Raw genomic sequence first — 72,089 nt, 5'->3', positions numbered from 1 at the left:
TTAAAGAGTAATAATTATATATGCTACAAATTACACACAAGTTCCAAAGCTTGCTTACTAAGATATAACTGTGATAACCAAATCTGTCCCATTTTTAATTCACATTCGAAAAAAGAAGTACAAATTAGTAGAAATACTCAACTTCTTTGGAAGGTGCCTAAAAGATAGAAATTTATTTTAATTCAATCAGATTTGAAATAAAATAAATCAGTTATACCCTTGATTTCTAAATTTCTCAATAATCCAAATGAGGGATGGTTTATACTTAATTAGCACATCTTTAATATTCTTACAATGATCTCAAAACTAAATTTAGAAAATTAGAAACTGGCTAATGGGAATTTATCTAAATTATAGCAGAAATAAATTATATTGCTAAGCAGAAGGCTTATGAAGTAGTCCTTTTAAAAGGCTGCATAATTTTATCTGATTTTAATTTTGTTTTGCCAAAATAACCCTGCAATATCTCTGTACTTTATATTTTGCTTAGAAATGGGAAAGAGAGCTACTTAAAGGAGCTCCAGGCTCCTTTCAAAGTTCTAAGTCCTCCAATCTATAAATCAAAATATGTTGACTTCCATGATGGACATCTACCATGGAAGAATTACACAGTTCTGCCTTTACAGTTCATTTCACGTTTCTCAGTCCCTTAGCCAATGCAATTTCAGAATACTTTTAATGTGAATCATTAAGGAATATTCTTACACTATATCAAAAGCAGGCAAAATTGGGGGGAAGGAAGTCTGGAGAAATTGGATATAACAAATGAAAATAAATCTCAAAGTTTCTAGTAATAAACGATTTCCATGGAAGTATTTGATGTCTAGTGACACTGTTATTAAAGTTCTTTAATTTTGATCATGTTAGGTAAAGCTTGTATAAATGTTTGCTTGTTGCAAAGATGTAAAAATAAATGTATGATCATTGACATCTTTTTTAAAAGAAAAACAGCTCTAAAACCGTCGACAATTCAACAAAATTTTGAAATTTTTCAAGAAAGCAAAAATTGTAAGATACAATTAATTTTAATTGTTTGGCAAAACACTCTAAACTTAATGGTATCACTGGCTTAGAAAATGCTGTCTACAATAAAATACAATGTATGATTGTGAAATGAAACTTATTGTATTGTCTCTGTGTCAGAAACTCCCTTCATATAAAAAACCTTAACCCTTTCATTTAACTCAGAAACTATAATGTATTGAATCTGTGTTACACAGGGTTAATCCATTTTCCACAGTGAAGTGCACAAATTTCAGCAATAACATATTCTGTTCCACTGTCATCCATGTAAAATATTGTTTACACTCCAGGACTATTGCTTCAGGAAATTATTGATGAGAGCAGCTGCTTCTTCAGTAGAAAGTCCTTTCTATCCAACCAGGGGCACTTTCAGCCCCTTGCTTTATCTCTATGGCACAGAAGCATGCAAGATTGGATTTCAGACTTTGAATATAAAAAATAATAAAATGAAATAAAAATCTTTAGAAAGAAACTCTTTAAAACTTCACTTGGGAACTTTGTCAAGCTCTGAGCCATCTCCCTTTACTCAGAATTCTTTGTTAAAAATGAAATGAAAAATAGCAGTCTAAGCTATACAGTGTGATTGGCATCCAACTTCAAATGCAACTCGTTGCTACTGAACTGAACATTGTAATTGCAATTATAACTCTACACTGGTTCATGCCTAAATTATTCAAATTCAGGCAATAGATTATTCAAACATTATCTCCAAGAAACACTTCTGAAGCTCACTAACAATTATGCTACAACCCTTTACTAACAAATGCCATGCAATTAAAAGCTTAATGTATTTTTCAGACCCTGAATTGGTCAATAACGTTGTTTTAACACAAACCTATTTTTAACTATAATTCACTATAAAAATTTCTTTGTCAAATCTAAAAGAAAATTTAACACTATTTCTATAAGAAAAAGGTTGAAAGTAAATCTCCATTTTTCAAATTGGATATGTATAGTTCAAAAGACTTTTTCATAAGAATGTGGACATCTGAATATTTTTAAAGGGAGATTGTCAAGTATTATTAAAATGCGGTAAAACTACCAATTTAATATAAACTAACTGGTTTTCCCCACTACATTGCCTAAACTTGTATTTTAATATGAAATATGGAACCAAATATTTGAATAATTTCATCTGAGGTCTAATCAGTCATTTGGACCCAACTTTTGTACAGGTCATAAAATTCACAAATCTCAGAGCATCCTCATTTTTGTGGATTTTATGAACTGCCTTCAAAGGATTGTGTAATCTACAACCTGCTTGGACACATATATGGTTCCCAAAAGCCTTGCTGGAGCTCCGCCTCCAGTCAGTTGTTTGGATCATCCTCCCTCAATCATGTTGTCTGATCCACCATGGGTGGTACATATAGTGGATTTGATTTAGCACATTTTCTTGTAAAAAATAGAGATTCAATAAATGTTTACTGCTTGACCTCCAAATAAGGTATTTAGTACTCATCTTACTGAAAAGTCCACAGCCAGGTCTGTATCTCATTCTGATTGCTTTTCAATGGTTCTGACTGGGGCTGAACTGTAATTCTATGATTGATTATGCTGAATCACATGACCCAGAATTTCATGTTAGACACAATCACACTATCATCTGCTATTTACATGCTTAAAATATAAATGCTTCCCCTGTTTTGGCCTTACACAAATGATAAAACACCAAGTTGTCATGTTATTCATTATCTATGTTGTTTAACCTTTGGATGAAATTTTCTCTTCCACATTTGAAAAGTACATGTTCCCAATGTGTGAGAATAGAGGGTCATGTTTTATTTTACTCTCAGCCTACCATTTTCTCCTACTGAAAGTTAGAATTTACAGGCTTCCCTGATAGCTGTAATTTTCCAGTATAGCAGAGGTAGGCAGTATATGTAACAGTTTCAATTTCTGTCTGTATGTATGCTTTTATTCTTCACATCTTCCACAAAAACATCAACATGGTTTACAGAAAAATGTACTATATAACAAGAAGAAGCTAAGTGACATCATTGCTAAAGAGAAACAAAAGGAGAAAGACAGCAGGAAAAAAAGATGTTTAAAAAGAATAATGACAGTAACTATCACAAACCTGTATATAGTTAGTAGAGAAACACTGCCAATTTGTTTTTGAGCTTCAGACCAGAAACATCAAGGAGAACATGGTCAGTTACTTAAGTAATCAGAGTTTTTTTAGGATTTAAACACACACACACACACACACACACACACACACAACCATGACAATAATGTAAATATCACATCAATGTGTCAGACAGCCTAGATGCTACTCGACTTAAAGAAATGTCTTCCTGCGAGTCCCTGGAAGAGACATTTGCTTTCAATAATGAAAATAATTATCAGTATTTATTTTTCTTCCTCATGGAAGGGAGCCAGAAGCACAAGGAAATGGGTTAGCTAGCAAGTAACTTGGAAAAGGTGTCCTAAAAATGACAGTCCTGTTCCACAGCTAACCAGTGGAGACCTGCCTTCTCTTTATTCTGTTTATGAATCTCTGCTTATGACAGGAAAGGAAAGGAGATACAGTGTAAGAATATGCTATAAACTGTTCAATGTACAAGTCTGGAACAGATAAGAAAATATTAGCAGAATTTTTGCTGCCAGCAAAGAGAAATTCATATATTCAGGAGATATTGTTTTATCAGTTAAGACTCTGAGAACTAAAAGAAACCAGTAAAATCCTGTCTTCATTTTTCTTTTGCTACTGAAAAAATTAAATTGCTACAGAAACCTTGCATATCAAAATTATGTGTATTATTATTCAAACACATTAAGACCAAGAGGGCTGGAGTGCATTTTAAATAAATAAATAGCATTAATTTCCTTTCTTTCAATTTCGCTGGAGAATAAAGTGATTAGATTTTGGATTTGCATTAATGAATAATTTAGGAGTTATGAAGAAGACACTAATTGTTGATGGAGCAACCTTCACTGAAGAACACTCTATTTAAATAAGCAGAGGGCTACAGGGTATCTCTGTCAATCTGAAGAGAGACATTTTATTTCACTCCAGGAACCTGCATCGTTCAGTGTTGCATTAACTGAAAGAAATAGTGTTAAGCAACACAGATGTTTATGTATACCAATGGACAATCTCCAGAGAGGTGTTCTTCTGATTTTTAGATGAGTGATGGGAAATTAACAGAGGTTACATGAATACAGATACAGAAAAAAAAAATCAGAAAAGGAGACCATAAAAAAATTTCAGAAGAGCCATTTCTACAACAGTATTGTGTACCCAGTGATCTGTATTATACACTCTGTAGCTACATGAATTGGTAACGAACCCAAGGCCTATAAAAGCCACCCACAATTGCTCTTCCAATAACGCAACAGGAGATCCACCCACCTCACATTTACTGAGCAATTACAGCATATGAAGTGGTTGTCTAGATGTAGAAGTCAGAGAAAAGTACAAATATTTGTGAATCAGAAAAGCTTACCAATGTTGTATAGAAATCAGCATCAAACTGATGAGAAAGGAATATGATTTTATTGATTTTATTTTTCAATCACTCTATCAAGGAATTATGTTTTGAAATACTGCACCCTTTTTTCATCTTTTTTTTTAATAGAGAAAAATTGAGATAGCATGCTGCTACAATAGAGCACAACGAAATATTTGGATCATGAGATTATTTGCATTTTAAAACATTTTTTCATCTTCTGCTTGTTCTTCAATAAGCCCCAATTGTTTTTATAATTCTGAGTAAATTAAAGCTGACTGAGAAGTCAAGGGTCAGATGTTTTCACTCCTTTGGAAGATAGAGAGGAAAAAAGGAACAAAAAGGGGATCTCACAAAAAGCATAAGGGAGATGGATAAAAAGAAGGGGATCGAGAGGGAGGAATGAGTGGAGGACATGGAGAAGTACTGTGAAACAAAATTGACCAAATTACACTACATCCATATCAAATGTGCTACAGTGAATCTGAAGTTCATATGTAATTCAATAATTAAAAAATGATAATAGAAGGGAGACCAGCAGGGAAAAGGGAGATACTGGGGAGTGAGGTTGGTCATGTATGTTGGTTGGTTGTGTGCATGTATGAAAGTGCCACAATTTATGCATAATTATAGTGTACCCATAAAACCATAAAAAGTAAATTGACCTTCCTTATTGTGTAGTTCGATAAGAAACATGAATTCATCACCATTTACTCCCACTCCTCTCTACAGAGGGGCCATCACTCTAATCTAACTCATCTTACTAGGCTGGTCTCATTGTTCCCAGTACATATCATCTCAACCCCAATCTTCTTAATGTTGCTCACTATATTTCACACTACTGTATTTTCATACAAACATGGAAACTTTCAGAATTCGAATCTATATGCCCTGTACCCACAAAACTCTGCAACACTTTGCCCATCTTGTTTACTCTTTGGTCAGTTAACTATTAAAAATTACTTTTATCACTTGTAAAACTTTCTGTTCTTTATTATACTATATGTTTGCTCATGTATCAGGGATTGGAATCTTGCAGGTTGAGTCCATAGCAGGCAGTTCACAACTGGACAAAATGAAATGTAAAAAATCAATCAAATATGTGCAGAGTCCTAAAAAGGGAGGGAGAGATAGGACTGTTTGAGATATCTCCATTTTTTATGATCCAAGTAAATACAAAATACTCCAGTAAATAAATATCTAATTTATTTATTCTTGCTAAGTAGTTATTTAGAAAATATTAGAAAAACAATATTTCAACTAATGCTCTGGCTACAAAATTTGATTTTTAATGCACTGACAATCCTTGAACTATCTCTCTCTTTCATTGGTATAATGCTTTAATCCACAATCTTGAGAGGAGTTGTTTATTCCTCAGCCTGTTATAAATTAAAATCTGTTTGCTTTGATTGTTTCTTCATAAGCACTTTCTACTCTAATACATTATTTACAGTAAAAACATATGTATAAGCCTTTTCCTATTGGCTATTTTATGTTCATTTGTTTGCAGAGACAGAAAGACAAGAACACAATCAACACCTTTGTATATTTAAATAATTCACATTGCCAGAGGTCCTTTAGGTTTACAAAAACAGGAGTGGCTTCCAACAATCTGTGGGAGATTATATTAAACTGCGTCTCTAGGTACAATTTCCCTCCTCAATTCTATTACAGTTTCCTCTCTGATATTAGATATTTAAGGTATCATACAATGAAACCTCAGTGTTGAATTATTATACTGGAAAGTTTTTATTTCCCATGGGGTAATATTCTTTATGGAAGCACATTAGAGATAATTTACAGCGGTGGTTTTCATTCTTTTCCTGGGTAGATCTCACCCAGAAAGTAAACTCTGGGAACACTTTCTCTTTGATCACTGCTGAATCTACAGTACCTGGACGAATTCCTGACATTCAATAAACATTTGTTGAAGAAATGGATGGCTGACTGCTCTCATCAGCCCCGAGCCCGCAGGATGGGTGTGGTTGGGCCAGAGCAGCCACCTTGTCCCCCTGTTGTTGGGTCCTGGGCAGGTGGGGTTGGGCCTGGCACAGCCAGGGAGGCCGCGCGGGCTGGGCGCGGAGGCTCTCTGCGCGGTGGCCGCTGGCTGTGTGCATGTGTATATATGTATTTGTGACTCTGAAAAAAAAAAAAAAAAGAAATGGATGGCTGAATCAGAAAGAGATTATTCTCTCTGTAGTTTCCTTTCTATGCCTTTCATAATATACCCAACCTGTTCCCGCTCCCCAGCCAGTGATCTTTTCAGGAACCATTGACAGAAAACATTTTAAGCTGGACTTCATGATAATAGAATACTATTTGATATGAACTGAACAAATATTTTATACATCATTAAATATTTATATATTACATAAACCTACCTCTGTGCCCCCCCAAAAATGTTGCTTTTCACAAAGTTTAATAAGTTTCCATAAGCACAGTATAAACTAACTATTATAGTTATTGTCTTATAGGAAATAACAACCTCTCCTCAGTTTTTATCTATGAGCACTACTGGAAAAAGAGAGAGAAAGCAAAGAAGGAGAGAAAGAAAGCTTCATCTCTACTACATCAAGATTTGCAATTTACCACATGTGCCTGTAATTCCAGCGATTTGGGAGACTGAAACAGGAGAGTTCAAAGCCAACCTCAGCAAAAGCGAGGCACTAAGCCACTCAGTGAGATCCTGACTCTAAATAAAATACAAAATAGAACTGGAGATGTGTCTCAGTGGTAGCGTGCCAGAGTTCAATCCCCAGTACACCCCACCCCCACAAAAAAGATATGCAATTTACTGAGAAGATATCAATTATGTTATATCATTGAGATTTTAAGAATTAGCATAAATATTTCACTTTCAAACAGAAGTTTGCTATTAGTTGAAACACTGGTCTCATGGGAACTGTTATCATACACAGGTAGCATCTGAATAAACACCCAAAGAAATCTTTAGCTCTTAGAATCTCTAACTTCCCTAATTGTACTATACATTACTAAGTTTCTTTATGTAGTTATTTAGTCATTAATATTTAAGAAGGGAAGCTAATTCATCTTTAACTTTTGTTGTAGGCACTCAGCATGCCCCAGTAATTCCTTTGTAAGAACAAGGAAGCCCTGTACCTCCAGCTGTGATAGAAATAGGATTAGAGCAGAGACTTTGTCAGCTCACCTTTCACTGTTAGCAAACCATTTATTATAATAAGCCATTTTAAGAGGCATGCTTTACAGTATCACTTGTGCTGACTTCATCTTCCATTTTGCATACATATTGATATATGTACTGTATACTTTGCATTTTTATAGAATGATCTATTCAAAACTAAATTCATGTTTCAATGTTGAATCACATAATTTAAATTCTATCTTATAGTATTAATGTTGTTCATATTTGAATCTAGGGAAATGGAAGTATCAACTAGTAATTTTTTTTTTAGTTTTACCATCCAATTCATATTATTTGAATTAGGCCATGGCCCTCTAGGTTTTGATTTGTTATCTTTACTGCTACTGTTTTCTTTTGTATGCAAAGATATCTGGCATTAATTTTGCAAAAAAAACACTGCCACAAGTCATGGGAAAATATATCAACAGCATCAAAATCTTCATTACACTTTCACAAATCATGTAATTGGAATTAGATCTATCTGTAATTATTAAGGAATGTGTTAGGTCTATCTCTAAGATATAGAAAAGTTGACCACACAGTTCAAGGGGAGATTCAAGATGGTAGATTAGAGGTACCCAGTACCCATATGCTTTTCTATAAGATAAAACCAAAATAATAGTGAGGTTATGGGGGTCAAGCCTGAGACTTCACACAAAGCAGGCAAAGGTTCTGCCACTAAACTCCACTCAAAGCCTCCCTGAAAGAATCTGCCCCTAGCTCTATCTATGACCCAATCCTGCTGAAAATTTAACAGACACTTTAACTTAAAAAATAGGGGAGGCAAGATCCTCCTGCTCATGACCCATCACCCAAAGGGCACAGCTAGGGGGGATTTTTTTGTTCCATTTCCAGACAGTCATTGCAACAGTAACAGAAGAAAGAAATTTCATAATAATTGTTGAAGACACTGAATTTACAAGGTTCATAAGTCATAAGTTACCCCACTGCCTCTCAGATTGCAAACAACTGAGAAGACTGGATATGAGTGCCACAGAAAGGGAACCATGATCATAGCCCCTGTCCACAAGAAATACTTGAAACTGCATCATTGTCTAAACAGAATAAAAATTTTAGGCCTTTCACCACAATTAAGGCAACCAGTATCCAAATCACTTTCAAGTAAGAGCCAATATCAACTGTACCCATGAAAACCTCCATCACCTAGTGGGCCTTCTACTCTGTTTAGCAGAAGTAACAGTAAGTATACCCCCACTACTTTGCTGTCTGTCCCACACCTGTCTGAATTATCAGAGGGACCTGACTCTTAAGAGATGTGTGCAGAAAGTGCTTTGAGTCAAAACCCACCAATCACCGTCAAAAAAAGTCACAAGAAATTAAGACTATAAATGAAGTCCAATTTGGAATAAGTTCAACATCACACAAACTGAGGACATCACATTGTCAAGAGAAAGTCACTAAGACAGACACATAAAAGTAGAAGAGATATGTTGGCATTTTCACATCTGTTTGGATATCAACATGAGAAATATGAAAAAAGCAATGATAACTCCTAAAGTTCATAATCCTATAAAAACATACAGCAAAGATATCAAGTGAATGAAATACTAGATACAGAATTTAAAACAATGTTTTTTTAAAAAGCTCTACAAAATCCAAAAGAATACAAACCATAGTTGAATGAATTAAGGAAGACAAGGGAGGATATAAATAAGAAGTTCAGCAAAGTTATAGAGATTTTGAAAAAGAATAAAATAGAAGCTCAAAAAGTCAGATTAAAAACTTCACTTGGAAGCCTCAATGACAGACTACATGAAGCACATAGCTTCAAGAGAAGTCTGGCAAAATACTAAAATAAGATGAAATTAAGAATCAGAATGAAGAGAATACATAAGATCACTGTAAAATCATTAAAAGATCAAACATCCACATAACCAGCATGCCTGAGGGAGAAGAATTAAGTACTGAGGGCACAGAAATAAAAGAAAGCTTCCCAAATCTTGGGAAAGACATGGACATCCAGATATAGGAGGCATTTAGATTCCTGAATAGACATGACCAGAAAAAAACTTCAATGACATTATATTTAATTTACTGAAAAAGTAGAACAACCAACCAAAACAAAGAATATGAAAAGCTGCCAGAATAAAACACCAACTCACATTAGGATAACACCAAAATCATCAGGATAACAGATTTCTTGGCAGAAACACTAAAGACAAAAAGGGTATGGAATGATGTATTTGAAGTCCTGAAAGAAAATTATGGACACCCAAGATTGCTATACCCAGCAATGTTATTCTTCAAAATAGAAGAAAGCATAAACTAAGGAAATCAATGCCTAAACTACCACCATTACAGAACATACTTAAGGGAATCTTGCACCCAGAAGAGAAAGCTAAGCACAATTATAAGAGCATATGAAAGAATAAATCCCACAATAGACAGGCAAGTGACAAATGGAAGATAACTAAACATTATTAACATAATAAAGTATTAAATTTCTAAGATCACAAAAGAGGGAAAGAAATTAACATTAAATACTCAAAAAAACAAGATGACAAGAATACATACTTTTAATAATAACTCTGACTGTAAATACACACTTTTAATAATAACTCTGACTGTAAATGGTCTTCATCTCCAGTTGAAAGACAGACTGTAAAAATGGATTAAAAGACAGAACACAGCAATATGCTAACCCCAAGAATTCACCTGACCTGCAAAGACACAGAAATCTAAATGAAAGAGTGGCAAAAATTATTTCAAGTAAATGGAATCTGAAAGGAAGCAGGAGTAGCAATATTTATATATGATAAAATAGAATAAGACAAAATCATCTAGAGGAGACAAAGAAAGTCACTGCATGTTAATGAATAAAACAATTCATTAATAAGATCTAATGATATTCACTGTATGTGGCACCACCCAATTTTATAAAACAAACACTGCTAAACATATAGGTAGAAATAGATCTTAATACAATAACAGGTAGATAGCATGAATTTTCCACTCTGACCAGTAGATAATTCAGACACAAAAAAAAAACAACAAAGAAATATCAGAGTTAAATTACACTGTAGATCAAGAGGCTATAACATATATATAGAATATTTCATCCAGCCACCTTAGAATATACAATAGTTTCATCAGTATATAGACATTTTATAAAATAGATAATATGTTAGGCCACAAAATAAATCTTGAAGTCAAAAATTGGAAATAATTTCATGAACTTATCTGGTCACAATGGAATGAAACTAGAAATAAACAGTAAGTGAAGTGGAAGAAATTATACTAGCACATGAAGATTCAACAACACACTATTGAACAAATGATGGGTCATTGAAGAAATCAGAAGGGAAATTTGAAAATTCCTTGAATCAAATGAACATAGAATCACAACATACCAAAACCTGTGGGATATAGTGAAAGCAATACTAAGAGGAGCGCGTATAGCAATGAGTACCTACATGAAGAAAAATAGAAGGGTATCAAATAAATAATCTTACATATCTCAAGGTCTTAGAAAAACAAAAACAAACCCATTCCGAAATCAGTATAAGAATAGAAATAAAACATATCAGAATATAAATAAACAAGAGACTAAAAGAACAATTTTAGAACGCAAGAACAATCTCAAAAATCAGTTGGATGGAGATACCTGGACTTTTTTCTCAATCCTTTATTCTGTTCCTTTGTTCTACTATTCTATTTTCATACCAATACTGTGCTGTTCCAATGGCTCTATATACTTTTGAAATGAGTTATTGTGATGCCTCCAGAATTGTTCTTTTTCTCTGGGTCATATTGACTATTTCAGGTCTTTTGTGCTTTCATATTAATTTTAGGATTTTTTTCTAGCTCTGAAGAATATCATAGATATTTTGAGGGAGACAGCATTGAAATCTGTACAGCCCTGCGAGAAAAAAATGAAGATACAAAACAAAATACACACGTACCCCCACACCCAGACACCAGCATAGAAATATTGCTGAGATGAACAAATACCAAACAAAGAAATAGTCTTAAAACCCATGATCAGGTGACTGTGGGGTAATCAGCATCAAAGAAGTCACACCTGTCCTAGACTGGTATTATCTACTAGAAGCACAAAGGAAGAAACACTGACTTATAATGTTCTTATTAAAGTGAAGTAGTATAGAAATAAATATAACAATATGCAAATAAAATCTTATAAACATGCCGTAGAGATGAATAATGGAAGTGTGTCAGCAGTTACTTGTTTTGATAAAGCATGGATCAAACATGTCTCCTTCTTAAACTTATAAGATTCAAGGAAAGCTCATTTGACTGAACCAAAATTCTCAGACACCAAAAGAAATAGCCAATTTATAATGTTTTCCTAAAGCATCATTTGCTGGTGTGAGATTCAACTGCAGACATCTCAATTGGAAAATTTTAATTTCAATTTTCTTTTGTAAGATGTCATATGGTTTGTTGTTGCGAGTAAATGTACTTTTTGGAGACAGGCAAAGACAAGGAAGTTTTGAAAATGGTCAGGGGATGAAGATTACTTGAATTTATGATTTTGATTTTCAAAGCTCTTATCTATGGCAAAGACCCTGAATTCTCTCTGTTCTTCTTTCTAGTACTACCTTATCTTACCCTCAACTCTGCCAAACCTAGTGATTTAAACTTTTCTTGCTCTTGACTCTAGCCCTTAAAGTACTTTGCCTAAATTTCTAAATAGTTACACAAAACACAATTTGAAGACAGGGAATTTATTTCCCAATTTCTATCCTCAGTACAGAGTAAATTACCGGGAACCTAGCAGTTGCATAAGGAATGTCACTGGCAGGAATAAGTGAAAAGTTATGCCCGGTGTTTTTATTTAACATACATTTTTTTAGTAGTCTTAACAAATTCAAATAATTTTGAGACATTTATAACAAAAAAAAAAAAAAACTATTCTGAGTTCCTAACAAAATCAAGTTCTGAGCATAAAAACTTTGTGCTCCTGGCACTAAACAGTTTTTTTTTATTATTATAATTTTTTTCTTTTGGATACCAGGGATTGAACTCAGGGGCACTGGACCACTGAGTCATATCCCCGGCCCTATTCTGTATTTTATTTAGAGACAGGCTCATTGTGTTGCTTAGTGCCTCCCTTTTGCTGAGGCTGGTTTTGAACTCTGGATCCTCCTGCCTCAGCCTCCAGAGTGGCTGGATTTTATAGGCATGTGCCACCATATCCAACTAAACAGATTTTTTAAATTATTGTTATTAAAAAATTTGGAAAATGCCCAGACACAATCCCACAATTTCTTAACAGAAGAACTCACTTTTTTATTTGTCTAAAGCTATTTTTGGAATCTTTCAACAAGTATTGCTACATGAATGATACACACACACATTTATACACACTCAGGCAGGCTTATGCTTTTTTTTCCTTATTTTTTCCTGCTACAGAGTAAGATGTGGCTGTTAATTCAGTCAATCAGTCAATCTATAAAATGCATATAATAGTTCACAGTGATTTTTTTTTCAGGCTTCTTAGTCCTGGGAGCAAAAATAAAATACATTTTGCAGAGAAAAATCAAGTGAACCTCACGTGAATAAATTGTTTTCTTTACCATTTTCATTTTTTTATAAAAAACAGAAATGCTTTTACTTGGAAAGTACCTTCATTGACTAAGCTGGTATCATGCCGACTGACCTTTACTTTATTGTTCCACCAGCTCTCTGGAATTTTAATGTTTGGGCCTGTAATAATAGTCCTGAAGAATGGAGTAGGCTTTCAGAGGCAATTTTCTCCCTGCATGACACAATGACATTGTATCTCTCCAAGACACCTGACTAAGGAGAGCCTAGGGGTTCTGGAGTCACCTTAACATAAGAGGGCAGGGTCACCTCCATCCTTAGGGCGGGGCTGCCACCCACCTCCTCCTACCCTGGTGCCTTATCCGTAGGCTGAGGCTCAGACAGCCCATCTCTCCTTCTCCGGTGCACCCAGCACCCATTCTCTGCCCCTAGCTGCTCTGAGGGACTCAGGAAAGACCTAGAAGAGACACATATACACACATCTGAGGAGACACACACCACACGGATGCACACAGGAGACACCATACACACATATAAACACCCTAATCATTTAAGGAGACAAATGTAGACATACCCACACAAAGACATACAGACACCACACACACACACACACACACACACACACACACACACACACATATAGACATACACAGAAACACAAAGAGACACACATAGACACATACCCATATACTGATACACACAGACATACATACACATCCACAGACACACGCAGACATACTCCTGTATGTATATATAGACATATAGAGAGACAGGCACACAGACTCCCCACAGACAGACAGCATTTGTGCAGGATGCAGACTAATGCGAAGGTTATGAAGAAGGAGGGAGATTGAAGAATAAAGTCTAAGCATCTCTGTTCTTAAAAAAATTCACCATTTGGGGCTGGGGCTGTAGCTCAGTGGTAGAGCTCTTGCCTTGCATGCGTGAGACCCTGGGTTCAATTCCTAGTACCACATAAAAATAAAAGAATAAAAATAAAGATATTGTGTCCATCTACAAATAAAAATAATATTTAAAAAAAAATTTCACCAGGGCTGGGGATGTGGCTCAAGTGGTAGCGTGCTCACCTGGCATGCAGGGGGTGCTGGGTTCGATCCTCAGCACCACATAAAAATAAAATAAAGATGTTGTGACCACTGACATCTAAAAAATAAATATTAAAAAAATTCTCTCTCTCTCTCTTTCTTTAAAAAAAATGTAGCTGAGCAAATGTACCCTCCTACCTGTGCAACTGTGTACCTGTGTATGTGATCATGTTTCTACCCCCTTTGAAGAAGCATTCTCTGTTCAGATTAATTTACCCTCACAGGGTCATGGCTTTTGAATTGATTCCTCATGGTCTCATTATTTGCTGCAAATAAACTTTATTTAAAAAAATGTTTTTTTCACCATTCACAGGTGGTACACATCTGTGATCCCAGACACTTGGGAGACTGAGGCAGGAGGATGGAAAGTTTGAGGCCAGGCTGGGCAACTTAGCAAGGCGAGGTCTTAAAAGTAGGTTTTCATAAAGGGGCTTCTGCTGATGTAGCGTGCTTGCATAGCATGCGGGGCCCTGGGTCATCTGTGAGTTCAGTCCCCAGTACCAAAGGGAGACAGAAAACCCGGCGCTTTCTCAGCAGGGCTCCACCTGTTGCATTCTTTCTGGATTCCTCCTTTGCTTCCCTCCCCAGAAGTCCTCAAGAAATATGTTCCTCACCCACGGTCTTCCATTTTTATTAGGCAGAACAATGTAACTCTGTATAATGCCACCTCCAGACTTCCTGCTTTTGTGATGGGTCCAGATCTCTGGGTGGGCACCTGCTCAGGACCTCATTCATTCACTCCCACCAAGCAGAAGGGAACAGTATAGAGATCAAGTTCTACAACTGATTCCACCCCCACAAGAGCCAAAGCAGCTAGGGTGGATTTTAATTTTCAACAGCCATCAATACCATCAAAACCACCAACTACAGCCTTGGCTTGGCCCAGCATCTCCATGACACCTGGGAGAACAAAGTCCAATGTTGCTGGACACCAGGTGCCGGCCATGCCGCTCAGTGCTCTCATTTGTTATCACATTCAGTACTCAAGTGCCCCTCCAAGGCAGGTGCTGTGGAGCCTCCTCCTACAGGGAAGTGAACTGAGGCTCAGAGAGACTAGGCAACTTGTTCCAGGTCCTGCAGCAGGGGCTCTCCCTCGGTTTGGCTTCTAGGCTCTTCTGTCATGCTCTGCTGTGAACTCCAGGTCACTGATTCATCGTCCTCAACATGGCTTCAGAACCATCCTTGGAAACTGAGTACCTGCAATTCAGGTGGGTATGGAGGAGGTAATGGGGCACATATGTTGTGCATGCTCTGGCCTCATCATCACTAGAGAGCCATTCATCTTTCCCACCAGTCAGAATGTCGGTCATCAAGAATATAAATAATAAATGCCAGAGAGTACATAGAGAAAAAAACAGTTTTACACTGTTGGTAGGATTGTAAATTAGTACAACCACTATGGAAATTAGTAGGCACTTCCTCAAAAAACTAGGCATGGAATTATCATATGACCCATCTATACCACTCTTTAATATTTACCCTAAAGAATTAAAGTCATCATACTACAGTGATACATGCATACTCATGTTTATAGAGCACATTCACAATAGCCACACTATGGAACCAGCCTAGGTGTCTACCAACAGAGGAATGGATAAAGAAAATGTGGTACATATACACAATGGAACTTTATTCAGCCATAAAGAAAAATTAAATTATGTAATTTGAAGGAAAATGGATGAAACTCAAGAACTTTATGTTAAGTAAAATGAACCAAACTCAAAGATCAAGGGTTACATGTTTTCTTTCATATGTGGAAGCTAGAGATGAAAAAGGAAAAGAAAATTGGCAAGGGATCTAATGAAAAATCAAAGGTAGATCAGCAGAATACAGGAAAGGGACCAGGGGATGAGAAGAGGAGGGTTGGGGGAGTTCTGAGAAGTTGTACTGGCCAAATTATATTGTTATACTGTATGCATATATGAATGTGTAACAAGAAATCACATCAATATGTTTAACTATAATGTACCAATAAAAAAAGTGTAAAAGAAAATGTATGTACAAGGTCCTGGCTTTGTTCTCCAGCAACACACACATACACACAGGAAAATATGCTTATGAGTCCTACGTTTAGAAGCAAAAGAAAGACAAGCATCATATGTAATATGAAAACATATTGTAGCACAAAGCCCACTGTTAAAGGATACATATGTAAGAAAAATAGAAAAAATCAAAACTTATTAATATAATCCTCCAAGCCATAAAGACAAACAATAAGAGAGGAAGAATAGAACAAATGTTATTCAAAACAAATAGAACAAATTTATTAAAATGATAATATCCAGTCCTTACAAATCTATAATAACCTTAAATATAAGAAGATTAAATTCCTAATTAAAGACACAGATGGGCTGAATAGATATAAAAATCAGATCCAACGATATGCTACCTAAAAGTAATCTCTTCATTAGTGAAGACACACACAGACTAAAAGTAAAAGAATGTTATATATATATATATATATATATATATATATAACAAATGGAAACAAAAATCAAGCAGGAGTAGCTACTCTTAAATTAGACAAAATAGAATTATAGAAGTACTATTAAAAGAGACCAAGAATATTACTATATAATGATCAAGGGATCAATTCAAGCAGAAAATATAGCAATTACAAATATATATGTACCCAATACCAGAGCACTCAATTTTTTTTAAAGAGAGAGTGAGAGAGGAGAGAGAGAGAGAGAGAGAATTTTTTTTTAATATTTATTTTTTAGTTCTCGGCAGACACAACATCTTTGTTGGTATGTGGTGCTGAGGATCGAACCCGGGCCGCACGCATGCCAGGTGAGCGTGCTACTGCTTGAGCCACATCCCCAGCCCCAGAGCACTCAATTTTATAAAAGAAACATTATTATATGCAATGGAAGAGGAAGAGCTCCAATACAATTGTAATGGGAGACTTCAACACCCCAGTTTAATAAGTAGACAGGTCATCCAGACCCAAACCAACGAATAAACATCAGAGTTATATTATACTGTGGATCAGATAGACTCAACAGACATTTTCAGAATAATGCATCCATCAGCTAAAGAACACACATTCTTTCCTTTAGCACATAGAAAATTCTCTAAAATAAACCATATATTAGGGTCACAAACAAGTCTCAACACATTTTAAAAAATCAAAATCATACCACATGTTTCTGACCACAGTGAAATAAAACTAGAAACTAACAACAGAAGAAACTTCAGAAAGCATTCAAACTCATGAAGGCTTAACATTATATTTCTAAATGAACCATGGGTCATTGAAGAAATAAAAAGAGAAATTTTAAAAGTTCTAGAAAGAAACAAAAATGGAAACATAACATGCCAAACTTATGAGAGACCATCAGGGCAGTAGCAAGAGGGCAGTTTATAGTTCAGTGTGATATTATGTCTATTGATTTGCTTCTGAGTACTTCCCCTCACATCCACTTAACTGTGAGGTTTTCTATTCTGTCTGGTGGTTCTGATACTAATCCTGGCCCTAGATAGATGAGCCGCAGGGGGTGTCTTCTTTATTAGTTTCAGATGATTCCTAGCTTAGGAATAGTTTAGATAATTTACTTACATGCATGCTTTGACTAGCATTCCTCTGACTACTCAAGGGGCACCTGCTTTGATCTGCACAGTTGTTTCTGCATAGTCCTCTCCCACTAGTGTTCTGTAGCTCCCCCAACATCCAGCACAGCACTTGATTGACAGGTAGGCTCGCCCAATCCCGGAGCGGCGCAGACCGCTGTCGCGTCCCGGCGGGGAAAGGGTGTACTGAGCATATCAGATTGGGCCGGGAAATAGTTTCCTGCCGGCGCGGCCCCGCCCTCTCGCCGCACGGCCCGCCCCTCTCCGGAGAGCTACGCGGCGGCGGAGCGCAGGCCTCGTCTGTATGGGCCATCCCGGCGGCCGCGGCGGTGTACCTGTGCCCTCCTCAAGTGACTGGAACCGGCTGGGCTGGGCAGAGGGAAGGTGAGAGGGCCTTGCCGGCGAGCACACACACTCTCTTCCGTCCCCCGTCGGTCCACACAGCCTGTTCTCGCTGCTGCGTAGCTTCCTCTTCCCCGGCAGAGTTAGCCCCGGGGGCGCCGTCTGCCGGCGCTTAGCGGAGCCGGAGGGGGCGGGGAGGTCGCTCGGCAGCGGCGGAGGAGGCTGGGCGTCTGCGCCAAGGCCTCCCTCCTGCTCCCGGAACGCCGCCCCTGCGAGGCTGGAAGGTCCAGCGCGCGGTGCGCTGCCTCGGTGTTCCTCCTGAAAAAGTCTGGCTGCCAGCTGTGGCGTAACCCGAGGCCGGGAAGGAAGGGCGCTCTCACCTCCAGCCCCGAGCCTGGGAGCCAGCGGTGCCCCGTGCCCGGGGGACGTGCTCGGGGCGCGCCCGCCGCCCCTCCCCCTCGCGCCCCCGGCCGTTATCCCGGTTCTGGTGGAAATCTGGGTGTTAACTCACGGGGAGGACCTCCTTTAGCTTTGTACGCGAGTTGCTTGGGCTTTGAGCTTTTGACACGAGTTGTGGCATGTCCGGTTTAAAAAAAAAAAACATTTTTTTTTTTCCGATAGGTTGGTTTTGTGCTCTCTTATATGTGTTTTCATACAAGTTAATTCGCCGTTTGAAGCTGGGGAGGCTGGGTTTTGTTTAAAACTGAGAACCATAAGGTCGGCGCTCCGTTAATGTCGAACTCGTGAACTGAAATCATCTGAAAATAATTCTACCCATTGCATTAGGTAAGAATCCTTAAGAGTTAGGAAAGAATGAGGCAAGGTTCAGAGAACTAACCTCATGATGGGAGGGGAGCAATGAAGCCCAATGTCTGGCTAAAAAGAGGGAGTGTTGCAAGAGGTCTTTATTTTTTTAAAAAATGTTACTTTGATAGCTTTGTGACAAACCAACCATAACGATTTCTTAAACACCTGGAAATCATAGTATCTAAATTCTCAGCTTTCAGTGAGGTCACAAAGTAAGTGGGGAAATAACCCAAGAAGAAAGTTTTTTGGTAATTGTTAATAATGCTCAATTCACATCCTGATAGTAACTCAACAATGCATTGGTTGATTAATACTACATTCATTTCATTTTTGGTGAAATTGATTTTCTTTGGGAAAGTTGGGATCTGGAGAATTTGGATTAGTATCAATAAACATAGTTTGCTGAGTATTAAAGTCTGTTCTGCCTTTATTCTCATATTAAATTTTAAAATATTTGCTTTATTTTTCTAAGTATTTTCAGGTTCCTGTAAATAAAACTGGAAATATACTGTCATGTTTTGGTACTTTATGCTGCTGTTTTTCTTTTCTTTTTCTTTTTTTTAAATACACTTGAGAGGTTTTTTATTTTTAATTGTCAATGGACCTTATTTATTTATATGTGGTGCTGAGAATCGAACTCAGTGCCTCACACATGCTAGGCAAGTGCTCTGCCACAACCTCAGCCCTGAGAGCTTTCTTTCCAAAGTTTAGAAAGATTTGATGTGATTATTTTTGTAAACAGATATCTTGTGAGAAAAACTTAATAAATTTAGTTACCTTGATAATATGGAAACATGCCAAAGTGTTCTTCAGCAAAATTAGAAAATTAAATTATTATTTAGTTGATAAGTAAAATTGAAGAGAATTCTTGAAATAATTGAACATTGAAAAATTTTTTCTTAAGTACTTCGTGCTGTTTTAGGAAGACAACTGACAGGCTGAATATGGCATTTAAAGATAAATTAAGGCAGCAATTGGTTCTGAAAGATCCTTACTTTAACCTATATCAAAGTTGACTTAGTTACAGTTTATCTCCAAATACTGACTTAGACCTTTTTTCCCTCAAAACATTCCATATGCTGATTGTTTTAGTAACATTGTATAACAGTATGCTTTTAGTTATCCAGACACACACCTTAGTTTCATGTCTAGCCACATAACTTAATATTCACTTTGCTTTTTCTTCTTCATTTTCTTTATAATATGTGTTTCGGTGGGATATGTAGGTTAATGGTAGAACACCTAGATAGCAAGTACAAGACTCAGTCCCCAGCACTGCAAATTTTAAAAAGAAAGATGTAATTTTCTTCAACAAAATTTTTGCCCTATTTTAATTTTTGTCTCTGAATTGCGCACCAACTTTAACTGGATTTTCTGTCTGGCTTTTCTCAACTATGTCATGACTGCTGCTAGATCTTAAAAAATAATGCTTTGAACACATCCCTCATTGTGAGAAATCAGTGATATCTTTCTATTATCTACAGAGCACAGTTCAGAATTCATAGCCTTCTAACAATCTGTTCAAGACCTACTTTTCTAACGCCAGTACTATTTCTCTGTAGGAACTGTCCATTCTAACTAAAGTAATCATTCTGATTTTCTCTTTGTATTTCTGATATCTTTTGAAACTTTGAATATTGATGCATAGGCTGCCTATGCTTTAAAAATAAAAATTTCCTGTTTAATTACCCAGGTTTCAAATGAAATAAAATTTTGTTGAAGTTACATTTTTGATATTTCAGTATAGCCTTCCAAGTGTTTCCTGTGATGTTGCTTTTCTTTGAACTCATAATCCTTTTTTTAATCATGATTTTATGTCTACTTATATGATAGCATTATAGAACATTATTGCAGGAATATTAGAAACCAACTTTTTGTTTTATAGATAGGGAAATTGAAATCCATATAAAATAACTGCACTAAAATTCATACATCTTGCTATGAGTGTAAACTTAATCTCTTTATTCAAGTTTGGTGTATTTATAAAACTGTACTACTACTCATCTTTTGTAATGTTTTATATTGTTTACTTCACATTATTTTGTGTTTTAGGGCAGGGGAACCTTCATGATTTGCATTGTGAATTCATTATAAATTATTACAACCAATGTTTTCAAATCTACATACAACTTTTTCTTTATTATTTATATATGTGTATGTATACATATATATTTTTAGGGGGTTACTAGAGATTGAACCTGGTGGTCTTTACCGCTGAGCTACATCCCCTTCCCTTTTTATTTTTAAGACAAGGTCTCAATAAGTTACTTAGGGCTTTGCATTCCTGAGGCTAGCCTTGAACTTGTGATCCTCCTGTCTTAGCCTCCTGAGTCACTCACTGGGATTACTGGTGAGGACCAATGCACTTGGCTATATGTTTATTACAGTCTTTTTCTATGCTTATTATCTGTGTTAACAGCATTAGAGCATCAGCAAAAATAATACCGTCATCTCTGTAATTCAGTCCTGTGATCCACTAAAAAGGGGATGAAATCTCTCTTTTGTGTGTGTGTGGTGCTGGGGATTGAACCCAGTGCTTTGTGCATGCGAGCGAGGCAAGTGCTCTACCAACTGAGCTATGCCCCAGCCCTGAAATTTAGGTTTTTTTATTTGAATTTCTTGGTAAAGAGAATGAGTCGGGGTCCTCAAAGGTAATACAGAAGGATTGGAGTATTGCAGGTTTGGAGAAAACCTGGAGGGTTTATCACACAATTTAAAATGATCTAGGTAGATCTAGGTAGAGCTAGGTAGTACTAGCATTAGAAAAGCACTTTTCACATTTTGCTACTTTTTGTCATCTTGTTCATCAGTCAGGGACCATAAATACATATGTTTGTTGAGCAAAACATTCTAAAAGTCATGTTCCATTTTGGGGAGTTAGCTTTTATGTATTTTTTCCTCATATTTCCCCCTCTCTTAACTTTAAAGTTTCTGTTAATAGAGGCAGTGAGAGTTGTCTTGGTATTTTTCTTACATCTAAGTAACAAGAGTTGAATGGTGTAAAACCGCATAGAAAACTTCTGGGCAAAATCTCTTAGGAGTGAATGTTTCCTCTTTTGGTCTGAAACAAGTTGTTTTTCACTTAGTTTTTGGTTGTTAATAATGATTAAAAAAATTTTTTTTAGTTGTCAGTAGACCTTTATTTAATTAATTAATTTATTTATATGTGATGCTGAGGAATTGAACCCAGGGCCTCACACATGCCAGGTAAGTGCTCTACCACTGAGCCATAATTCCAACACCTAATGATTTGTTTTTGTTTAAATAAATTACCACCTAAAATAAACAGTTGAAATACCAATTCTCTTGTTCATTTTTTCTAAGTTATACTTAACGGATTGGCAAACTGGATTTGAGTATGGTATGAAGGATTTCTGCTTTTGTTTAGAAAGACCAATTGAGTAAAACAAACAGAATATATGGAAATTTTTCAAAGAACTGTGCTTTTCAAGAACATTTTTGAAAAAAGAGTCAGCCTTTTCTTCCTAAGATTTCAGCAAACATTCCCCAAATCAATATGCTCTGCACTTTTTAAGTATTTCAACTGTAATGCAAAGACATTAGTTTACTAGGATATTGGAAAATATTCCTTGAAAATGGTCGATCAGCTTGGTGTAGTGGCACAAGCCTGTGATCCTAGTGACATGGGCTACCAAGATGGGAAGATAGAAAATTCCAGGCCACCCTGCGCAATGTAGTGAGACATAGTTCAAACTAAAAAATTTTAAAAAGGACTGGGGATGTAGCTCAATCCTGTGAGGAGAAAACATTAAAAAATAATAATAATAAGGCTTGATCACCATGTACTACTATTTTTTTTTTTTTTTTGGCTGTGCTTGGTATCAAACTCAGGGTCTTATGTATGCTAGACAAGTTCTCTGTCGTAGAATTACATCCCAGTTCTGTTATTGAATAGGGAAAAAATTGGAAACATTTAGAATATTTCTTGTACAACCCACCCCCGTCCCAATAACTTGACTTGCAGCCCTATAAATAAATTACAATATATTCATCCAACAGAATACATCATCAGTGAAAAAGAATTGCACCCAACATCATGGCTGAAGGTCATAAACACCATGTTGAGCAAAAACAGCCAACCACAAGAGTGTGTGTGTATGGTTCTACTTATATTAAGTTCAAGCAAAAATAATTTATAGTGATAAAAGTCAGAAGAGTCATTATCTCTGAGGGGAAGATAAGGAATACTGATTAGGAGAGGGTAGGACGTAGAGACCAGATACACTCTATGTCTTGATCTGGACCATGGGTTATATGATTGTCTACAAATAGGAAAAATTTTTATTTTTATTTTTCATTCTTCTTTAAATGTTAAATTACCCAGGCTGGCCTCAAACTTTGCATCCTGCTGCCTCACCCTCCCAAATCACTGGGATTACAACACACCCAGCCATTTTTATTTTTTATTTTGAGACAGGGTTTCACTAAGTTGCCCACACTAGCCTCAAACTTGAGATCTTTCTGCCTCAGCCTCCTGAGTTGCTGGGATTATAGGCCTGAGCTACTACACATGACTTAAACAGCTTATTAAAGAAAATAAACAAACACCCCCCCAAAAAAATTTTTTTTTACCTCCTTGCAGACTGTTCCTTGTAAATTTTTTTTTCTTCCATTTACTTTTGTCTTTCTTACATCTAAGGCTTTAGATGTGAATAACTCTTGGGTGATTAGTAACTAAAATGCCTACTAATTGGAATTTACTGACTTTGAACTTCATGGCATGATATTCTAAAATGAGCAGTTTTTTGGAGAAAAAACCCTGTTGTCTGAGAGGTATTTCCTTTTGGGCCATGCACATGTAGGAAAACTTAAATTTACCTTAGGACTGAAGATTGACTCTTGGGTGTGTGTGTGTGTGTGTGTGTGTGGTTTGGTGTATTTGGTATGTTTGGAGTTAAGGAGTGTATTTCTCTTTCCTCCATATTTGATAAGGTACACAGATATCAAATGTATCTGATGACCTCTTCTGGGATTCTTTTTTTCCCCCCTTGGAGCCAGGTACCTGGGATTAAACTCTGGGGCACTCAACCACTGAGCCATATCCTTAGCCCCTTTTTGTATTTTTATTTAAAGATAGGGTCTCCCTATTACTTAGTGTCTTGCTGTTGCTGAGGCTGGCTTTGAACTCGCTGTTTGGCCTCAGCCTCCCAAATTGCTGGGATTACAGGCATGTGCCACTGTGCCAGGTTTACTTCTGGGATTCTTAAACAAGAAATGGAAACACTTTTCAGAGAATAAACCAATAGATTTCTTGGTGAGGGTAAGGTAGATAACAGGTAGATTTGAGAAACTTAAGTATTCAACTGCTTCTCAGACTGCTTTTACCCAGTCTTCAAATATTTAGCTCCCTCTTCCATTTTTAGCTGGTGAGGTGGTACACACCTGTAATCCTAGCAGTTTAGGAGGCTGAGGCAGGAGGATCTCGAGTTCAAAACCAGTTTCAGCATAAGCTAGGTGCTAAGGTAACTCAGTGAGACCCTGTCTCTAAATAAAATACAAAAATGGACTGGGGTTGTGGCTCAGTGGTCGAGTGCCCCTGAATTAAATCACTGGTACCAACTCCCCATGGTGGTGGGGAGAGAGTACTGTGTTCTGCCAGTTCCTGAATCTTTTGAGAATTTTAGGGCATAAATTGGTTTTACCATTCTTAGTTTAGGTTTCACCTTTCTGAAATTTTCTAAATAATTTAGTTAACAATTGCCCACCTGTCATTTAGCTTCTGAAACTTTGTTGCTTAAAAAAATGTTTTAAAGGATTGTTAAAGAAGAATATGTGACAGACTGTGTGGCACCACAGAAAGTTTAAAATATGTACTATCTGATTGTTTATATAAAAAAGTTTTGCCCACTTTGTGCTTGTTAGACAGTTTCTGTTTTCAAATAAAGCTGTTTCTAGACTGCTACTTTTCTTCCTACAAAGAAACTGAAGTTTATAAACTTAGAATTTCCTGAAGCTATTTAATTTAGTCTAGGGTATGTCATGAAAATTATGAGTAAGAATTGGTAGGATATTACTATATCATCAAAGAGATGGGATACTTATTTAATGAAAAAATTTATTTAATTTTTTTTTCTTATTTTGCTGCGTGTGGTTGTGCACTCCTGTAATCCTGGCTACTCAAACCGAGGCAGGAGGATTGCCTGCTTGAGGCCAGCCAAGGCAATTTAGTGAGACACTGCCTCAAAATTAAAATAAAAAAGAAATATGTAGGGTTGGGATATAGTTCAAATATATATATATATATATATATATATATATATATATATATATAATTTTTTAAAAATATTCATTTCTTAGTTGTAGTTGGACATAATACTTTTATTTTATTTATTTTATATGTGGTGCTGAGGATTGAACCCAGGGCTTCGCACATTTTAGATGAGCACTTTAGTGCTGAGGGACAACCCCGGTCCTCTTAAGAATATATTTTTAAATTTAATCAACACATAGTAATTGCATATATTTATGGAGTACAGTGTGACATTTGAATACTTATGTACAATGTTTAATGATCAAATCAGAGTAATTGGCATATTATCACCTCAACTATATATCATTTCTTTTGTGTTGGGAGCAATGGTCCCTCATTGTTACTTTGAAGTATTCAATTAATTATCAGCCATAGCTATCCTACTGAGCTGTAGAAGTCATTTCTCCTATCCAACTGTACCTCTGTACCTATTAACCACCCTCTCTCTCCCTCCTACTCCCACCCAATACTCTTCTGACTTTGGTAACCACTATTCTAAGATTGTATACTTCTCTGAGATGAACATTTTTAGATTCCACATATAAGTGAAAACGTGATATTTGTCTTTCTGTGTTGACTTATTTCATTTAACATAATGTCTTCCAGTTCCATCTATGTTGCTGCAAATGACAGATTTTCATTTTTCTTTAAATGGCTGAATAAAATTCCATTATGTGTACATACCATACTTTATTTTATCCTTTCATCTGTCAGTGAACATCTAGGTTGAATCCATGTCTTCGCTCTTGTGTGTGTTGCTGTAGTAAACATGTGAGTACAGATGTCTCTTCAACATATTGATTTCAATTGCTTTGGATATATACCCAATAGTGGAGTTGCTGGATCATGTGATAGTTCTATTTCTAGTGTTATGGAGAAAACTCCATATTGTTTTCCACAGTGGCTGAACTTATTTTTCATTCCTGCCAACAATGTATGAGACCCCTTTCTCTGTATCCTCATCAGCATTTAATATTATTTTAAAAAACTCATTTATTTATATGGTAGGTGTTAAGGACTGAAGGCAGGGCCTTGCGTGCTAAGCAAGCACTCTACTAGTGAGCTACATCCCTAACCCTTTTAATTTTGAGACAGTCTTGCTAAGTTGCCCAGGTTGGCCATGAATTTGCTATCCTTCTGCCTCAGCCTCCCAAGTAGTAGCTGGCTTATAGGTATGTACCACCACATCTGGCTTTTAAAAATCTCCTTGTTACTAGTCACTCTAACTGGGATAAGATATCCTGAGGTTTTGATTTGCATTTCCCTGGTGATTGGTGATGTTGCGTGTTTTTTCATATATTTGTTGAGTATTTATAAATCTTCTTTTGAGAAATATTGTATTCAGGTGTTTAGTTCATTCACCCATTGTTAAAGGCCCTCTTTTTTGCTTGTGTTCCTTATACATTATGTAAATTAATGTCAGACAAATAGTCTGCTAATATTTCTCCCATTCTGTAGCTTTTCATTTCACTTGTTTTCCTTTACTGTACAGAAGGTTTTTTTGGTTTTGTTTTAGTTTTTTTTTTTAAACACAGTACTGACTGAGGATTGAACCCAGGGGCTGTCTGCCACTGAGCTACATTCCTAGACCTTTTTATTTTTGAGACAGGGGCTTGCTAAGTTGCCCAGGCTGCCCTCAAATTTGTGATCCTCCTGTCTCAGCCTCCTGAGTCGCTGGGGTTATAGGTGTGCACCACTGAATCTAGCATAGAAGCTTTTTAGTTTGATGTAGACTGTGTATCAGGTTTTGCTTTTGTTACCTGTGCTTTTGGCTAACACAGTCTTTGCTTAGATTGATGTCTAGAAGGATTCCCCTATATTTTCTAGTAGTTCATAAGTTCTGGCTTATATTTAAGTCTTTTGATTCATTTTGAGTTAATTATTGTATATGGTAAGAGGGATCTAATTTCTTTCTTCTGAATATGGATATTTGATTTTCCCAGAACTATTAAACATTTTTTTTGGCACTGCTGATTGAACTTAGCGTCTTTCATATGCTAGGCAAGTGATCTACTACTTACATTTCCACCCCCAAACCATTTCATCAGAGATTTTGGACTATAATTTCCTCTTTTGTGTGTGTGTCCATGTCTGGTTTTGATATAAGGTAATGCTGGCAATTAATAAGTTTGGAAAGTTTCCCACCCTTTCAATACTTTAGACTAGTTTGAGAAAAATTGGCATAGTTCTCTAAAAGTAGTGGCACCATCTGGTCTTGGGTTTTTTCTTTTTTGGGAGAGTTTTATTGTTAGTCTGTTCAGATTATCCATGTGCTAATGGTTCAACTTTGGTAGGTTATATGTCCAGAAATATATTCCATTTTTTTTCTAGGTTTTATAGTATTAGTTCTGTAGTATCAGTTTTAATGTCTGGTTTTTCATCTCTGATTTTATTCATGTGGGTCTACCTTCTCCTGTTTTCCCCTCTCCCCAGCCGCATGTCCCCTTAACCGTCACCCTGCCCACATTCGCACACCTCCCCGGGTCACAGGAGCTCACCGCTGCCGCTGCTGCTTCGTAGCTCTGTGTCCTAAGTGACCTACTGAACACCCCAGGCCTCGATTTCTTGGTCTGCAAAGTGAGGCAATCACAGCAGAGCCGACGGGGTTGACCAAGCTGGCCGAGTGCGTGGAGCCACAGGAACCCGAGTGGCCCTCGGAGGCCGGGCTGTGCCGTTCTTCCCCGACGCTTCCTTTGTCTCCCTCCCTTCCGAGCCAGGCACGGTGCTCTCCCACCTTCCCTGACACGCGCCCTGCTGCACTGGCTCACGCCCGGGTCACCTGGCTTCAGCGGCAGTGGAGCCCCTCGGAGCGCAGAGCCCGGCTCCAGATGTCTTGGCCCCTTTCCGGGGTGCAGCACAGAGCCCTGCTCCAGAGCTGGGCTCCTCCCCGGGGTGCAGCTCAGAGCCCCGTTCGGGAGCCCCAGCTCTTCCCCAGTACCGCGCGGAGCCGGGGGCAGTGCAGGTCCTTGGGCTGCAACCCCGCACGGTGGGAAGGCTCCAGGCCCAGGGCTGAGTGCCTCCGTGAGCCCTGTATCATGGACTGGGAAGCGAGGAGAGGCGCTGAGGCTGAAGGGAGGCGGTTCCTTGGCCTAGGGGTATGATTGTCGCATCGGGTGCGAGAGGTCCCGGGTTCGAATCCCGGATGAGTGCGCACTCGCTGCACTCGCTGCCACTCCTTGTAGGGAGCACGACCCCCGAGGGCCTAGGATTCCCTGGGCGCACCAGCTGAACCCGCTGCACCCGCGGGCTTGGGCCAGGTTTGTGTCCCTCACACACTTTCTAGGTCTTCTCGCCACTCCTTGTAGCAGTATTTGAGAGTGATGCGTCCCTCTAGAGTTTCGCTCACACACACGTAGTCACCGCGTAACTGCGGCGAGGAGATCAGTGAGGAAATAGAGGACGTAAGAAACTGGAAAGGCTCAACCACTGTGCACTTAGCAGGCAGAGTTCCAGCTCTGCAAAATGTAGAGTTATGGAGACAGATGGAGGAGATGGTGCTCAATAGCATTGCTGAACTGCACACTTGGAGTGGGCGGCTTTGTCCTGTGTGCATTTGACCACCACCAAAAACAGGGACAATAAATAAATTTGAAGAACTTACATTTTGAGTTTCACTCAAGGAGATTGACCAGGTTCTTGCAGCAAATATGGGGGCGGGGATTCCCTTATGCTTCCAGCAGGGAAAGGCAAAAAGGGATCATTTTGAAATATACCAGTGCTCTCAGAAGGACCTACGTAAGCAGTCTTGCCCCCAGGGGGTTCATCAGAGCAGTGGCCGACTGCCGCACTCCTGTCTCCCCTCGGAGAGGCAACTGCACTGCACTTGTGAGGGTCCAGCTGAGCAGGCTCTCTAAAGATTGAGCCTAGTCATGAGGCCACAGGACACCTCCCCTCCCAGACACCTTATACCACACCACTAAAGACCTTTTACACTGCTTCCTTGTACCTTGTACATCATGTCCAGCTATCAAGAAAACATTATACGGAAAAGGAAATCAATTTGAAGAGACAGAGCTAACAACAGAATCAGACATGGCAGGGATATTAGAATTGTCAATCAAGGAATTTGAAGCAACTATGATTAATATGAACTCTAATGGATAAAATAGATGGCAAGAAAAACAGAGATGGAAATCCTGAGAAAGAACCCAAAACAAGTGCTAGAGATTAATAAAAAAGAAAATAAATGCAGAATGCCTTTAATGGGTTCATTGGTAGACTAGGAACAGCTGAGGAGAAACCGCAGGGATTCCAATAGAAAACTCCAAAACAGAAAAGAGAATAAAGACTGAGCAATTAGGGGCTGGGGATGTGGCTCAAGCAGTAGCGCTCGCCTGGTATGCGTGCGGCCTGGGTTCGATCCTCAGCACCACATACAAAGATGTTGTGTCTGCCGAGAACTAAAATAAACATTTAAACAAATATTCTCTCTCTCTCTCTCTCTCTCTCTCTCTCTCTCTCTCTCTCTCTCTCTCTCTTTCTCTCTTAAAAAAAAGACTGAGGAACACAAAACAGAATGTCCAGGACTGTGGGAGAGCAGAATGTGTCTGTGTAGGGCAGACCCCAAATGGCTGTAGGTAGGCTCCTCCATCAAAGCCTCCAGCAGGCTGCTTGTAGTATGCTGCCAAGGTCATGAACACCTTGATTCAGCAGAGGCACTCAAGGTCATACACAGGGCCTGTGAGGTAGGCCCACTCACTCAACCTGTGGACAATGTGCCTTCTTTGTCTGGCCTGCACCAAAAATAATAGCCTATGGAAATGGCCCAGGGAGTTGGCTAAATGGAATTGGCTGGAACTCAATGGGGCTGCCACCACCTCTGAATAAAGAAGGTCTGCTCTCCAGGATCCAGACTCTGCCCCCCAGGGTCTGAGCCTCCACCCAGCACTGTACCCCTTCCTTGCCCCAGGCTTCCATCCCCACTCCCTTCCTGAATCCAAAAGCCATGGTCGTCTTAGTGTTTTAGGCCTTTGTTGTGATCCCAGCACCATCTGCTTGTTTTTGGCCTTGCCTGTCTTTTGTAAGAATGGGTTTTATCACTTTACTATTGATGGACCTTCACTTAATCACCTGCTCATTTTTCTGTCTGGGTTCTCACATATTGATCAGGTTGACCACAAGTGAGGGGCACTTTCATCAGTACTCAATTCATCTCTAAAAGTGAGAATGACAGTTGACTCATGCTTCAGGTGATGCACCTGACATTTGGGGAAAAGAGAAACTTGGAATAAATTAAATCCAGTGTAAGATGGCCAAGAATATTTTTTTTCTGAATGACCTGGAGTTAAGTATATCTCAGATTTCTCCTGAGTATCTTCTTAAGTAAGAGACATTCACTCCCTCCAGTGACATTTTTTAAAGTAATGCTTTATATAACCAAGTGATTTCCCTGTCCTGAGAGCCAGCGCATGTTGCACAGATCTGAGCTGCAGACTCCTGTTCCGTGTCATGTCACCTTCAAGTGGGCAAAGTCTGAACATCCACCTGTTCAGAGGCAGTGACTTGGTAAGCTGGGAAGAGACTCTGAGGTGTGTGTGGGGGGAGTGGTAATGAGCCCTCCCCCGGGCCATGTATCACTCACTCTCTACTCTGTTTTTTTGAACCCAGGGCCTTGTGCACACAAGCCAAGCACTCCACCTACTGAGCTACGTCCCCAGCCCCAAGCTGTCTTCTCATAAAGCAGGAGTGACAATGTTCAGAGCTCAGTGAGCTGCCCTTCTCCGTGGGTCCACCTGCCTTGTTCGGGTTTTATCATTCAGTTTGTCTAAAATGGGCCTGTGTCTTCATGGCCTGAAAGACTTGGAAACAGACTCTTGGTTCCTACAGATGAGAACACAGCTGGGCCCCTACCTCAGGTCTAGCCTCATAAGACCCTCAGCAGAGATCCCAGCCTGGCGCTCCCAGACCTCCAGCCTGCCTAACTGTCAAACAGGAAGTGGGTGCTGTTAGATTGTTTTGCTTAGGGTGCTGGGGATTGAATCAAGGCTTGCACACACCAAGCCCATGCTCCCTGCTCGACCATGGAGCTAAATAAAGCCTCAGCCCTGGGTGCTGGTTCCGGCTATTAAATTTGTCACACAACAATACAAAACACATCAGTGTTCAGTTTTTATGAGAACAAGGTAAATGCTAACAACGGCAGTTTGACCCTTCATTCCCTGAGGGGTTTGTCCTCCCTGGGCGGTAACCCAGATCTACTTTGCTTCCCACCCCCATACTGGGGAGTTAAACTCAGGACCTTGAACACGCCAGGCAAGTGCTCTACCACTGAAGTATATGCCCAATCCTTTGAAATTTTTGTTTTTATTTTTTTTAAGAAAGTGTCTTGCTAAGTTGCTAAGGCTGGCCTCAAACTTGCAATTCTCCTGCCTCAGCCTCCTAAATTGCTGGGATTACATGCATATGCCTCCACACCCAGCTTAAATTGCTCATTCTTTTATTCTGGTGCTTAGTTTAGTTCTTAATACATATCAGTTGAATATTTGAAATTGTCATGTTCAAAGACTTATCTACCAGGTTGCTTATCAGAACAATAGCAATAAAATTTTGTAGAAAAGTTCATCCAAGAATAATTGGGCTATACAATATAATAATATAATAATAATATTAGATAAACACTATGCTGTTTTAATTTAATGACAGGAAATTATTCATAATGTTTAATAGCAAATCACAACAAATGGAAAAGTATATGCACACACATCAAAGAGAACTTGAAAGGTTATATCTCAGTGCATAAAAGCAATCATTGCTGAATAGTAGGGATACAAGCAGCTCATACTTTCTTCTTTCTGGTGTTTAGGAGGATTGCCTTCAAAAATATCTATTATAAATAAACATCTAATGTAAATTCTGCAGTCAGAAATTGGTTGGCCCAGAAAGTAGGCAGCCATGAGTGGAGGAGGGACAGGGCCCCTGGCCTCACCTTGAGCAGCTCCACCCCATGGTCCTGGGCATTCTCCAGCTGTTGTTCAATTTGCTTCTGCAGATAGAGGACTTGCCCCTCCAGGTAACCTGGGAATTCCTTCATAGTAAAGAACTGTGGGGATTCTCCTTGATATCAGGTGTTTGGCTCTGCTGGAAAACGTGTGGAATTCATCCCAATCCTGAAGCCTGGTGTACCTGCACACCACAGGGAAGTAAGACAATCAGAGCCACCCCTGGGGACAGGGAGCTCGAATCCTGTCCACTGCTTCTGGGTGCAGTTTCCAGCCCTGGGGCTCTGGGGGCCTCCTGCCTGAAAACACAGGAGGCTGTGGGCCACGAAGCCCCGAGAACACGGAATTCACTGATGGTTTGAAATGAATCAGATCCTTAGGAGCACCCAGGTAATGTTAGCCATCATCTTTCTTTAGAGTCTAAAAAGAATGAGACATATCAGACTATGAATTCTTGGCTTGAAGACACTGCTCCAGTTTTTCCAAAGAGAGATGCAGGGGCCAGCACTCCTGAGTGGTGTAAGCAGACTGGTGAACTCAGTTCCACCTGGGCTCCCCTTTTAAATGTGAATTCTCAGGTCCCCAGATTCTACTAAATAGACAGGTGGGGCCAGGTGATTTTTTTTTTGAGACAGCATTTTGACATGTTGCTGAGGTTGGCATAGGTGTATACCACCATGCTCACCTTTTCCAGGTGATTCTTATGCCCACTAAATGTGAGACGCATTGGCCTAGGACACAACTGTTAAAAAACTCTCCAGTCAAAACAGAAAAAAATTAGAATGACATTTGGACTATTATTGAACTTCAACCCACATGGCAAGTGAATTTGACTTTGAACATTAATTGGCAAGGGTAATTAATTTGGAGATTTTGAGTTCTCCCAAGTAATTTTATAATAAGAAGGCATTTCGATTCAAATTTGAAGCTGCTCTGATTTGTGACATTCTATATAAGAATGTCTCCATATTGACTCTCATCTCAAGACCTCTAGTGAACAATGTGGCTGCGTGTAGTTGAAGGTGGGTGGGAAATAGACTGGAAGGACTTTGAGCTGAGGGGTGGCTGTGGAATTTAAGGAACATTTGGCTGTGACCCATCTTGGAGGCTTGCTGTTCATCAGGCACAGGTGTGGCCATCACTGGAGGCTTGCTTGGTCAAAGGCTTGGCAAGCTGATGGGACTGAGCCTAGGGTCCTAGGGAGTGGGCTACCAGAGAGTCTTGTTTCCTCCCGCCTCCTTCCACATGAGGGCCTCCACAGGTGAAGCCCCAGGTTTCCTCACTCCTCCATCGAGAAGTGCTGCAGTTGCCTGGTGGTCTGGGGAAAGAATGAGGCAAGTGCACAGGGTCCCTGTCTCTGTCCTTCATCTTGAGAGCCAGGGCAGCAGGCCTGGGCATGGTGTGCATCTTCTCTGCACAGGGGGAAGAGGCCTGCAGGTCCCAGGACTTCCCACTGCTGAGGGTGCGTGGAGTCCTGCGGCCATATCCTGCAGTCCCGACTTCTTCAACATGGTTTCTGTCTGCTCTGATATGGGTGGGTTCAGGTGGGCAAGCACCACTCATGACTGGTTTGGAGGCTCCACCCTCCTCAGAAGCAGTGTGGCCGCCCCTCATTCCCCTTTGGGGCCTGGTTCCAAAACCCCTCTTCCCACACACAGGACCTTTGGATGCTCAAGTACCTTACAGCAAATGGCCAGGATTTGCACATAACATATGCACCCTGTCCTGAAGACTTAAAGTCACCTCCAGGGGACTTAGGAGACCTAACCCAGTGTGATGCATGTAAATATGGTTTTACTGTATTGTTAAGGGGAAAATGATAAGAAAATGTACATGTTCAGTACAGATGTAATCCCACTACTATCCCCCAATCCAGGTCTCTGTCTGGGTTCAGTTGAATCCACAGACAAGAACCAGGGACACAGAAGCCGTCGGGCCATGCCCTTTCTGGTTTCTCCGGCAAAGTGTTTGTAGCAACTGCTCACTGCAGGACACCTGAGACTGCCAGTTCCCTTTCCTTGGTTGAGGTGATGAACTAGACAACCCCTCCCTGTCTCCGGGTGGATACTCTGTGACACTCTCCAGCCAACTCGGGTATAAGCTACACAGGCTTTTGCTTTCTTCTGGAAATACTCCCTGGAGCTTTTCCAGGAGACGTTTCCCCTTAGAAACTTAGTGACATCCAAGACACTTAGCAGATAGCAACACAGGAGTAAAGTCCCAGGAGGATTCCACTCTGGAACTTGAGAATTCTGTTGTTTTCATTTTGGCATATGAAATCCACACATTCTTCAAATGTTCTATAGATAAAGCCTAAAAGAGAAAGCAGCAGGAGAGCGTGGCGGGTAGCTGGGGGTGCTCATCCTGCTGGCCTCAGAGCCCACTGTGGAGACAGTTCTTTCTGATTGCTATGAGTCAGATGGTCCCGTGGACTTCAAGAATGACAGTCCTACACCCGCTGTGTTGCTGAGTCCCTGCTATCACAGAATGTTATAGGTTCACAATGCAATTCCACAGCACAGACCAGGTAAGAGCAGAGTCTAAACCAACCTTTCCTGGCCTGAGCACAAAGAGGACCTTAGTGTGGCCTCTCTCCAACCTTCCCAGCCAGGCTTCCAGACTGGCAGCAATATGTGCAGCCCTTTCTAAAATGCATGTGTGGAGAACAGCCCCCCGCTGATCCTGCTGGTGAACTATTCACTGAGGACTGCCCACTTGCAGTCAATTCAAGGTCGTCAGGTTCACCAACAGCTGTTGGTGCCTGCCACTCTCATCATTAGCAACCCAGTCCTTTAATCTAAAGCACAAAGTCTCTAAGAATACCCTAGTAAACATGAAGCTCTCTCAGCATAGGGTGCATGGCCAGACAGGCCTGTCAGCTCCAGGGTAAACTGAGCTGAGAGTGTAACTGAAGCTTAGGCCAAGGACTCCTCCAGACGGGATTCTCCTTCTTGCTGTTCCTCAACAATCCTGCCACCTGCCAGACTGCTCGTCAGCACGGCCACCAACCTCTCCATCCCCGTCATATCCATGCAGCCTGAAAACTTGCAGTCTCAAGGCCTCAGCCCTGGGGCTGCCTCACCACACAGCACAGGGGCCACACCCACCTTCTATTCAATTCCAGAGCTGCACTTAACAGAATAGAGCATGATGTCCAAGCAGACAAAATAGAAAAATGCCTTGCTGAAGATGTGCTTTTCCACCACAGAAAGGTCCCACAGCCACCCCAGCACCTGGATCAGTTGCTTGTATCTGTGGAACAGAGAAGGCAGTAGGATCACCAAGTGGTGGATGGTGAGAAGTGAGCCCTGGTCTAGTCCTGGTCCTGCCCAGTAAAACAAAACCAAACAAACCTTAAACCCAAACTGCCATCTGTTTTGTTTTGTTTTTCAATCTGTTTTTCCATTCAGCAACACAGCGGGTGTAGGACTGTCGTTCTTGAAGTCCACGGAACCCTCTGGCTCATAGCAATCAGAAATATACATTTTTTTATTTATAGATGGACACAATAACTTTCTTTATTATTTTATTTATTTATTTATCTACTTATTTATTTATTTGGGGGTGCTGGGGATTCAACCCAGGGTCTTGTGCATGCAAGGCAAGCACTCCACCAACTGACTATAGGCCCAGCCCTATTTATTTATCTTTCTGTGGTGCTGATGATCGAACCCAGGCCTACTACTGAGCCTCAGCCCCAGCCTGTTTCATAGATCTAGAGACCAGTCAGGCCAAACTGGCCTTCAGTCCTGGTTGCTATTGTCTGGGCATTTTCCTTCCATGAGACATTTCCCTTTCCTGCAACCTGTCAGGGCTTGGAGTCCTGATTCCAAAATAGGGATGATCAGTCTCATGGCCAGAGCAACCAAATTAGAGATGATGCTTATGAATGAATTCTGTTAAACAGAGGTATCCAAAGGCAAAAGAAGGCCACCAGCTGTCCCATCTTACTGGGAACTGGACTCCCTGTCCTGCCCTATGGACCAGGATAAAAATGAGCCCTGAACATTCAGCAATATGACTGACTTTGGAAAATAAATAGGCTTCAAGATAAATACCTGCTTTTCAGGAAGAGCGATTTACAAAGTCTGCAGAGGACCAGATAGTGTTTGTTGGGATTCCGAAGCAGTGACCACAACTTATGGGCTCGAGAGCCTGGGAAGAAAACAATTCCAGTGTGTGTGTGGGGGGCATTATTTGTGTCTTTATTTCCCTTCTCACCCACCAGCCCTTACCTAACTCGATTGCCAGGTACAGGTGGCCGATTATGTATTTGATGTGGGCCAGTCGACTAGCCATGAGGGCCACGATCTCAATGCCCTCGCCCTTCAGCGGGAGGTTCACAATCTGCTCCATGGCCATCAACTCATACTTGAACCACATGCCCTGGCAGCCAGCCAGGTGGTGGTAGAGTGAATAGTCCAGGTAAGCATTAATGATCTGAAATGGCATCAGGGTAGGGGAGAGGGAAAAGCCTAAGGTGGTCCCCAGACCCAAGCCCAGGCACATCACATGGCACCTGCCAGTGAACCACTGGTTATCAAGCCTGGGAATAAAGCTGGTCACCGGCCAAAGCCATGGGTTTCCAGAAATCAAACTGAGTTTCTACCACCTATTTGCTGGGGCATCTGAGGCAACCCCCTGGCCCCTCTTGCCTACATCCCTTAAACAAAAGGCAAAATGTTTAGTTTTTGTGAAACATAAAAGCAATAGCAAATGTAAGTAGAAGATTGCACAACAGAAAGCCTGAAGATGTCTTTAAAAGAGAATCACCTGTTAAGCTTTTCCCTTTTGCCCTCATTCTCTGGGTATATTGTGCACATTTCCAGAGGTAACCTGTGTGAAGCTGCACCAGAGTAAAGGCTGAAGCTGGTGTCAGAATCTAGTATCTTCTGTGAATCCAGACATTAAGCTATTTTCAAATCAAATTTTAATACAACATCGTTGTATTTTGTTTGTTTGGGGAAACAGAATTCTTTTAAAAAATAAAAATGTTGCCAGGTGCAGTGGCACACCTGAAATCCAAGCAGCTCAGGAGGCTGAGGCAGGAGGACCCCAAGTTCAAAGCCAGCCTTAGCAACTTAGGAGACTGTAAACAACTTAGTGAGATCCCTCGCAAAATAAAAAATAAAATGGGCTAGTTTGTGGCTCAGTGGTAGAGTGTCCCTGGGTTCAATCCCTGGTACCAAAATAAAGGAAAAAGAAGAATGTTAATATGTATTGTGTTTATTACTTTTATTTTAAAGTATTTTTGAATTGTCGAAATTTTTGTTTTATGATAATATCAATAGATACAACTCATAGAGAAAAGCCACTTGGGATCCTTGATCATTTCTAAGAGTGTGAAGTTGGAGAAGGGCGGGGCACTCTGGGCCAGAGCTTCTCCAACCCCCTCCCGACTTGGAGTCTCCTCTCCAGTGACTGAGAGCCGCTAGGAAAGCGCCCTACCTGGAAGTCATTCTGTGTCTCCAGCACGGAGTTCACCTGCATCACAGCCGCCAGGTGGCCGTAGAACTTGTAGTGGAAAAAGTTATTGGAGCTGTGGATCCGCCACAGCAGGGAGAAGCAGGCGGTCTGCCGGTAAAGCTGGGCCAGCCTCCTCTTCCTGCAGAGCGGAGGGTGCAGGGCGTGGGCAAGGGGGTGAGGCCGAGGCTCCTAACAGGCTCCTGCGGGCCCCATGGGCAGCCCGGTCTGGGTGGGCGCTCGCTGAATAAGGGACATGCACGTCGTTCATCACTTTTGGGTCTGGAATGAACACCCTTCTACCTGAGGAAGGAACGATGGACCCCAGGCCTGGACCAGCCACGCAGGCTCCCCGGCTATTGCCTCCACCGCACCCCGCGGCCGGGAGCCAGGGCTCTGCTCAACGGAGCCAAGAACGCTCGGGACACCCTCGGTCCAGCAGTTGGACTCAGAGGGCCAAGGCTGCAGTACCCATGGGTCTCACCGTCCACGAGAAGGGGGGGGGGTGGGTAGAGATGCGGGATAGAGACGGGAGAATCTGGGTCCTTTCCTTTAGACAGGGACAGACGACAGAGCAGGATCCCTCTACCGCTAACGCGGGGCACTCATCAGTAATGAGGGGCGGAGGCCGGGACCCAGGGTCCTGCCTGCCCTGTCGCCTGGTGAGTGTGGCAAGGCAACAGTGACCGCAGCTCCTTCTTCCCAACGCTTCTCTACTTTTTCTCCTTGTGCACGTATTTCTTATTCCTTTTATTAAACATGGTTGCCAACTAGGGTCATTAAGTTTAGCCAACGAAAATACAGGATCCCAGTACATTTGAGTTTTGTTAGAATGCCTATGCTCTGAGTAGCTCATATCACATACACTGTCATCAGAGACTCAAGCACAGCTGCCCACCTCTGCCCTGAGGCTCTCAGAGATCTCTGTTAAGCTCCTGCCCTCCCCTCTGCCTCCAGGAGCCCACCTCCACCTCTGTAAAGGAGCTGGCTCATCTCATTGCCACCCAGGGAACCCCACATCTAAGGGCCACTCTGGAAGCTGGGAAGGCAGCTCTTGGTGAGATTAAAAGAGCTGGAGCAACCCGGCCATGCTGCATATTAGGCAGAAGGTACAAGAATAGCGCTAGGGTCTCTCTCAAAATGGAAGAGAAGTCCTCTGTAGGCTCTCCAGGCCATCACCCAGTGACAGCCTCCTTGTATGAACTGCCAACAGGTGAAAGACGCTGGACACTCTTATTGTTATGGAAGTTGTCAGACCTGTACTTGGCAACAGGAGTATAATCAGCTACGTGCACTCAGTACCCAGCTTCCACAATGGTCAACCTTCCTGCCTCATCCACCTTTCCACCCACTCTCTCTCTCCCCCATTATCATGTTTTATAATGCAAAATTTCCACCCACTGAAATGCACAAATCTTTTATTTTTAAAGAAGAGTTTAAAATTATAGTGCATTTTGCTTTCTGTGGACTGTGTTCAGAATTACTTATAGTTTCCTTTTTTTAAAAAAATGTTCTTTTTAGTTATGACTGTGGAGTGTATTTTCACATATCATTCATACATGGAGTATAACTTCCCATTCTTTTGGTTGAACATGTTCTGTATTCATGTATGAATGTGGGGAAGTGATGTCCCATTCATTCCACTGTCTTTCTCATTCCCATTCCCCCTCCGGTCCCCTTCTCCTCCCTGTCCAATTGGGTTCTCCACCCACCCCCACCCCCATTGCACGTCACCATTTGCATATCCAAGAGAACACTTTTTGGCTTTTTGTTGTTTGGGATTGGCTTATTTCACTTAGCATAATAGTCTCTAGTTTCATCCATTTACCATCAAATGCCATAATTTCATTCTTTGTGGCTAAAATTGTGTACATTTTCTTTATCCATTCATCTGCTGAAGGACACCTAGGTTGGCTCTATAGCTTGGCTATTGTGAATTGAGCCATTGATATGGCCATGTCACTATAGTATGCTAATTTTAAGTCCTTTCAGTATATGCCAAGGAGTGGGATATCTGGGTCAAATGGTGGCTCCATTCCAAGTTTTCTGAGGAATTGCCAAACTAGTTTCCAGAGAGGTTGCACCAATTTGCAATCTCACCACCAATATATGAATGAACCTTTTTCCCACATTCTCACCGATATTTATTGTTACTCATGATATTTATTTTTATTCTTGATAATTGCCATTCTGACATGAGTCAGATGAAATCTCAGAGTAGTTTTAATTTGCATTTCTCTAATTGCTGGTGATTTTGAACATTTTTTCATATATTTGTTGACCAATCATATTTCTTCTTCTGTGAAGTGTCTGTTCAGTTCCTTAGCCCAATAATTGATTGTGTTATTTTTGTTTTGTTTTTTTTTTTTTTTGGTGTTAAGTTTTTTGAGTTCTTCATATATCCTAGAGATTAATGCTCTATTTGAGGTGTAGGTGGCAAAGATTTTTCTCCCATTCTTAAGGCTCTCTCTTGATGTTTTTGATTGTTTCTGTTGTTGTGAAGAAGCTCTTTAGTTTGATACCATCCCATTTATTGATTCTTGATTTTACTTCTTGTGCTTTAGGAGTCTTATTGAGGAATTCGGTTCCTAAGCAGACATGATGGAAAGTTAGGCCTATGTTTTCTTCTAGTAGGCACAGGGCTTCTGTTCCAGTTCCTAGGTCCTTGATCCACTTTGAGTTTTGTTCAGGGTGAGAGATAGGGGTCTAACTTCATTTTATTATGTATGAATTTCTAGTTTTCCCAGCATCATTTGTTGAAGAGGCTATCTTTTCTTCAATGCATTTTTATGGTGCCTTTGCCTAGTATGTATAACTGTGTTTATGTGGGTGTGTCTCTGTGTCTTCTATTCCTGTTCCATGGGTCTGCATGTCTGTTTGGGTGCCATGCTGTTTTTGTTACTATCGCTCTATAGTATAATTTAAGGTCCGGTATTGTGATCCCTCCTGCTTCACTTTTCTTGCTGATTGTTTTGCTATTCTGGGCCTCTTATTTTCCAAATGAATTTCACGAGTACCTTTTCTATTTCTGTGAAGAATGTCATCAGAACCTTAATAGGAATTACATTAAATCTGTATAGCACTTTTGGTAGTATGGTCATTTTGACAATATTACCTCTGCCTATCTAAGAACATGGTGATCTTTCCATTTTCTAAGATTTTCTTCAATTTCTTTCTTTAGAGTTTTGTAGTTTTCATTGTGGAGGTCTTATGTTTCTTTTATTAGATTGATTCCCAAATGTATTTTTGAGGCTATTTTGAATGGGATAGTTTTCCTAATTTCTCTTTCAGTTTATTCATTACTGATGTATAGGAATGTCATTTTCATATTGCTGGTCTTATCTTTCAGGCCCATCAGACAATCAGTGTCTTTTAATTGGTAGGATTAGAAGTTCCTTTAGTTCAAGACTCTTGATTGGTGGTCAACTCAGTTTTTATTTAAAACTATTTTATAACCCTTTTCTTAAAAGAATGTGGTGAGAATATTATGCAAAGTCTGCTGCTAGTTTTATTTATGCTTTTTTTGAAGAAAATATCTTTTTCTTATAGCTGCATTGGATTTTGTCTTTGATTTATATCATTTCATTTCTAAGTTTAGATGGAAATTATTTTTTTTATTCAATGTTAGATACTCGATGTTCATTCTGAATGTTGTCTTTCATGAGATCTAGAAGATTCTGGAGCCTTGTATTCTTTAAATATTGCCTCTTTTTTATTTGGACTGTTCTCCCCTTCTGGAGTTTTAACTGGCTATATGTATGTGTAACTGTTTCTAGATCACTTACTCTTCCCCCCATCCTACTTTTCATCTTATTTCTCCTTAATAAAATTTTTAGTGCTGGGTAATTTCATCCTTCTTATGGTCTAGTTTGCCATTTTTCTCTTAGGTGTGCCTAATTTTCTCTCTAATCCCCCATTTTTTTTCACTTTTAACAATTATATTTTTAATTTCTCAAAGTTCAGCTTGGTTATTTTTCATATATACACATTCATTCATTGTAGTCTCATGTTACTTGCTCATTTTGTAGTTATTCACAGACTGTGTCTGGAAATCTCAATGTTTCTATCCTTAGGGGATCCAAATTTATTGCTTTTTTTCCCCCATCTGTTGTCTGCCCCTCATGGTGGCTTCTTATTTCCAGTGCTTGGTGATCCCCTATTATAAACTCTAAAGATCTATTTGGTAGGAATTTGTGAGAGTCTTGAGAGCCTAACTGGAAGTTACTTTTCTTTCTGAAAGCATTTGTATTAGCTCTGGCTGTGAGACAGGAGTTTAATTTGACCCACTTTTCAGTTCTGACATTTTGCTTCTGGTCTAGGGTTCACTGTCTTGAGAGAGTCTCCTGAAATATATTTCTGTGAGCAGAAAGTACTTAAAAGTATTTTTAAAAAATCCAAGATCTGCTTTCCTACTACTTACTGCTTTTGGTTGCCAAGTTCCTGTCTAAAAGTTTGCTGCTTTTTGGGGGGAGAGGGTCTCCTGAAATGTATTTCCGTGAGCTGAAATTACTTAAAAGTATTTTTTAAAAATCCAAGATCTGCTTTTCTTGCATTGGTAGTGTCCTTCAGAATCTACTTCATCATAACTGATGTGATCAGAAGTGTATTTTAAGATTAATTTTAGTAATATATTTAGCTTGTATTAGAAAACTTTTGTTGTATCAAACATAGTATTTCTTTATGTTATCAATTTTCTGTTAAAATAAATTTGTTTAAAAGGCTGGGTTATTCTGGAGGGAGATATTAAATAAATAATAGTATAGGTGGCAAGCAGACTGCACAGTGTATCCTCTGGACCCATAGTGACCTTACAGAAATGAACCTGTGGTGATCAAACAGTGTAAGAACTGTGTCAGGAGTGGGCAGGGTGCTCTAGGCTTGTAGAGTAGAAGTGGAAAAATAAACTTGGTACTGTGGAAAATGCTTCCTAGAATTGAGTGTCAAGGATTGGTAGGCACTAGGTGGTCACAGAGTAAGGTTTGTTTAGGAATGATGAGCAGTTGGGTATGACTAGATTCCATGTTATATGTCACGAAGTGACTGGAGATAGAAACAGGAATAGGATCACATGAAACCTATGCTTATAGTAAGGAGGTTGGACTTTATTCTGATAATGAAGGAAAGATGTTGAATGATTTTCTGCTGTAATATTATATGATCAGTGTTTTAGAGGATACCAGGTTTGACAGTAAACCACAGTTAGGAGATCATTTATGCATTTTTGAGAGGAATAAAGGTAAAGATACAACTAAGGCAGTGGCACTGGACATGAAGAGGTTGTGTGTGCTAGATTTAGATCTTGGGGAAGAAGAAATTGAGGACTTAGTGGTCAGTTGGATAGAAATGTTGAGGAAAATAGGGAGTCTAGAATGACCCCCAGATTTTTGGTTTGAGTAACCATGTGGCATGTAGAGCAATTAACTGATAAATAGCATATAGAAAGAGGAAAGAACTTGGTTTCATTTGCTTTTTTTTTTTTTGAGGAAAAAGTTGTTTGTTTTTCAACTTACTGAAACTTACTGAGGGACTTATGGGACATCTTGGTTAAGATCCAATAGCGATTGGCACAGAGGGTCTAGAAGTTAAGAGAAGGATTTGGGATTTTAGCATTTGGCAGTTTGGAAGCCATTGTTTTCCTACAGTACCATATGAGATAATTTTAAATGGTACATGGATAAGCACTTGAAATTTTTTAATAGTTAGGATTTTATGTGTATGAAAAACATAACTTGTGGATCAAACCTATGACATCATGGACATTATCACTTAGGCCAAGTGAGTACCATGAAAGGAAAATATTAGTAAAAATACATGTGATATATGGAAATGGCAACAATCATGGTGAAGCTATGCAAATAAAGTTTTGGGAGAGAATGGGGGGAGAATCACAGAATGGGGACAAAAATCAGTGTTCTGATTGGAGTTCCTTGAAGCATAGGTTTTAAGTATTTTTCAGTTATACTATAGAAGCCAGGAAGAATGCTGCTCATGTCATCTCAAATGATTAAATTACTGAATTGGATTGTTATTTCCTTAGGATTGTGTGCCATGGACAATTTTACTGATGGAGACTTCACTGTGGCGGACTATGCATTGTTGGAAGATAGCCCTTACGAAGATGATTGTGTCTTTGATCCTGAATATAAGACGGATGACTATGTTCGTGTGACTCAGCTTTACTATGATGGAGTGGTAAGTAGGTTTGTTAAATTTTTGTTTTTAACATGGTATATCCTAAAGGCGTTCTGATTTAGGGCATTAGAGTAAAGATTTTGTGTGTGTATGTGTGTGTGTGTGTGTGTGTGTGTGTGTGTGGCTATGGGTTTTTATAAGAAGGAACACATGCTTTTGAAGAGGTTATTATTCAATAGAAATAAGCTGTGCCTCAACAATAAGAATAGATTTTAGAGAATAAGTGAAGACATGAGGCGGCTTTCTGAGAATTAGAAAAACTCTTGAATACAGTTGTAGAAAGAAACTCAGGAAACATGAAAAAGGCCTTAAATTAAGACTCACTGGCTACAGATATATTCAAAGCATATAAGTAAATGTACATTAGATTTTTTTCAGTTTAGTTCTGCTAATCCATTGATTGAAAGTCAAAAAGTATACTTGTGTATTTTACCAGTTGCAAATCGAAATAATTTTCTTTTTTTTTTTTTAGGGTATGAAGTATAAAGATTATGCCCAAAGCGAGAAACATTTAGGTGAGCATGTTGACATATTAACGTTAATTTATTGATGGACCACAAATGGAGGTGATTTATCTAGTCATATCAACAAATCAGATGTATATGTCTTCTTAAAAATAGATTCTTACTATTTTTTTTTCCTGGAAACCAAAATCTTTCTTTGTAAATTGAGTTTTAGCATCTAGCAGTTTAAAACATTAATTCATTTAAATATTCTTAACATCTAGCAGTTTAAAACATTAATTCATTTCTTGCCTTCTCATATCCATTTTTACCTTTTCTGTATAGCAGTGTTGATTCATTAAAAATCAGGGCACAAATATTAATTTTAAACTTTTTTATTTTAATTAAGAATTTGACATCTGCAATATATGGTGTAGTAAACCACTTTCTGTCCTGCAAGATTACTGTGATGCCATTAAAATATATATCTTCTGGCCACTTCTTTTTCAACATCAGTACAGTTCTGTGATATCACGATTACATCCCTGTGTGGAGACCATGTAAGTCACTATATGTTATTCATTTTGGATGAGCGGTGATAAGCATGTTGCACAGTGCTAAGGAATGCCAAATACAATGGAAGGCTTATACCTCATTCTTTTTTTTTTTTTGGTGATACTGTGGGTTGAACTCAGGGTCTCCCCCGTGCTTGACAAGCTACACCTTCGACCCTTTTTTAAAAAATTTATTTTGAGATGCAGTCTAGCTAAACAAAGTTTCAGCTGGCCTTAAACTTGAAATCCTCCTGCCTCACCATCTGGAATAGCTCGGATTTTAGGCATATGCCACCACACTTGGCTTACTCTTCATTCTTATATGCTGTTCAGTTTTGCTTTTGTTTAAGAGGTAGAAAAAGTAATTTCTTGGAATTTGAATATGAAAGAAAATTTATAACATTATAATGAAATAATTCTGAATAGTATTAGATGGTAGACTTGAAGTTAAGTCAGGAAAAATTAAAATACTTTTATAAATGTCAGTGGTATAGAACTGAGAGAGAGAGGATATATGGTTTGGTCCATTTAATAAACTCCTTATTTATGTTACCTAGAGTGGAGAAAAGAACTGAATGTTTTTGTCAGATAGCGTGTAATATAAGCATAAAATTCAGTGAATTTGTATATATGAGAATGTAATCTTTCCCAAAATAAATTTGTCTTTAAACAGTTCTCGTGCCTCTGAGATGAGTTTGAAGAAATTACAATATCTTGAGTTGATGTAAGATATTGTGGATTTGGCAAAGAAAGTTGTGGTAAGTGGTAGAATGTAGCCCCGCCTCCAAAGAATGTAAATATAGAGTGTCAGTTGTTAACTGTTAACTGCTATAAACTGTGTGACCAGTTTATAGCAGTTAACAGATAAGCTTTTCAGTTTTCTTTACCTGAGATTATTCTGCTGTCAGAGTGTGCATGGTATGGAAGTGATAACGTTGATGACCAATGTCCTCTTTCTGCCATGCCATAATGGACCAGGACAGCTTCTTGATATTAAAGGAGAGAAATTAGAATTTGTCACAAATGAAAGGGGGCCCTGGTTCATAGAAACCTTAATCACAGGTTCTAAAAGTAAACAAACTCCGCCTTTTGACATAAAAACATACCACTATTGACAAATACTTTGCCTTTGGGATAAAATTTATCAGGATAGATTTGAGGAGGTGTCTTTGTACTATGGTGATTCTCTCTCTCTCTCTCTTTTGGGGGTGGAAGACTGAACTCAGGGGCACTCAACCACTGAGCTACATCCCCAGCCTGTTTTGTATTTTATTTAGAGACAGGGTTTCACTGAGTTACTTAGTACCTCGCTTTTGCTGAGGCTGGCTTTGAACTCATGATCCTTCTGCCTTGACCTCCTCTCTCTTTTAAAAAGCCATTTGATAATTTTTCTTATTTCAGTTGGTTATGGAGCCAGGTGTTATACTTGTTTTTATTCTGACTGTGAACTTAAATTTAGAAAGCATTCTGGTGTTTATTTCTGCTGATAACTCATTACAGTTACAAACCAGCCAATGTGCCTTGTTAGAAAACCTAGGTTTAATGAACTTTAAATATCTACACATCTAAAATTTACACAAAATCAGTTTATTACTAGAACCTTGTGGAAGACTTTTGAAGAATTCTTGTTTTAGTGCTCTTAAGGGGTAAATTGATCATGTAAGTGCTTGTGGAAAATATACTACTATGTAATACAGTTACATATCATTTAATGATTGGGTACATTCTGAGGAATGCACCATCAAATGGTTTTGTTGTCTTAGTATCATATAGTATACTTATACAGACCCAGATGGTGTAGATTAGTCACTGGATGTGACCTCTTAATGCAATTAAGAGACAAAGTGAACACAAGTTGTGACTGCTGCTGACATATGGCATGCTACTTTACAGTGAAGTTTGTTTTTTTTTTTATTTCAATAAGTAGCAGTACACTCTAAAATAACAGTTACATAAACCAGTAATGTAGTTGTTTAATATCATTATCAAGTGTTATACATATATATAATTATCTGTACTATTCTTTAATATAATTGGTAGGGCAGTAAGTTTTATATCAGCATCACATAAGCTTGTGAGCAGTACATTTTATTGTGGTATGTAGGATGTCACCATAGCTACAATGTCATTAGGTAATAATAATCTTAAACTCTGTTATAATCTTTGGGACCAATGTCCCATTTGGCTCATCATTGATGGAAAATGTCATTATGCAACACAAGACTATTCCTAAAATGGAGATTTTTTTTTCTATTACAAAATTCAGGAATAAGGAAAAAATGCTTTTTTGTTCTTTTTTTTATTTTGCAGAATGATCCATTCCTTATCGAAGGCTTATTGAGAATTGGTTATAAAATAGAAAATGTAAGTGTTAAATGTGGAAACCCAGCTCACCCACTGAATAATTGGCAGTCACATCACTGCCCTTTTTCCCATGTACTGAGACCATATATTCAAAGTTATATGTAATATTTGGTAGTATGGTTTCTATATATTACTCAGTGTAATCTCATTTTGCAGGTTTGTTTCATTACATTTTTTTACCCATATATGTTACAAGTTTTTTTCTTCTCTTTTAGATTGTTTTCCTAGCATATATTCCCCCAAATGAAATTATTAGGTCCCCAGTATGAATATTTTTACTGTATAATTACTAGGTAATCCTCAGATGCAGTGATAAACCAAATTTTAATGGTACTGGTGATAGAAATGACTTCATGTTTCCTTTAAGCCTTATACCAGCAGTGGCAATTCAGCTATTTAATTTCTGAGGTTATTTCATACATTAAAAGAACAAACATTTCTGTTAACTCTTGACCCTTCCTGAGAATCAATGCTCTGAGCATCCATTTGCCTAGCCATAGTCTTGATTATCTCATAATAATTCTTTTTGCCACAGACTATGTAAAATATGTAGTCCCTGTGGAGAACTTTAATCTATACCTTTAACCTTAGGGTAAAGAGGGAAGTCCTAGTCTAATTGAGATTTGAGACTTCTTTTCTACCTTGTAAATTTGTACTCTCATACTGCAAAGGACAGCCTTTGACCAGGTTGTACACCTCAGCTTTCAGATCTGTAATCATTGCAAAAGCATTTTGAACTCTGAGGGTAGCTGGAGGTCACCCAAAGAAGGAACACGTGAGTCCACAGTTTCTGTTAACTTGTATGTTGTAGTCCAGTTATCCTCTATTGTGTGATGCAGTAATGAAAATACATAAGTTTTGTATAAAGGTTTGAAATACTGATTAAGATAAATATATATTGCCACAGAATACTTGAGTATCATTCTTCTTTCCTCTTTTTGAAACAGAAAATTTTGGCAATGGAAGAAGCTTTAAATTGGGTAAAATACACAGGCGATACAACAATTCTACCTAAATTAGGATTAATCGACAATTGTTGGTCTATGTTAAGTATTTTCTTCACTGAATGTAAGTATAAGTTCTTTAAATTGTTAACTCAGTTTTTAAAGGTATTATTTGGGAAATGGAATATATAATTATATGATTTTTCATTTATTCTAGCAGCATTTAAAAAATGTTTTTCTTTATAGTGTTTTTCTTCTGTATATGAAATAAAAGAACTTTATTTTTTTATTTCCTTTATTTATTTTTATTCTTTTTAATAGTGACAGAGTATATTTTGACATATTATCCATACCTGGAGTATAACTTGAATAAGAGAACTTAAACCTTATAGTTAGTTTTATCCTGTTTTTTACCATTCAGATTATTGTGGCATCATACTTTAAAAATCCTATCTAATAGTTGTCATAAGTTATAATATGTAATACTCAAATAAAAAGCTCACAACTGGGCCCATGTCTTTTTATTCATATGAGAAAATAACAGAAGGTAAAATTCTGATTTTCATTTTCTTGATAAATCTGCTATTCTTTTATGTATGGAGAAATAGCCTTACATATTTCTCCAGTTTTTTGAAATGTTTTTCTTCCTTCCTTTCTTTCTTTCTTTTTTTTTTTTTTTTTTTGTGGTGTTGGGGATTGAATCCAGGGCCTTATGCATGCTGGCCAAGTCCTCCGCCACTAAGCTATGTCCCCAGCCCTGAAATGATTTTCTTTAAAGCATTTGAATATTAGCAGTAATTTTTTTAGAGTATACTTTATAGGAATCTTGACACAGAAAATGTTTTGACTCTTTAGTTGATGATAATCCATAATCTGCAATCTCCATTGTGAAGAGGGAAGATTTGTCTATTGACTTAAATAATAGAGAGGAATTAAATATAGATAGCTCTTTCTGTTAGGCTCACTAGATAGTGGGATGTATTATACTGATAGAGGTTATTCTCTTCATTGTTTTGAAAGCCTCTGATTCTGGACCAGGTTTTAGGGTAGAGGTGGAGAAGCAAGATCATGTATTGCCACTATTGTGGGCCCATTTCTGATTCTCTCATAATAGCCCTGTGGGGTGGCTGTTATTCTCTCTTTTTTTTGCGGGGGTACTGATGATTGAACTCACAGGCCCGACCAGTGAGCCACATCCCTAGCCCTATTTTTTTTGTATTTTTATTTTTTAGAGATAAGGTCTGTGTTGCTTAGTGTCTTTTTTGCTGAGGCTTGCTTTGAACTTGTGATCCTCCTGTCTCAGCCTCCCGAGCCGCTGGGATTATAGGCGTGCACCACCATGCCCAGCCTATTATTCTTAATTGTAGAAGTGAACAATCTAAGACTTATGAGGTTAAGAGAGATTTCTACAGTCTAGTAAGTAGTAGAACTTAGATAAGAAAGCAAGTTGCAGAATGATTTGTACAGTATGATGCCATTTATATAATGTTTAAAAACATGCAAAACAATATGCATATTCTTAATACAGAGAATGTATTAAAAATGTTTTAAAAATGCATGGGCATGTTGAACACCAGGGGAGTGGCTATCTCTGGGGGTAAAGGAGGGAAAATAATTAACACAGTGGATGTCAACTGTAACAAACTTCTGCAAAAGAAGCTGAAGTAAATATGGCAAAATGTTAATTTCTTGCTAAGTTGGTACACAGTTGGTACATGGGTGTTCATTATGTTAATGTTATTCTTTGTACTTTTATGTATACTTGAATTATTTGATAAAGTGTAATTAAAAGTGCACATAAGAGGGGAAAAGCCCAGAATTCTAAATACCTTCTATTAATTTTTCAGCTTTCACTATGATATGCTGAAGTAATATACAACCAAAATATTATGACTAACAATGAGAGGGTCTTTTCTTGGTTATATTACTTGTCCTGAAGTTTTGTCTTTGTTGGCCAGGGTTGAGCTGCAGCCGGGTCTATTCTCTGTGGCCATGTTCTTTATTTCCAAATCCAAGTTGTACTTTTTTGGAACATGTTTCTTTAACAGAGGGAAAAGAACAATAGCCAGTTCACACTGTGTTTCCTAGAGTGCTCATTTAGACCTGGTGTATGCTATGGCAGTTTGACTTCCTTTACCACAAAGCAAGTCACAGGGACAGGTCTGCCCCATACGAGTGGATACAGTCTTCCTATAAGAAGGCTCTGAAATGGCAGCAATCAGGCACTTTCGTTGCCTCCCTAAAGGAAATTTCATAGTATATTTTGAATGTACTTTGTGGTTAAAATAGTATATGTGTTGGGGCTGGGATTGTGCCTCAGTGGTAGAGCACTCACCTAGCATGTGTAAGACACTGGGTTCGATCCTCAGCACCACACAAAAATAAATAAATAAATAAAATAAAGGTGTTGTGTCCATCTACAGCTAAAAACGAAGTTTAAAAAATTGGTATACATGCATAGATTTATCCCTCCTACACATAACATTCTTCTTCTTTTAAATCAAATAGGATTTTCTACAAGGAATTTGTCTTACCCCTGACTGAAGGTATCATTTCTAAGATTATCATCTTTAGCAGTGGTGGTCAAGTTAAATGTGAAGTAAGTATCTAATAAAGGAGAAACTTTATTAAATTTGTAACCAAAATGTTTACACCTGTTAAAATGTTTTAAGTTTGAGGAAGTTGTGTGATTTGAATCTTGTCTTTTGTAAGAAAAAAAAAGTTATATCATTTAAGAAAATAAATATTAGGACATGCATTGCAGTGAAGCATTTTCACATTCTTTTATTTCCTCCTAGGAAAAGCATACTTTTTATATTTTGGTTTTACTCTTTTTGATAACTTCCATTTTATTAATACCCCAAAAGGGGTAGTGGTGGAGGTGTGGTTTTTAGAGAAGGGGAAGAGTGCCTTGAGGGATTACCTTTAACTTCACCATCTGAATGTGGCAGGAGTGGGTAATTATAATATATATAATTTATTGGATCTTCTGCTTACCCTTAATTATTTAAAGTTTCTTCATAAAGTGTGTCTACTCTCTTGTTCCTCTTTTCAGTAAATTATTTTGCTAAAGCTTTCTGGGCTTTTGTCTGGGTCAAAACATCATCACTGTTCTCTATCAAATTGAACATTGTGTGTGCTTCTGGAATATTTATTACTTGTGGTTTTGTGCTTTATGTCTTGGGAGTGTGAGACAAATTTTGGATGTCTTTGTTTTGTTTAAAGTTTGAACACAAGGTCATAAAAGAAAAAGTTCCTCCAAGACCTATTCTGAAACAGAAATGTTCTAGGTAAGATTTTTAACAATCAATCAGTAGTTTTTATATTTTCTCTTAGTATATAACTCTGTTAAATGCAGATTTCTAAATTGTGCTATTTTTTAAAATTGGCTGTGTACACATATATAAATAAGTATTTTAAAAATTATTTTTATGGATATTTAAAACAGAACTAGCTTTAGAATGATTAAATACTGAAAATTTGAAAAAAGTCACTATTTAGTGGTTGAACTTGTAAGTAAAATTATAACATTTCATGTTATGAAATTACTTATAAACAGATTTGGCATTTAACAAAAATTATATAGTTAGCTTTTGGCTTTTAATTTCAAAAGCATTTTTTCTTTTTTATGTTTCTCCATTTTAAACATTTTGAACCAATGACTATTTCTTACCTTGAAATACTTAGTGTATTGTCAAAGTTATTCACCTCTGTATCTTTCTGTTCAGATCAAATAATTCCAATCCTTTTTTCTTTTCTTTTCGGTCCTTCTTCTTGTTTTTCATCCTAAAAATTGATTTTTTTTCTTATAATTTGTGACTAAGAAAAACCAAAAGAAAAGATGTATAGAATTATTTGTTGAAAAGGAATCAGTGTAACCAAATCAACCAAATTCCCATGTTGTTATTGGGGTGAAAATAATATTTTATTATGGGATCTTGCTTGCAGAGTACATGTACTATTCTTATTTACCCTACACAGTAATTTATATACATTATGTACATGGAAATAACATCTATACAAATTATACATAGCTTTCTTAATTAAAAGTCACAGCCTATTGCTTGGAGAATGTATTTCTATAGTAGGCAACAGAAAGTAGTTCATTGAGCAATTAACAAAGGTAAATTATCACTAATTGTAAATGTTTATCAGCCTAGAGAAGCTAAGACTGAAAGAAGACAGAAAATTGAAAAGAAAGATCCAAAAACAAGAAGCAAAAAAATTAGCACAAGAAAGAATGGAAGAGGACTTAAGAGAAAGTAATCCACCCAAAAACGAAGAACAGAAAGGTATGCAGAAGTCCAAACATGATAAGAATAATATGCATTTGCTTAAACGTACAAATACAGAATTATAAGGCTCATATTATTATTTAATTGAAGTATAGATTTCAGTTAGTATTTTCATACTATCACTAAAATATAGAATTCAGTTAGCATCTTTGTCTTCTATTATTCTTAGATAGTGAAGGGATTGGTGTGAAGAATATCATTTTAGAAGCAGTACACAGCGATTCACATGCTGTCCTGCTGCTAACTCTAGGCAAACTGTGTCTGTTTCCTCTTCTTCAAACTGAATTGGAACATAATATCTGACCTGCATATTGTATGTTTGACAGTGCATTGTACAATCTGCTATGTGAATTTAAGTTCCAAAATATTGAACTGTAAATTAACTACTAATTGTCTGGAATAGTTGAAATAAAGAGGCAGTTCATAAAAGGTATCATAGAGATTGCCTTGCCCAGCTTGTATTTTCATTCTCTAATAACATGGGGATGTCTCATAGGTGATTTTACTATTTCTGTAGACATCTTAACCAGTATATTTATTTTTAGTTTTAAGTTGAAGTAAGTTTTCTCAGTTTTCTACATTGTGCCTGGATTTCCAAAATGAAATAGTTACCACTTGCTGTCTTTTTTTTTTATCTAATATACCAGTACTGTTTTACAGATTGATCATAATTATCTTTGCTACTGAAAAATGTATTTTTAACTTTGTGAATGTATTTTAATTTTGCATGTTTAAGAACTAAAAATATTTTGGAGGTGATGAGATTGGGTTGGGATTGTTGAGGGAAAAAAGTATTTTAGAGGAAATAAAATTTTAGATGCTATTACATGAATGGTGTGAAATGAAGAGAATATAGAAGTATTGTTAAATATTTATATTCCTAATTTAAAGTTTCTTGAGTTGTCTGTGTAAAATAAAGCAATCAATCTTAATTGTATCTTATGATATAATATAATGTTACGTTATTTCTTTCTAAGTTATGCCCTTGCAAATTAGTGTAATTTATCACTTTAACCTTTGTTATTTATTCCTAGAAACTGTAGACAGTAGTCAGAATTGTCAGTTCATTGATGACAGAATTCTGCAGTGCATAAAGCAGTATGCTGACAAGATTAAATCGGGTATACTGAACCCTTCCAAGCTTCTCAAAGAATTGCTTTCTTGGAAAGTTTTGAGCACAGAAGACTATACAATGTGTTTTTCTAGCAGAAATTTCCTCAATGAAGCAGTGGACTATGTCATTCGTCACTTGATTCAAGAAAAGAATAGAGTAAACACAAGGGTATTTCTTCATGTTTTGAGTGAGCTTAAAGAAGTGGAACCCAAATTAGCTACCTGGATCCAGAAACTTAATAGCTTTGGTATGTCCCTTTATATTCTAGTCTGGTAGGAAGGATAAATGTAGGTCTCTGATTTCTTTTTATCTTCCTATCTTATCGTTTATGATATTTTAAATGTGGAATACACGTGTATGGTGAAAAATACTACCATCCACACATAATTTTTAGGTTATTCTATAGAAGGGAACAGTATGTTTTTTAAAAAGATCTAAACAAAATAAAAATCAGTCAGTAGGGAAATCTAGACTTGTATTATACTAAACATTTGTGAGTACTAGACACTACCCTGTGTAACCAACACACCCTGGAACCTAGGAGCTATTGAGTGCCTTCTGGGATTGTGCGCCTCAATAGCCTTGTTGAGAAAGATTAAGATTCTGGGAAGAAAAATTAGGACAAGCAGATGGGACTCATTGTTTAGGAGCACCTCAGGCAAATCTATATTGAAGGATGAGAAGAAATGTACCCTGGGGTTCAAGTAGGTGGTTTTGAATCACAAGGGAAGGATGTGGAAGACATCCCCTACCTCCCATTCAGGCTTCTTGCCCAAGGCCATGCAGGACTGCAGAATGAGCCCTCAGGTATGGTAGCTGTCTAACACAAGTAAGGATGCTTTGGGTACCTCCCAAGATGCTATATATTACGGCAACTGGGCTAGCATGATTGTTGATTCATCTGGCAGCTATTGACAAAATTCTACGGGAGGCCACAGGAAAGAGAGTAGTGCTCTCAGACCCAAGAATAGCACCTTCCCAGCTTCTACCAGCTACCCCCACCTTTTTGAGTTTTTACAGAAATGCAGTTAGTAGAATTTAAGGGTTTCAAAGAAGATTCAGGTCAATTTCTGTTGGTAGAAAGTCAGATGGCAGCAAGCTTGGCATATTCCTGCTCTGAGCATAGGTCTTAATAAGTTTCTGGTCTCAGAAAATCACTCTTAAGTGATAAGATTGCCGATAATGTCCAATAGAAAAGTAAATTCATAAGTTCTCACTTAACACTTTAATCTTCCATAGAGGATAGAGTCACAACTGGAGAAGTGGGCCTTATAGTTTAGACTACATTGGAAGAATGCCAGTCAGTGTTTTTTCAGGTAAATGCAGTCTTGCAGCTGACTGGCAGGAAAATATGACTATGTCTTGTGATATAACCCATGTATATTCTGAGGAGTAAAGGTATCACTTTAATAAGTTTGTATATATACTAAAGTATAAAATTAGCTCAAGGTTGTTAATTAGTAAAGATGTTATTATAGCCCTGATGTAAACTCACATACATTTAATTAAAGCAAGCAATTTCCAATTCCAGAAGTCACATCGTGAATATTTGACACAAGAGAGGCCAGTTTATATGTTCAGCAAAAGATGGAGGGAGAAAGAAATAGCAGAGCACAAGTAGGAGAATATTAGTTTTAGTAGTACTATGGTTGGCCTACACCCCCTTCCTGGAGCACATGCGTGCACATGAGACTGGATAGGGAATGTGAATGTATTTCTTAACTGGAGGTTTCTTTGGATATTTTGTTCTATGAATATTTTATGTGGCCACCCATTCTGGTGTTTTATGCTAATTTCTCATGCAGCATGTCCTTTGTAAGCTATTTCATCTGAAAGAAATAGCAGTGAGCAATCCAGGGTAATTTTGACTTTAGTAATCGCTGCTCCATTTACTGATTTGAGAACTTCAGGCCCATGCATGGTTGACAGTGCTGTATTTAGAGGTATGATGAGGAATTTGTATGAATTTCCTCTTTGCTTTTTGGTGGCTGTGTTAGGAAGGAACGAAGATTCACCATCCTTTCAGTGAGAATTTATGAGGTTGCAGCCACCCTATTTTCTGATGTGGAGAACAGGGAGTAAAAACAGGAATAATGGGCTGGGGTTGTGGCTCAAGGGGTAGAGCATTTGGCTTGCATGTTTGAGGCCCTGGATTCAATCCTCACCACCATGTAAAAAAATAAAGTTATGTGTACATCTACAACTAAAAATATTAAAAAAGAAAACAGGAATAGTGACCACCTTGATTTTTGTATCATGATGAGGAACCATGATATTTTGGAAGATAAGGAGCAGTTCTTGGAGGTATTGGAGGAAGAATTAAAGGCAGTTAGGCAAAATTTTGCATGTTATTGATGTTTGGTTGCTATGGAATATACATAAAAAGACATTATAAAATCTTACTAGTTTATCAGTTAGAATGAAAAGTTATTATACATTAGTCAAAAACATAGTATTTTTCTTAAGCAATTTAATGTCATTTTGTCATCTCCTAAGTGCAAAAAAGATATTTGTAATGATAGAAGTCTTTGGCTTACCATACTGAAAATTATTGCATTTTAGTATATTAGTGTTCTGTGTGTTTCTACAAATGCATAATAACTCAAACAAGTCTGTTTTCAAGTATTGGAATATTTTCACTGAAAATATAAGCAAACTATAATGGAACCACTTTCAAAGATGTGAAACTCCACATAATTTTACAGTAAAAATTTTTTCCCAGTTGTGATTTGTATTTTGTTTTCATTGTAGGCTTAGATGCAGTGGGACCTTTTTTTTCTCGATATGGAGCATCTCTTAAGGAGCTTGATTTTAGCATCATGACGTTCCTCTGGAGTGAGAAATATGGCCATAAACTAGCCTCTATAGAAGGAAAGCAACTTGATTACTTCTGTGAACCAGTGTCATTAAAAGAAGCACGTTGTTTAATATGGCTGTTGGAAGAACACAGAGACAAGTTCCCAGCATTGCATAGTGCTTTAGATGAATTCTTTGATATAATGGGTATGTGGACCAAGCTTGGATTTATATTGTATTTAATCTTAAAGAAAATATCTGCAAAGGAGCTGCTCCTATAAATACTTAATGTGAGAATTATTATAGTACAATCAGTTCACTTGGAAAAGATGATTGATGAGAGAGCATGAAAGTGCTGAGGGCTTCGGAGGAAAAACTCAGCACTGGGTTCTCCCTGTTAGAAGAAAGCTGTGAAGCAGGGATAGAATCTTGAGATGGCCTATGAAAGCCTGTAAAAGTGGAGGTAGAATTGGACAGGTGGAAGTTGGGCCTTAGAGAGGTGGCTTAGAGGGGAGCTGAGAGGCCTGTTTGGATAACTGCATGGAGTCCAGTTTGACACAGTAGACTAATTAGCAGTTAATTTCTTAGGCTTCTCTTGGATTTTATTTTCCTTATCCTTAAAAAAATGAAATGATTTGGAGCCAGTGATCTCTGATCCTGTTTTACTTCAAAATTCTAATATTCTTAATTTTTAATGTTTTTATCTTTCATTCTGTGTGTGCACCCTAATAGTCTTCTCTCCTTTTTTCTTTATCAGTCTCCTCTGTATGTTGTTAGAAGTTAGATTCAAATTTAATGCCATTTGATTTAAAAATCTGACCTTGTATAACAGTGTCACACATTATAAAGTTCAAACACAGTATAAAAAACTGAAAAGCTTGCTTTTGTTTTGGTTCTTAGCAAAATGAACATTTGCATATAGATGGTGTTGTCTTTCCAGGATACTGTTTTCTAATGGGAGGTGACATGCTACTTGATATTCTGAATTTAGTGCCATCAGTTATTGCTATTGGTAATAAATTTTATCTTGAAACTAAGCCTACAAAACCCAGTGTATGTTGAGTCACACAACAGGACCACTACAAAAGACAGTTTTCTCTTAGTGACCACTCTTCCCAATTCTTATGTTCTATACCTAAAATACTCAGAACATCTGGCTGCCAGTTTCACTGCTGTCATCCATGGAGTCAGAAGCTACCAATCAAATTTATGGTGATCTCAACAGATTTTCAACTCTAGTAGCTGTGTCTCCCACCCTCACCCCAGACATTTTGAGTATTATGTCTTATTATTTAAAAGAAGGATAGTATTAACTTTTTAAAATCCACTGATCTTTTATATCAGGGTATTCAATAATTCCACCAATGACATGATTATTGGGACTCAAGTTTCACTTCTGAAATCTGGATGCATGTTTTCCTAGACAATTTCTGTGTAGTCAGCTAAAGGCCCTTGCAAAGCAACATGACTAAACCCACTTACCACATCTCAAAGACTTGTTTTTCCTAAACTTTTGTTAGTGACTGGAAGGAAAGCTAAGAACAGGGAGATGGGAGAGTGAGAAATGAAAGGCGGTGACAAGGCAGAGATACACACAGAAAAGTGTTTGGTGGAGCCAAAAATAAAGGCCATCTCTCTATAGACAGAGATAGGCAACACAGGTTTGGGGTTCAAGACTTTTCTGAGGTCAACAGTAGGGATCATAGCTGTGAAAGCTGTGGCTGAGGGTGCCCCCAACCACCCAGTAACCCTGGGAGTGCTAGATGATCAACAGTCACTTTCCAGGACCTGTAGGTCATTTAGGTTGACTGGAGACATGGGTCTTTCCTGAAATGTCTGATGGTGTGCAGAGAGGGCGTTTGGCAGAATAGAGGGCCTGGTCCCATGATGGAATCCAGTTCGGGGCTCAAGGATGCTCAGTGACCCTCAAAGAGGGTAGCAGGCACTCTGGGGAACCTGATCCCGGGTTTCGGCACCAATGAAAGGAAAGTGAGGAACCGGCAGACGGGAGAGCAATAAATGAAATATGGAGACCAGACAGAGATACATATGTGATTTTGTTTGTCAGAGCTGATAAATAAAGGCCATCTCTCCATAGAAGGAAAGGGGCAACACAGGCTTAGATTTCAAGACTTTCCTGGGAGAGGCTCAGGGATTAGAGCCAGGTGGGTCCTAATGTGGACTGTTATGGGTGGGGTTGGTACGCCCTTGGGTGGGAAAGAATGTGGGGTGGTGAAGGGTTGGGTTGGTATGAGGAAGCCGGAAAATGGTGACTGTCCCTTAGGATGGCCGTCCAGATGTCTGGGGAAGTGACCATTGATTGTCCACTATAAGCAAGGACCTTACAGTGATCATTGTCGTAAATCTAATTTTTAAGCAAAAAAACTTAAAATTAGCCTTTATTCTTTTCCCTATTACTAGTTCTGTTCCCTATTACTAGTATTAACTAGTTTGTCACCAGGTCCAAATAAGCTTTATCTTTAATTTGTCCTTTCCTATGCATCTCATTTTCCTAAGCCAAGACAAGACCTTAATTCTCTTTCCATGATTAGACCATTACAGAAGTCTCCAAACTGGCTTTCATGCCTGTAATTTTCCTCTGACTCCTGTAGAATATCTGTTACTGAAAGCTTTCTGCAAAGGAAATATTAGTTCTGCCTGCAGATTACATTCACCATCTCTCTGCACTTTCTCTAGCTGCCCTCTGAGCTTACACCTACTGCTGCTATATCCAGACCTGTCTTGTGCTTTCATGCCTCTTGCCATTGCTTATGCAGCTCTAGCCACAGCTTTCCCTTTGCCTGTTTATTCCAAGTCTAACTTAAATTTCTTCTCTTCCCCAAAGCCCTCTCTAACTCCCCTTGGGCCTCTTGACTGAAGACTATTATTTCATCAGGTTTTTTGACATCTTATTTGTCATACCTGTAACATTATGTTTAGTTAGTCATTTTGCCCTTGGATTTGTTTTGTTTGCAGTGCCAGGGATTGAACCCCAAACCCTGCATATGTTAGGCAGTTCCTCAATCACTGAGCTACACCTACAACCCCTTTTTTAAAAATTTTGAGATAGGGTCTCACTAAGTTGCCCTAGCCTTTAACTTGTGATTCTTCTGCCTCAGCCTCCCTAATAACTAGGATTATAAGAGTGAGCCACCTGCCCCACTACATTACTACCCTTGGTTTTTAAACTAAACGTTTATCAGAGCCAAATAAGGAATAGAATATAGTCTGTGATAATGGTCTTGAGGTAGTTTTAAGACTTCAGTATATTATATGGTAATGTAAATACTTAGTTTCCTCATAGAACCTTCTGTTTCTTCTACAGATAGCCGCTGTACTGTATTAAGGAAACAAGATAGTGGTGAAGCTCCAGTAAGCTACTTGACCACTTTAAATCATATGTTCTAATTTGCATTAGCCAAAGGAGAAGAGGAACAACGAGGCCAGTATTTGCTTACATCACAGGTAGCATTTCAGAACCAAATTGAGAGGATTTCTGAATATGTCTGCCATTTCATTAGAAAGTTATTTCCACTCATCCTCTTAGGAATGGGGCGTTCTTCAGCAAACTCTGAGGCTTAAGTTAAATACTTTCCATAAAGTTTTACAACTAATAAATGTTAATATTAGAAGGAGAAAAGGAAAAGTTCTTTAGTTGAGAAAAAAATTGGTGGTATTTTTGTGCTGAAGGAAAATAAAGGGACTTTGTTTCACTTAGCTCCAACATGAGTTTAACTTAAGAGTAATTCAAGAGTTGTTTTCCTTGACAACTTGTGGTTGTATTTTATTCTTTCTGGCAGGCCAGAAATTCTTCATTTGAGAAACATGATTAAATAATGAAAAGGATAGCACTGTGGCAGTTTTCAAAGAGAAAGATACTTGCTTATCAGTTTTCAGGATCAAATATATGGAATTCTGTCTTACTCAGCTCTATCAGATTTTGCCCTGCTAAGTATGGAAGTACAGCTAACATACCCATATAGAGAAATTAATACTGCTCCTTTCACTCTTTGTGCCCCATTATCTGGCTGGGTGTGGAACATCTGTTTGCTTAGTAAAAGGGATATCATTAAATGCTATTATAGCACATAATCAGAATTACTTAAAAGTTTAGTTAATTATTTAGAATAACATAAGCCCTGTTGAAAATGAGATTAAAATGTTAGGACAATTTAATTTTAATCATAACATTTGGCATTATTAAGCCTTTTCTTCTTTTTTATTATAAGCCATAGCACTTGGGCTGATATACAACATTTTATATACATAAAACTGATGATTAGTCTGTGAAACTTAATGTGGTTTGTTTATGTTGACATACATAATGCTGTTATTTGAGTGTTCATTGTTTTGTTTTGTTCCCCCCCCCCCACATTTTTCAGTTCAGTTCTACCAAGGTTAAAAACAAAGGCAAGAAAAAGAAGCCAAAAGACATAAAGGTATGGAATATTTTCTGAATTAATTCCTGCCCAGACTCTCAAAAATGGATATATAAGTTAGAAATAAGCAATTCTTTTTTTTTTAAGAGAGAGTGAGAGAGAGAAAGAGAGAGAATTTTTAATATTTATTTTTTTTTTTAGTTCTCGGTGGACACAACATCTTTGTTGGTATGTGGTGCTGAGGATCGAACCCGGGCCACATGCATGCCAGGTGAGTGCACTACCGCTTGAGCCACATCCCCAGCCCAGAAATAAGCAATTCTTGCAGTATTATGAAACATTTTGTAGAGAAAGACTTTCTAGGGTTCAGTCTATTTTGGCAGTCTTCTACATTTTGAGGAAATTTAAGGTTCATGTTGCACATAAATAACTCTTGAAAGAAACTCTTAATCTTTATAGTTATTTATATTTTATAGATATTTCTGAGTAAAAATATAATGTAGTACTCTATTATGGATAGCCATAGGGTAGAGTTCCTGTCTTGGTTCTACCAATTATTTTCTGTGACCTTGAGCAAGTTATTTGACTTTCCTGTGCCTGTTATAATAACCTTTGCTTATTAGGTAGTAAATCTTTAATAATTATTTATTATTATTTCTGTGCTGAATTTTAGGGAGAGATAAGAATATATAAGATATTGTTTTCTATATCTCATATAAGAGCAGATAAGATATTGGTTTCTAGTATTCAAAAGCTCTTGTTGGACTTATTTATTTAAATATTTATTATCTAAAATATTCAAATAAGAATGATGAATTCTAGTCATCATATCAGTCTTAGAATTGATGGGAACTTTTCCTTTTCACCTGTGGCTCTATTCTCATTATTTCAGCATCATAGTGCATTCCTCTTGGTTTCAGCATGTCTTGGGGGCAAAAGAGGAACAGGGGTAGAGAGAATGAGCAAGTGTTCGAGGAGGATGCAGGCAGCTTGGAATTCCAGTATAAGATTCCTTGTACCTTTGACCATGTGTCTTTAACTAATATGGAAATTTAAGTGACATTTAAAGTTTTTTGGAGGACTGGAAACTATCCCAAATGTTAATTTGAATTTATTTCTGGCCATTGAAACTTATATTACTATGTGTTCCTATTTATAAGAAAATTTGGATAGGTTTTTCATATTGTTTTAAATATTATTTAAATATTGTTTTAAATATTAAAAATAGGCTTTAAATATTATACAAATGTTTATAAATTTTAATGATAATGTTTTTCTTTCATAGACTTTTAAATTAGATGTCATTGTCATTTTTTTTTCTTTTAAACCAGCCAATGTTAGTTGGGTCTGGAACAACTACAGTAACACCAAATAATGAGACTATCAGTTCAGGTGAAGATTATAAGTAAGTATGATTGTTAGAATTTTTGCCTCATTATAACTCACATGCTTTTCACTTGATAAGGCATGTTAATTTAATGTACTCTAAACTTGTGTTTTATTTCCCTTTCATTTTTAAAGATTTACTTATTGACAACCTGATATAATATATCTCAATTGAATTAATAGCATGGCTTGTCATTAAGAATTCTTAAGAGTTAAAGTCTCAGGAATGGTGATTTATTCAGTAAGCATATATTGAGGACGCACTGTGTTCAGGGCACTATGGGAAATCCCTAGAAAAATGTCTAGAAAATGTCCTTTAAAGTATTCAGTAAAGAGATTGTCCTATTGATAATTAACTAATGCTACTATAATAGGAGAAAGAAGCTATTTTGGAATCTATATATGATGTTATGGTTTAACTTTATCAGTTTTTAAAGAAACTGATAATACCAAACAAAGAAGCTCACATTTCTTAGGGAGTTTAAGAACAGTTAAAACTTGGGCTGGGGTTGTGGCTCAGTGGTAGAGTACTTGCCTCAAATTTGTGAGGCACAGGGTTCAATCCTCAGCACCACATAAAAATAAATAAAGGTATTGTGTCTATCTACAACTAAAAAAAATATTTTAAAAAATGAAGAAGAAGAACAGGGGCTGGGGATACAGCTCAGTTGGTAGAGTGCTTGCCTTGCATGCACAAGGCCCTGGGTTCGATCCCTAGCACCAAAAAAAGAAAAAGAACAGTTAAAATTTGCGCTCATTGGGGCTGGGGATGTGGCTCAAGCAGTAACGCGCTTGCCTGGCATGCACGGGGTGCTTGGTTCGATCCTCAACACCATATAAAAAATAAAATAAAGATTTTGTGTCCACCAAAAACTAAAAAATAAATATTAAAAAATTCTCTCTCCCCTCTTCCCCCCCCTCTCTCTCTTAAAAAAATTGCACTCATTTTCATGAATTCTCTAAGTAGAGGAATTAAGATCCAGTCTTTGTCCATTTGGGCTGCCAGAACAATATACCATAAACTGAGGGGCTTACAAACAACAGAAATTTACTTTTCACAATTTGGCTTTTCTCAGTTCTTTAGGCTAAGAAATTCAGGATCAAAGAGCTGACCTATCTGTTGTCTCATGAGGGTGTGGTTCATAGATGGTACCTTCTCACTTTTTTCTCACATGATACATGGACAAGTGTTTTAGTCAGCATTTTTGCTGCTGTGACCAAAAGATCTAACAAGAACAATTTTAAAGGAGGAAAAGTTTATTTGGGGGTCATGGTTTCAGAGGTCTCAGTCCATTGACATCAGCTTCATTGTTCTGTACCAGAGGCAGCACATCATGGTGGAAGGAGGTGGTAGAGGAAAGCAGTAAGGCTCTCAGACCCCAATCATTTTACCTCAAAACTTTCTTGCATTGTCTCACATGTGAGATTTTGTGGGACACATCATGTCTAAACCATAAAAATAAGGCAGCTTTCTAAAGATACTTTTGTAAAGGTACAAATCCCATTCATCATGTCTTTGCCCTCATGACCTATGAGTTTTTGGGGAACACAGACATATAGATCATAATATAACAGTCTCCATTGAAATGAACAAATATGTATGAGGCAATACTCTAAGGCATTTACATATATAAATTAATTTAATCATTCCTCCACTCTAAGATATAAGTACTGATATTGTGTCCATAGTATAAATAAAGAAACTCAGGCAGTTGTAGTTGAATGACTTGCTCCAGGCACAAGGCTTATATAAATAGCAGAGCCAGGATTTAAACCATACTGTCTGGTTTAGGTCCATACTGTCTGGTGTGGTGGTGCACAGCTAACATTCTGGAGGTTCAGGAGGCTGAGGCAGGAGGATGGCAAGTTCAAGGCCAGCCTCAGCAACTTAGTGTAGCCCTGAGAAACTTAGGGAGATCCTGTCTCAAAATAAAAAGTAAAAAGGGTTGGGATGTGGCTCAATGGTTAATCGTCCTGAGTTCAATCCCTGGTACCAAATTTAAAAAAGTAAACATATGATGGCTTATTTTATTGTCTAATTATAAAAGAAAATTAAAATTAAACTTTTATATTTGAAAAGAATGTTGAGTAGAAAAATATTGGACAAGGAGTCAAGAATACGGGGTTAACTACTACAAATTAAGCTTTTCTTGACTTTAGTGTAACATTTTTTTTAATATTTATTTTTTTTATTTGTAGTTGGAAACAATAACTTTATTTCACTTATTTATTCTTATGTGGTGCAGAGGATTGAACCCAGGGTCTCTCATGTGCGAGGCGATAGCTCTACCGCTGAGCCACAACCCCAGCCCCATTGTGTAACATCTTAAAATAGGAATTTAGCCTAATTTCTTTTTAAAGGCCCTTTGTAACATTTTAGGATTTATGTAGTTGAAACAGCTACTTTGCCTTTATTGTTTCCTAATAGCACCTCAGTAGTGTTAGCTGAGATTTATTAGCCACATAAGGTTAAGTACTGTTGCAGATTTGAGGAAAGTATAGGGCAGAGGTCTCATGTAGCCCTGCAGCATAGAGGAGAGTCAAGGTGATCGTTGGTAGTTTTACAGTGTATTACACATGAAGGTGATGTTTTGAAATAAGAATCATGAACATGATTTTCAAAGGGTACTCTCAGAATAGCAGAATGGGAATGTCCTTGGAAATGTCTTTCCCATCCTTGTTGTTTCCTCTGTGCTGATGGTGACATGCCCTGGCATTCTGCATGTCCTTCTTTGACCACTTGAGATAATAGTGATGATCATCAAATTATGTAAATGTTGTATATACACAGAGTAACATTTATATATATATATATATATATGCACAACAACTATTAATATCCCTGATGTAATTGACTTTATTATTATTTTTTACTCTTATATGTGTGTCTACTACTTCATCTCTGGTTAGGTATAGGAATACTATCCCTTTTAGAGTCTGAGGTATTTGAGGGGGGCCAGATATTGAAAGAGAAGAGAAATCTCTTAAACTGCAGAAACTGAAATGATGTTGAGCCTCATCATCTCAGTGTATTTAGCATCTTTCATTATAACTTCTTTCATCTTTACTAAACAGCCACACCAGTACTAATGTGCACTCTTGAGAGATTTGATTCTAACCCTTGTAAAACACTAGATTATGAAAAAAATCATACTTGTGCTATTTTGGACCCTGTATATACTAAGACTAGAAAAGTCTAAATATAGAGTAAAAATTCATTTTGTATTTTTCAAATAATAGTAACTATAAAAATGTTCTTCATAGTTTGGTTATAGTACCATTTCTATTTGAGCTTAAAAATCCTTGTCGAATTAAATTTTGTTCTGCTTGCATATATGAAAAATTCATTGCTGCTTAGCATTAGAAAAAACATGGACTGTTTTTTTTTCTTTGAAGATTTTTTTTCTAGCCAGACAGAGTGGCACACATCTATAACCCCAGCAACTCATAGGCTGAGGCAGGAGGATTGCAAGTTTTGAGGTCAGCCTCAGCAACTTAGTAAGGCCCTAAGTTACTTAGCTTGTCATTTGCTTTTTTTTTACCTAATTACATATGGTGGGTATTTTTCAACAGTAGAATGGTATATAGACTCTTTTTTAAAAAAACTAAAACATTCATTGGACTATGTAGTTTTGTTCACCATAACAAATATTAAAGAGTATCACTGAGTCAAACTTAAATGAGAAGAATTACATATTCTTCAGAATTGTGACTTCCTAGCTACTTGGTAATTATTACTTGGATCGGAGTCCATCCCCTTTGTGATTGGTACCTCATTGCTGAATTATAAGAGCAGTTTACTTTTCCTTGTGAATCATTGCGCTGTATGAAAATTGAGATAGGATTTTTAAAGATTTGATTTTTCTCTTCTCTTGTGACATTCTTGTTATTGACCATGGTATTTCTGAATAAATTTTGCTTGTTCATTGCTTTTTAAAGAGATTGCATAATTATATAATTGAAATTTAAAAATAACTTTGATTTCCTTTGGCTCCCCCCCCCCAAAAAAAAAAAAGCTTTAGAGGATTATTTTCTAAGGGGTAGACAGTTTTATTTATTGTAATATTGATTATACTTAACCTTTTATTTGTCTTTGGAGACCATTTGAGGTCAGTGAGATGTAAAATTGTATTTTGCTTTGGGAGAATAAACTTTTATAAAAATAAATATGTGCAAGTACTTCCGCTTAGTAACTTATGTAAATGTAAATTTTTTCCAAGTTTTTTCTCTCAGTTGTTGGAGGAACATGGTCCCTTGGATATGAGTAACAAGATGTTCTCTGAAGAATATGAGTTTTTCCCAGAATAAACTCATACTAGATACTAGAAAAAGCAGGAGGTTTAAAATCTTTTCTCCTGGGATGTCCTCGTTTTGTTGTGATTGACAACTGTATTGCATTAAAAAAAGTTGCATTGCGACTTAAGAAAAAAAGAAAGAAGAAAAACATTAAAACAAAAGTGGAAGAAATTTCAAAAACAGGAGAGTATTTACAAGTCAAACTACCACTGATTCCAACTGCTAGGGAATTTAAACCAGATGTAAAGTCCAAACCAGTGTCTGATTTGTCTTCAGCACCAGTTTCTGAGGATGTGAAGCCCAAACCTGTGTCTGCTGATTCTCCCAAACCAACTTGTGAAGACATTACACCCAAATCAGTACCTGATAGTTATTCCAGTCCAGTTTCTGAGAATGAGAAACCCCAAGGGGTATCTTCTGATTCTCCCATATCAGTCTCTGAGGATGTAAATCACAAACAAGTCCCCTCTCATTCTCTCAAACCAGTTCCCGAGGATGGGAAACCAACCTATTGGACTCAATCTCACTTGGTCACAGGATACTGTACATATCTTCCTTTTCAGGGATTTGACATCACCCAGACACCACCAACATACATAAACGTGTTACCAAGTTTGCCCCAGTACACCAGCATCTACACACCTTTGGCCAACATTTCTTCTGAATATCAGCTGCAGAGATCGATACCAGTGGTGCCATCTCTTGTAGCCAGTGACAAAGCTGATAAAAACACTGCTGCCTATTTTGAGGTTGCTGAAGTTCTTTGTTGTAATAGTTCATAAAAAATGTGTATTAATATTTCCCAAGTGTCTGTTGATTCATTGGATCGTCATGAGACTTTGTGCCATTGGGGAAGCATGTCAACTCACTCTCAGAACTGAAGATGGTGACTTGTCAGCATATTCCCTGTTGCTCACTGTTAAGGAGGCTGGACCTTGGTCAACTGTGGACTTCTACAAAGGATTTCTTTTACTTATGAGAAGTCTTGTGGCTCTATTTTTGTAGCACATTCATGTACTTTTTTTATAACCACTGACCATGTGAGAATGGGTTTCTGAGAATGAGTTTACATTGGTAGCAAGAATTGTTTGACCTGAAGTTCTACTGCTTTTGCCATTATTGCATTATAACAGTAAAATATAAGGTGGTATGTTGTGTCTATAAAAAATTAGGAAATTTCTTTTTAAAAATGTACACAACACACTCTTCTCTTTTCCATACCTTGCCACTGATTTTCAAGGAATATGATAAAAAAATTAAAAAAGTATAATCCTCTAAGAATGAATGAAACTCTAAGGCTTATAATGTCTTTAATCAGCAACTATGGGCTGAATTAAATTCTTTTTTTTGATAGATACTCAAATATATTTTATTTAAAAATCAATTAAAGCAAGTCCTGAATCTGTAACTACTGTCTTTAAAACAATGTTTCTAAGAACTAGCTCTTCAGAACTGTAATTTTAATTACTGCAATTTTAACAGTACATTTTAAAGAGGTTTAAGATTTAAATAAAATTATAAAAGCCTGGTACTTTTGTTTACTGCTAGACCAGATTCTTCCATTCTTTTAAATTCTAGAAAGTAATAGGATTGTTGAAACCTAGAACATAACATATCATTGTTCTTTTTATGTCCCCTAAGTATTCTCAAAATAGGGGCAAAAGCTTCAGTGTGAAACAAAATCTCTGTGAAACAAAATCTCTAAACTACTGAAGATAACTCAGAATCAAAAAGAATTTGAGTCCTTTAGGAAGAATTCAATCTACATAACCTCCATTTAATATTAGAAGCAGCAGCTGTGTGTAAGAGGAAAACCATATAATAGCTTATGCCATTTAAAATAAAATTTAAGTCACAAACACATTTTGAATGTATCTTTCAACCTCTACAGGACACAACGCAATGCTGAAGTTACTATAACTCCTAATTTTAAAATAGCATTTAAATAAAGGTGATGTCAGCTAGGAAGATAGATTTTCAAGGAAAGGCAGATTATTTTATTCAAAGCAACAGTAGTTTTCCCTCTAAAGCCTTTTTTGTATTTATTCTATTAGTAAGTTATAATGCATTCTATGTAGTTTATCTGAGCAGTTCTGAACCCACCCATAGTTGCCTGGCCTTACATCCATCTGATTATACCACTTCTGTAGCAAAGCCCAAGGTAGCTGCCCATATACAGGTTGTGTAGAGAATACTGTCCCTTGATTCAATTATACTTTTGTATCTCAAAAGTTTTAGAAGTCATCTCCAGCAAATTGTGTTTGAGTTTAGTTACTAAAATCATTTCATTTGTGAAGCAGTAGTGTTTCAACCTGAAAGTATTACTGCTATAGTTGTAATTATTGTCCAGTGACTCATCCCCTCCCACACTAGAAAGGAAATTTAAACAACTAATTTGTGAGATACAGATTGCTTTGTGTTAATTGCTTCAAGATAAAATCACCTTTTTTTTGGGGGGGGGGAGGTTTGGTCATTCAGATCTGAATTAAAGCTAAGCTGATGACAATGTTCAATTTAAGTTTGTTTAATGCTGATGAAACAGACATTCATACAAAGCATCCTTTTTTTCATATAACCCCATTCTTTGGTGGCAGCTGGGGTTGTGGCTCAGTGGTAGAGTACTTGCCTAGCACAGGGAAGGCCCTGGGTTTAATCCTCAGCACCACATAAATAAATAGAGGTTAAAAAAGCATTCTTATGTGAAGGATGCTAAATGTTTCTTCATATAAATTATCACTTTGAGGGGCTGGGGTTGCATGTGAGGCACTGGGTTTGATCCTCAGCACCACATATAAATATAAAGGTACTGTGTCCATCTACAACCAAAAAAAAAGTTTTTTTTAATTATCACTTTGATATACATGTTTTATAGTATGAGAAAACAGAAAGAACAATGTATCAGTTTTGCTACATTTTAATAGTAGATTTTAAGGGAGCAACATCAAACATCAGTAACATCAAACAAAAAGGTACTGAGTACTCCACAGGGTACAGAGTGCTGCCAAGCACCTTGGAAAGTTTACATGACATGGAGAAGATGAGGCCCTTCTCTTGAGAAGTTTACAGTCTGGAAATTTTGACCACTCAGAGTTTCAGTTGAGTGAACATTTTATTAAGGCAAATTCTTCATTTCCTAGAACTACTGTAGACTGAACTATTTTTGCACTTGTGAAATTAACCCAATCCAGATGAAAGAAAAGACTAAATTTGGTTGATAATTCTTTCAGGCTCATATAGTTTTGTTAACATTCATATAGTAAACAAAACTGACCTAACAGACAACTGAAAAATTAAAGACTAGATCTCTTGAAATGCAAGGGCTAAAATAACTGTTATTCGTTTTAAAAAGCAAACGGATGGTATCATTAGGTTTTACACTAGTTTAAAAATAGGCCAAGTATTGCATTCCCTTGATGCATTGTTCATTTAAAATAGTGAATATTAAAATATGTGGGTTCTACATGTAACCCACAAAAAAGCTCCTCACAAATCTTTATGTTCTGTGTATCAAATATCCACCTTGTGTACTATGAAAGTTTTATTTATGTCTCATCAAGTTAAAAGTAAATAGTGAAATTATAATAGGCTAATGACCTGCATATTTTCATATGAATGTCAATATATCTAAATAGGAAATAAATGGCAGTCATATCTACCTATATTAAAAAAAATAGAATATCTTTCCAGATTTTGCATACTCATCACTTTATAAAGACAAGGTATGCAGGTTTTAAGGTTTCACAATCAGTTGTCAGAAAAACAGCAGTTGTTCCTGCAGTATCTCATTAGCATCTGACTCAATTATTTTTAGATGACATGATTTAGAAGACGTAAACCCACCCCAAAATTTGTAATTATTCTGAGATAGATGGTTTTAGTGTTAACCCTAGAATCATTAATGCTAACCCTAGAAACAATAGCAATGTGATGTAGAACAACTAATCAACATGACTAAAAATGTGCTCACTTTCAGAAAAACAATCTGATCATCTGGAAAAAAATCACAGCTACAATCTGGGGAACACTCCCATATAAGATATTGATCTGATTAAGGCACACTATTTCTAAGTAGAACTATCAGATGAGGGTGAATATAGGCTAGCTCTAAGAAACAGCCTATAAGACAGACCATAACTGATCCAATTTCCTTTCAAAGCAATCTGGTACTATCCTACCCACTTCAATTCAAAAGTTTGAAGTTAATTCAAATCAAAATATTATCAAAATGACCATACTACCAAAAGCACTATATAGATTTAATGCAATTCCAATCAAAATCTCAATGGAATTTCTCATAGAAATAGAAAAATCAATCATGAAATTCATCTGGAAAAATAAGAGACCAGAATAGCTAAATCAAGCCTTAGCAGGAAGAGTGAAGTAGGTGGCATCACTATCCCAGACCTTAAAATATACTACAGAGCAACAGTAACAAAAACAGCATGGTATTGGCACTAAAACAGACTGGTAGACCAATGGTACAGAATAGAGGACACATAGACTAACCCACAAAATTACAATTATCTTATTTTAGACAAAGGTGCCAAAAACATGCACTGGAGAAAAGATAGCATTTTCACCAAATGGTGCTGGGAAAACTGGAAATCTATATGCAACAAAATGAAATTAAACTCATAACTCTCACCATGCACAAAACTTAACTCAAAATGGATCGAGGACCTAGGAATTAAGCCAGAGACTCTGCATCTAACAGAAGAAAAAAGTAGGCCCTAATCTTCATCATGTGTGTTAGGCCCCAACTTACTTAATAAGACTCCTATGGCACAAGAATTAAAACCAGGAAGCAATTAATGGGATGGATTCAAACTAAAAAGTTTTTTCTCAGCAAAAGAAACAATCCGTGAGGTGAACAGGGAGCCTACATCCTGGGAGAAAATCTTTACCCCTCACACATCAGATAGAGCACTACTCTCTAGGGTTTATAAAGAACTCAAAAAGCTAAGCCCTGACAAAAACAAGTAACCCAATCAAAAAATGGGTCAAGGACTTGAACAAACACTTCTCAGAAGAGGATATACAATCAATTAACAAATATATGAAAAAATTTTCAACATCTCTAGCAATCAGAGAAATGTAAATCAAAACTAAGATACAACTATAGTCAGAATGGCAGCTATTATGAAGACAAACAACAATAAGTGTTGGCAAGGATGTGGGGAAAAAGGCACACTCATACATTGCTGGTGGGACTGCAAATTGGTGCAGCCAATCTGCAAATCAGTATGGAGATTCTTTGGTAATCTGGGAATGGAACCACCATTTGACTGAGCTATTCCTCTCCTTGGACTATACCCAAAGGACTTAAAAACAACATACTACAGGGACACAGCCACATCAATGTTTATAGCAGCACAATTCACAATAGCTAAACTGGAGCCAACCTACATGCCCTTCAGTGGATGAATGGATTTTAAAAAAATGTGATATATATATATATATATATATATATATATATATATATATATATATATATATATTATATTATACTCAATGAACTTTTTAAAAAGAGAATAAATCATGGCATTTACAGGTAAATGGATGAAGTTGGAGAAGATAATGCTAAGTGAAGTTAGCCAATCCCCAAAAAACAAATGCCAAATGTTTTCTCTGATATAAGGAGGCTGACTCATAATAGGGT

At 37.6% G+C, this 72,089-nt stretch overlaps 1 protein-coding gene across 1 annotated transcript; it reads left to right on the top strand.

Annotated features, from left to right (window-relative positions):
- The first annotated feature begins 43,712 nt into the window (after positions 1-43,712).
- LOC144252893 (E3 ubiquitin-protein ligase TTC3-like) lies at positions 43,713-67,212 on the top strand. The gene is given in 17 exon segments (XM_077794945.1): positions 43,713-43,859; positions 44,332-44,374; positions 44,712-44,862; positions 45,530-45,614; positions 47,167-47,220; positions 48,168-48,335; positions 50,673-50,704; positions 50,706-50,763; positions 51,390-51,454; positions 52,320-52,456; positions 53,494-53,820; positions 56,325-56,576; positions 59,695-59,741; positions 60,752-60,808; positions 62,080-62,153; positions 66,355-66,451; positions 66,454-67,212. Coding segments are annotated over 17 exon segments (2,550 nt in total). The 5' UTR covers positions 43,713-43,715.
- Positions 67,213-72,089: the final 4,877 nt, after the last annotated feature.

The sequence above is a fragment of the Urocitellus parryii genome, unplaced genomic scaffold (genome assembly GCF_045843805.1).
Source record: "Urocitellus parryii isolate mUroPar1 unplaced genomic scaffold, mUroPar1.hap1 Scaffold_67, whole genome shotgun sequence".
Classification (NCBI taxonomy): Eukaryota; Metazoa; Chordata; class Mammalia; order Rodentia; family Sciuridae; genus Urocitellus; species Urocitellus parryii.
The sequence above is the reverse complement of the archived record's forward strand: the minus strand, read 5'-3'. Positions and strand labels throughout refer to the sequence as shown.